The following is a 72,089-nucleotide window of genomic DNA, read 5'->3' on the forward strand; positions in this document are numbered from 1 at the left end:
AAACCACAGCATTTGGCTCCTTTTCAATGTAAGTAAATATATAAACAGCCTGTTGAAATGCAGATCTTCTAGCTCACAGATGATTTTTCTTTTCTTAGGAGCTTAGCTAGAATCGTCATTGATCTCCTTCATAAGAAAAGTTCCCATTGGAGTTGGACTGGCATGTTCATTTTTACTTTATTGATATTTAAGACTTTGAAAACATAAAAAATATACTTCTGAAATATGTTCTTTAAATTTTAATCAGAAAAATCTGAGTAGGTTTAGATGTGGGTATTTTAGTCCATGACAGCTTTTAAAAAACAATTTTGAAAACAAATTAGGGTGTAACTGCAATTGGTTCTTTTAGATCAATTAGTGTAAAAATATGTATGTCATAAACCTTTCACCTAAAGCATCTTACTTATTCTTTGCCATATTTAGCAACATCACAGGTATTTTAATGATCGAACAAACAAATTTATTTACAAATCAAGTGAAGGTGACTCTAAAGAAACACATTAGAAAACACTACAAGTTTTCACATTATATTTAGAGGTGGCACAAATGAATGACCCACATTTGCACTAGGAAAGGAACTTATATTTTAATAGGACAAAAATTATTGTAGTATTAAAAATCATCTGTTGTTTTTATATTAAATAAACACTAAAAATGATATGACATACACTGACATAATCATAGGTTATATATCAGCAGGCTAATAAGTTGAAGAAATGTTTTGTCTTTATATATCCATGCTAGAAGGAATACTGCAGAAACACACTAAGAAAAAATGTAATCCTGGTGAAGGAGAGTAACTAAAAGCAGAGATTTAGGAATAGCAAAAATGAAGTTTTCTCTGCAAGTAAGGTAATTTATTCCATTATTCATCCACTATCTACTGATCTACTGAACACCCGAAGTGTGGTAGGCGTTGTGCCTTTTTTCATTGTACACCTTTAAAAAAACATCCCTTCAAATTACTTATCAAAAATTTTAATTCAATGTGATTTATTGAAAACTGTGTAACTCCAAGGAGGGCGGGAAAAATTCACCTTAAAAATTAGGGCTATTGTATTATTTGGACATTCTAGGTTAGGGTCTATGAGATTTGCATGACCTGAAATGATATTTGACATTGGAAAAAAATGCATAGCTCTAAAAATAAAATTAATATTTAATAATAAACATCAATAAATGTTTAATTAGATGATTATTAAACAGTATTATAGTAAATAGTCAACAAGAATTCAACTTAGTTGCATAAAACTAAAGTCACGAGGATAAAATTGGTAAATTATTTTTAAAAGTAAACATTATTTTAAAAGACCATTTTAACATGTAATATAAGGACTTCAGAAATAAATACCCAGAGTCTACTTGAATTTTAAAATGGTAAATATATTCTTACCAATTATATTTTAATAGGATGTTAGATATCATGTACTTTGTTAACAAAAACAGACTTTATATTTCACATGATGATTAGAGGAAGGAGGCAAATATATATGGAGCAGAGATCAACATATAATATGAGTATTTCTACAATGAATCATAGTTAGAAAAATAATAAAAATTTACAAAGCAGTGACTTACCAAACTAAGAAACGTGTCTGAAGGGGGCGGATGGCTGGTCAGTGTAAAGATAGTTTTTAAACACAGTTTAGACTACCTCACTCATTACTTATTTTACCATAATGTGACACTTCCAAAGTAGACGCCAACAATTATGGAAGTAAAAGCAACACAAGTTGAATGAGGAAGGTAAGAGGAAAACCTGAAAGTGTTTTTACTAAGACTGTACGCTTAAATAATCAATGAGAGGAATTTATCAAAGCTCTCTCTTTTGTCCAACATAAACTGGAATCACAATGTTTTATTAGCCATAGTTTTAACCTTGTCTCCTGTTGAAGATAAATGTATCTTAGAATTTAAAAGAGAATCTAAAAGCTCAGTAGAAGGGAGAGCTATACCCATAGTATGCCAACATAGCAGGGAGATACTATCTTAATGACTCTGAGTTCATTCAGTGGCCTCTGCTTAGTAGAGTTAGAGGAAATGTCATGTAGCCACTAAAAATATTCCTACACAAACAGCAGCAAATCAACAAGCTATCTTGATTAATTACTGTGTATTGATTATGAGGATCAGAGCATCTGAGAACACAGAAACCTGAAATTCTTCAACATTTTTGGATTTCCATGTAATTGACATATTACTAATGGGGTTGAGACAAACAAAAATATTGGCAAGAGTAATTTAAATATGTTCTTTTTTTATGAAATGCTCTGATATAGTAGTCAAGAATCTGTGGCAGGTGAAGATCAATAGGAAACATGAAAATGAACTCCAGGAGTTTTATATACACGTCTATTTTTAAAAAATTAGAAGTTGACCAAAATTAACATAGTCTATTTTTATTGTGATGTGCTATTATTCCTTGTTGATATTTAGGAGAGAGACAAGCATGTCTCTGAAATGTACATAATTAATTTCCTTAGGAAAATTGCAAGAAAAGCAAAAAAAAAAAAAAAAAAGCAGAAGACATATACCTTTAATCTTAGTCACTATGGTAGCCTGAACATCCTTTCGGGATAGATACAACAAGAAAAAGTCTATAGCCTAAGAATAAGTGTTTTGGCTTTGGATCCATTTCAAGGGGTGGCTTAAATTACCTATTTACTCTTCCAGTCATCATAAATCATACATCTGGTGTGGCGCTGCTGAATGTATGATTTTAGGGATGCTTCATATGACTTTTTGAAGAGAGGAAGGATTGGAAAAAGACAAAATCAACAAAATAATATAAATTCCTCATTAGGCAATTCTGCAACTTGTGTTTTAGTGTTTTTTGTTTGCTTTTGTTATTTTTGTCACTTCTTTATGGGATAACTGGACTAAAATTAACTGGAATTGTGAAGTCCATATGCAGTCAGCTCTCTGTTCTTGTTTGCAGAAATTATTAGGAGGAAGGCAGTTTTTCTGGTGACTTAAAAGTTACTCAGATGACTCATTCCTTCATTAAAATATTTATTATCTACTATTGCATTGGGCACTCAGCTGAGATTAGAGATACCAGTGGTTAAGGAAGGCCACATCTCTTCCTTTATACAGCTTATAGTCTAGTGATAAAAGACTAGAATGGCCAAAATCCAGAACACAGAAAACACCAAACGCTGGAGAGGATGTGGAACAATAGGAAGGGTCATTCATTACTACTGTGAGTGTAAAAATTGAATAACCATTGTGGAAGTGTGGGAGACAGAAAATGAGGTTAAGTACACAATGTAAGTGGGATCAAGAAAAATATTTCTAAACTAATACAGAAAAGAGAATTAAGATTTAGCCCAAGAAAAAGGGAAGGAGAATGCATTTCAGGTAATGAAAATTAAATGCTTACATCGCACATTTAAGGAGCTTAGTTTAATTCATATGTCGAAGCTTTTAGTTTAAGAAGTGAACAATGTAGGAGCAGTAAACACCTGGGAGGAGTAAAACAATTGTGGATATCTATTATTTTCTCTGCATCTATTTGGAATCAACAATAGGTATTCATAATTTTATTTTATTAACATGACCTTAATTTTCCTTGGGTAATTAACAGTTAGCATTTTCAGTGTATACTATCGTATTGGACTTTCTTCTTTTTCTGTAACTCCAAAGGTAAGCATGTGACTAAATCTGGCCAATGAAACTCAATTCCAGGTTGTTGATTTTTGTGTGCAGGGAGTGTGAGTGTGTGTGTGTGTGTTTGCATCCTCTGAGATTATAGTTTTGCTTTTCCTATGGGCTATTTCTGGAGAGATTGAATTTAGCCTGGAACTAGTAGGGGACATATTGTCCCAACAAAGAAAAACTCGCCTGAAAATAGAGAAGACCCATTGGCCAAAGATGGAAGTAGAAAGGCTGAGACATCATGACGATGTTTGTGCTCCTATACCTGGTCATAGAAGTCTAAAATTTCTCTCATATGTTGAAAGCCAAAATCTTTACATTTTACTTTTATTTGTTTATATGTTTATTTATGCTTTGCCAAAGCCATTTTACATGTCACTTTTATGTAATAAATATGTAAATAAATGAATATTATTTATATAATAATCTCCCTTGTTTTGATGGGAATACAGACATGGACTTTTTATGAATAAATATTGTACACCCCTTTCTTTGTGTTTAGTGTAAGAAAAAAATTAGGTGGATTTTAGTGAACCAGACCAATTGTTAATATAAAAAATAATAGCTAAATATTTGCTACCTGTTGTTCAGTTGTAGAATTTCATCTGACTGATTTCAGTTTTAGGCCACTCTCAGAGAGTTAACATCATAATTGATATAAGACCTATAGCTAAAGTAGGGAATTTTCTCCGCATCTCCTACCTTTAGATTCTACATCAATGGTCCCCAACATTTTTGGCATCAAGGACCCTTCCATGGAAGACAATTTTTCCATGGAGGGGATGTGGAGGGGGATAGTTTTGGGATTAAACTGTTTCACCCCAGCTCATCAGGTATTATTAGATTCTCATAAGGAGCACACAACCTAGATCCCTCGCATGCCCAGTTCATAATAGGGTTTATGCTCCTATGAGAATCTAATGCCCTGGCTGATCTGACAGGGGGGGAGCTCAGGCAGTAATGTTCCCTTACCAGCCACTCACTTGCTGCTGTGAATCCGGTTCCTGTGATACCAGTCTGTGACCCAGGGTTTGGGGACGACCCCTGTTCTACATGAAAGTGGTATATCCTTCAGCCTGGGGGCAGAGCGAGACTCCATCTCCAAAAAAAAAAAAAAAAAAAAAAAAAAGAAAAAGAAAAGAAAGTGGCACCTCTTTCTGCAAGAGCAAGGTTAATATACCTCATACAAGTTATATAGAGTCTTGTACTGAGATGAGTATACCAGCACCATGATTGAATTAACATCACTGGTATTTTCACTTTCCTAGTAGATTAGGACATGGGACAACCCTATGTCTCTTACTTGTGTTTTAGCCGGAAAATAGGAACCTGAAAATTAAGACGTTAAAAAGTTTTAAAAGGCTTTAACATTCATGTTGACGTGTTTCAGCTTAATCCGCAAGCTACTCGGCAGGTTTGAGATAATCATAGACTGTAATATGGTAATAACAGTGAAGATGAACCAAGTGTTTGGTAGAAATGAAAAATTCAATTAAAGAAAATAATATATTTGGTTTAGGTCTGTGAATTCTTGTGATAGCCTTAAAGGAGATCCATGTGATGTTCTTCTACAACTTGAAGTCATGTAATTCAGTCCCAGTCCTCGGGAGGAAGAAGGCTCAGGCTGATTGGACTCAAACTGATGATAGAAGCTCATTTCCTCATGAATCAAATCTAAAATGCAAACTATTCTCTCAATTTGAAGTCTTTAAAACATCTCATGTTATTAGGATGAGGAATGTTGAACTGGAGTGTGGGAATTAATTTAGAGCTAATTTTTAATACTCTCTTTTCTTTTATATTTTATGGTACAGGCAGAATTTAAATACAGTAAACATGAACCAAGTGAGTAGAATGCTTGCTGAAGCAATCTCTGGGGAGACTATAAGATGGCCTAGATTTACAAAACAACGACTACAAATATAACCTAGGTATCATTGTTAAATAATCTCTAATCTCAGTGAAAAATCTTTGTGTTTTGTTTACCCATTTAAAAAAACACAGAAAACACTGCTATGAGAACATAGAGAATAACAAATTTCTTTACTGTTTGTGTTACCAGAAAGGGGTCCTGAGCCAGACCCTAAGAGAGGGTTCTAGGATCTTGTGCGAGAAAGAATTTGCGGGAGGGGGGGGGTGGGGGGTAGGGGAGTCCACAGAGTAAAGTGAAATTAAGTTTATGAGAGAAATAAAGAAACAAAAGAATGGCTACTTATAGGCAGAACAGCCCTGAGGATTGCTGGTTGGCTGATTTTATGGTTACTTGTTAGTCATATGCTAAACAAGTGGTGGATTATTCATGAGTTTTCCAGGAAAGGGGTGGGGAGTCCATGGAACTGAGAGCTTCTTCCCTATTTAGCCCATACAAGGTAATATCCTGACCTTGCCAAAACTGTAATAGCGCTGAGGGGAGTGTCTTTTATCATGATAATGCATTATAGTTAGCATATAACGAACAGTGAGGACAACAAGAGGTTACTTTCTTCACCATCTTGATTTTGGCTGGCTTCTTTACCGCATCCTGTTTTATCAGCACGGTCTTTGTGATCTGAATCTTGTGCCAACCTTCTATCTCATACTGTGGCTAAGAATGTCTAACTTCTTGGGAATGCAACCCAGCAGATCTCAACTTTGTTTTATCCAGCCCCTATTCAAAATGGAGTTACTGTCATTCAAACGCCTGTGACATTTGCTATAAAAAACTACCTAAACAGATACCTGAAATCTCTAAAATATTAAGTTTTTTTGTTTGTTTGTTTGTTTTGTTTTGTTTTTCTGGAATAAACCTCCATAGTTTTGCAGATTTTCAAAGGGGTCTCTGACCTGAAAATCACTGAAAACAAGTTCTACAGAGATTATTTTTCAGGTGTGAATGTTTCATGATTGTGTCCAAATCTGTTATGTGCCTTGGAATAATGTGAAATTGAATTGGGATATGCAAAACAAAACAGCTCTCCAGGTAGTCATTATAACTTGGGTCAAGCTTGGCTTTGACTGTTTGCTTTATTTGTTTTGTTGAAGACACTCTTTAGAGGACAAAAGGGATTTGTCACTTCTTTGATAAGCTGCAGTTTTCTTGGTGTTCCTTGTGGATAAAATGTTTCTCTTTGGGATTTTTCTTTTTTCTTTTTTTGGAGTCAAATGAGCTTTGACATGAAGCATAAGAAACATAAAAATGAACACAGAGAGGGTGCTACTTCCTATGTGTTCTATTTTCACCCTGCATGACCAAGCGGAACTCTATCTGGCAATGCCTATTATATGACTTTGATGATATCAGAGGTCTCTGGATCTCAGTTTTAGTTTAGAGTTGCTTATTTGTTATTGCTGATCTTATTTCTTCATTCATTTTAAATTATTTATTAAAGTAAATTTCCTCTCCCTCCCTCTCTCTTCCTCTTTCTCTCTTCTATTCTTATGACTTCTGACAAGATAATAACCTAAAGGTATATTTGCTTCCTGTTTATTTCAATATTGTCATTGAAATTATCAACATAATTTTTAATTAAATTGAAAAATAATAAAGACAGCACTAGAAACTAGAAAATGGCAACATTCACTTGCCAATCTATCTTCTGAATAACTGAGTATGAAGGAAATATTCCTGGTAAAGTAGGTAAAAGAATAATTTTAATTCAGATATGTCAGAGGACGGTTGGAAGTTAGTCACTCATTAATCAGAAAAACATTAGTTTCTACATTCACTGTGAGAACCAAAACTTTCCTTTAATCTCTGCTTGGATTTGGTCAAGTTAGGACAGAACAGGAATACTGTATGGCTGGCTACTAAAAATAGGTTAGTGAAGATTATTAATATATCCTTACATAAATCCTCGGCTAAAGTAAATGAGAAAAGTAGGCTTTGGGTGTAAAGCTAAAGAACCCTTCAATGTTTATTTCTATCTCCAATTCCATCCTTGTTTCCATACTCACCCATGACTTCATATGTGATATGAAAAATAATAAAATAAGTCTAAATTATTTTAACATTATCTCAGTTTCACAGATTCAGAGAAGGATTTGATAATATCTAGAAGAAGCCACCTCTACGTCCAGTATAGGTCCAGTCCCTCTGTAATGGCAAATAATAGAGACATATTATTAGCCATATAAAAGATACTGTATTTCAAAAAGCAAAAAACAAAATGAAACAAAACTAAACAAAAAAAAACCTCTAAGGCAGCGTTTGGCCAACGTTTTCTTTAAAAGATAAGATAACAGTTTAGGTTGTTTTTACTAGAAAGTTTTTGTTGTAATTATTCAACTCTCTCTTTGCAGCATGGAGAAAACTATAAACAATATGTAAATGAATAAATGTGGCTGTGTTCTATTAAATTTTATTTACAAACATAGGTAATGAGCCAGATTTGTTTCATAGGCCACAGTTGGTGACCCATGTTCAGTGAATCGGAATAAGTACCCTTTTACCATATTAGTAACAGGAGATCATTTTAGAAAATTTCTTATTCACTCCCATGATTCAAGAGGAAATTGATTATATCAAAATAGAGCAGACAAGAATGAAGAGGACATGAAGATGAAAACATAAATGTCAAATTTAAAATTACAGTGCAGTTGGTGAACATCTTTTTGTATACTACAGAGTATGAAATAGATGTAATTTTTAAAAGGAAAATCAAAACAATCTTAATAAAGTCTCTCAAAACTAGAAAAAAAAGCCAAACAATACAAAAAAAAAAGAAAGAAAGAAAAGTAAAGACACCTGAAGGAAAAAAATCAAAGGTTTAATTTGGAAGTAAGATATAAATACTAAATTGATAAAACACTCTACATGGCTTTTTAGAAACTATTATAATTCTTTGATATCATTTTAAAGTACTTCTCTTTGGTTATTGTTGGGTGATACACTAGTACTATCTGAAAAATGTCCCAGAATACATTATTTTAATCATTTTCTTCTGGTGTTCTTGACCAGCTATCATGAAGCTGCATCTATTGATAACGACCCAGGAAACTGTCTTGTCTGCTGGAGACAACCATCTCTGCTCAGCTCCCCTAATCACACATTATCTCAACCTTGGGTAGAGGATTTTCATCTCCCTATGTCAGGCAGATCAGTCCTGTTTATGATCATAACTGGTTAGTAAAGACTTCAAAGTTCTCCTTTAATGTGCGAGCATTTTGCAAGTGCTGTCCTATATGCATAAATATGGTATAGCTACTCTGTCTATCAGATTTACTTTAACCTTTTCTTGGCCTCGGAGCTTCAGAGCCAAAATCCTCCCAGACCTTAGAGAAAAGTTTAAAATAATTCTGAATCTAGCTCCAATATACCATATTATTTATTTCTTCTGAGATTTAACAATTTCCCTTCAGGGCTGGCAGATGAAACATACCTTGTCTTCAATGATATTCTTATGCCCACTCACTTAGGTGTGGCTTGCCTAATGTACCAGGAAAACTATTATAAAATAGTCTAACTTTTATAGGCTTCTTGAAATTCAAAGGCGTACTATTTAATTTATATTCACTTTGCAATATGTAAGAAGTAATGCGTCCACCATTACCTAAGCTCATAGAAAAATTCCCACCTGTTTTTCATTTTATCACAAGTGAAGGCATTATTTTCACACTTTAATTCTCACACTTCAACTCCTCTCTCCTTTTCTTTTCTAGAGGCTTTTAAGGGCCTTGAACTTTCTAGCTAGTAAGTTGTTCTTAGGCAGTGGTCACCAGGGGTACCAGTACTCCAGAAGAGCTCAGTATTTTGTGCTTTTTGTCCCTTCTATTCTGTTTTTTGTCTGACTAAATTGAATGTGTTTAATTCCATACTCACTACTATGGTTTGAAAGTGTCCACTTCAAAAATCAGGTGTAATTGACCAGTGGAACAGGTTAGACAACCCAGAAATAAATTTTCACACCTAAAACATCTGATCTTCGACAAAGTTGACAATAGCAAACAATGGGGAAGAACTCTCTGTTCAATAAATGGTTCTGGGATAACTGGCTAGCCATATGCAGAGAATTGAAACTGGATCCTTTTTTTATACCATATTCAAAAATCAACTCAAAATGAATTAAAGACTTAAACATAGGACCTATCACTATAGAAACTCTGAAAGAATACCTTGGAAATACCATTCTGGACATAGGCTTTGGCAAATATTTCATGATAAAATCTCCAAAAGCAATTGCAATGGAAACAGAAATAGACAAGTGGGACCTAACTAAAGAACTTTTAAACAGCAAAAGAAAATTTCAACAGATTAAACAGACAACCTACGTAATGGAAGAAAATATTTGCAACTATGAATCTGACAAACATTTAATATCCAGAATCTATAAGGGATTTAAACAAATCAACAAGCAAAACAAACAAAATATAAACAACAACAAAGAAAACCAACAAAACAAAATTCAAACCATTAAAAAATCGGCAAAAGACATCAACACATACTTCTCAAAAGAAGACGTACTTGCAGCCGTCAAGTATATGAAAAAATGCTCAACATAACATCACTAGAATAATGCAAATCAAAACTGGTATGAGATATCATCTCATACCAGTCATAATAGCTATTACTGAAAAGTAAAAAAATAACAGATGTTGGTGACATTGCAGAGAAAAAGGAATGCTTATACACTGCTGGTGGGAATGTAAATTAGTTCAGCCACCATGGAAAGCAGTTTGGAGATTTCTCAAAGAACTTAAAATAGAACTACCATTCAACCCAACAATCCCGTTACTGGTTATATAACCAAAGGAATAGAAATTTTTCTACCAAAAAGACACATGTACCTGTATGTTCATCAAAGTACAATAGCAAAGACATGGAATTAACCCAAATGCCAGTCAATGGTGGACTGAATAAATAAAATGTGGTACATATATACCATGGCATACTATGCAGCCGTAAAACAACAACAACAACAAAAAACTGTAATCATGCCATTTGCAACAACATAGATGCAGCTGGAGGCCATTACCCTAAGTGAATTAATGCGGGAACAGAAAACCAAATCCTGCATGCTCTTGCTTACAAGTGAGAGCTAAATGTTAAGTACACATGGACAAAAAGAGACAGTAGACACGGGGGCCTACTTGAGGGGAGAGGTTAGGAGGAAGGTGAAGGTTGAAAAACTACCTGTCAGGTGCTATGCTCACTATCTGTGTGATGAAATCATTTGTACATCAAATCCCAGAACATGCAATTTACTCAAACGGTAAACCTGCATATGTACCCCATGAACATAAAATAAAACTGGAGAAAAGAAAAAATAAAATGATTTCTGTTGAGAAAAAATAAATTAAGTGTAGTCAACAAGATTGTGTTAAGAGGTGAGGCCTTTAAATGGTGATTAGACTGTGAAGGCTCCTCTTTTTCAGTGATGTTAAGGCCCTTATGAGAGGCTTCCCAGAGCATTTGGCTAGCTTGCCTTTCTGCCATGTGAGGATACAAGAAGAAGGCTCTCATTAGACACCCAAAGTTGGGGCATCTTGGTCTTGGACTTCTCAGCCTTGGAGCTGTGAGAAACAGATTTCTGTTCTTTATAAAATTATTCAGTCTTAGATATTCTGTTTTAGCAGCATAAATAGACTAAATAACTCACTTTGAAGATTTTGCTTTGATCCATATGTTCCTCTCCCATTGCAGGTTCCCCTCTCATGCCTTTCTTCTTTCTTCAGCTTCATGTAGTCTAATGTATATGAATGAAAAATCTAGATCTGGAAACATGCATCAGAGTGGCCCACCACCACCAAAAATTAAAATAAAAAAGACGTAGTTATTTCTTGTTAAACAAGAGCTTGATGTGATCTCCAAACCCAGGTCTCCAAACAAGGATGTGATTTTGCATAGATTTTGGGAAAGCTTCATGTTCACAGATTATTGAGTGTTTAGGGGTTGCCTGATTTTCAGGCATAGGCATGTGGTCACTAGACAGAGGCTACTGATGATTGAATAACTTTCAGAAGCATGGAAAAGTCACTAATTGGCTGATTTTGAAATGCTTCGGGCACTAATGTGAAGCTGTCACGGATTAATTGGGAAAGTTTAAAGTCAATTTCAGTGTTTACTGGATGATGGCTAGGTTGTTATGGAAAAAAAATCAGTCTTTCTTTAAATTTTGAGAATAGGAAATTTTTATTCCATTGTTGGCAAAAATTAATTTTTATGATATTTTTCGTGTTAATTATCAGTTTCTGAACTCCAGATGGATAAAAGCACATCACTAAGAGAGTAAACAAATAATCCCTTTTCCTTCAATTTTATCTTGGCCTTTATAGCTACTAAAAAGCAAAACACAATTTATACAAAACTTGGAGAAAAAATTATTTGACCCGAGAATTCTTTAATGAAGTAACCATGCCAGTGTAAATGTAAAAGATGTATCTTCTCAAGTATGTAACTATCTTTTGTTGAATTTACTGTGATTGTAGCTTCAATAAAAATGAATCACAATAAGGAAACAAATAAAACAAATATGTGGAAAGTTGTTAAAAAAGATAATTATGATGGCTAAATTACTTCAAATTAAATTAATTCAAACACAGAATTAGCTTTAAACTACTATGGGTACAATGGTTAGGAAAAAAGTGATTGTTAATTTATTTAAATTAAAACACTATGGTGTAAACATAAGAAATAAAATTATTAAATTAAAAAACTCAAGAGTATATCAATAACAATTACAAAAATAAGTGTAATTATTGGTGTTTAGAAATGGTGAAAGTTTCAGGAGGGAAAAAGGTTGGATAAGCATGCTAATGCATTTATATTTAAGAGAAGTAAATCTTAAATGCCATTACTACTTTAGATCAATACATTAAAAAATAAAAATTCAGGTCAGGCGTGGTGGCTCATGCCTGTAATCCCAGCACTTTGGGAGGCCGAGGTGGGCGGATCAGGAGGTCAGGAGATCGAGACCATTCTGGCCAACATGGTGAAACCCTGACTCTACCGAAAATACAAAAATTAGCCAGGCATGGTGGCACTCGCCTGTAATCCCAGCTACTCAGGAGGCTGAGGCAGGAGAATCACTTGAACCTGGGAGGCGGAGATGTCAGTGACCCGAGAGCGGGCCACTGCACTCCAGCCTAGTGACAGAGCTAGACTCTGTCTCAAAAAAATAAATAAATAAAAATAAATTTAAAAAAATTAAAATAAGAATTCAAACACATTAACACTATAAACACATTTTAAAATGGATTCTATAAATCCAGTCAACTCATATGTAGATGAGAAAACACATGAAAATCATAGTCAAAAATACATACAACAATAGGACAGCAAAAATAAATAAAAATAAGACAAAGAACAAAATAAAATTGTGAATGTTTTAGTAGAAGCATAAATGTAAAAGAATTTAACCTATTAAGAGATGACCATATCCATTCTTGGTCAAAAATGAAACCTAAATGAAGTTCTGTCTACAAGAGACACTTATATAATTACACAGTTTAAAAATTGTGATAAAATAAATTTTTAAAAATTATGCAAATCCAACAAAAAGAAACTAGGATATCGCAATGTTTAAATTGATTAAATTTGAATTTTTTAAAAAACAATTTGGGCAAGAATTAATATGTCACACAATTTTTACAATTAAGAAAAAAATTTAACTGAAAATTGTTTGTGTCTAATACATACAATTGAATATATAATTTTGAAGTGTCAGTAAATACACAAAATTAACAAATTAAGACACTTACAACATAATGAAATATTAAATAGCCTAATACTAAGAAATATTCTCACAAAATATGTGAACAATGGAATTCAAAGCACAAGCAATGAGATCACTAAATGCTGGTAAGATAGGAGAAATTAAGAGAATTAGATCATTCATACTTTACTGGTAAGACTATAAATTGATACCACCACTCTGAAAATTTCTGAATAAAGTGTATATAAAACTCTCATATAATTCAGCAATTGGACTTCAGAGCATTTATCCCAAAGCAATGCTGACATCTTCACACAAAACTGAGTATGCAAATGTTTATAGAAGCTTTATTTGTAATAGGCAAAAACTGGAAACAACCCACGTGTCCTTCAACTGCAAATGGTTAAACAAACTGCGGTCCAGTCATACCATGAAATATAATTGAAAGTATAAAGTAAAAGCAATGACTATTGATATAGACAACAACCTGAAATAAGTGCCAAAGAACTTTGCTGATAAGAAAAGGCCAGTGTCAAAGCTGTTCTCAAAAGGTTACATACTATGTGGTTTAATTTACAAAACATGCTTAAAATGACAAAATAATAGAAGTGAATAACAGATTAGTGTCTGTGAGGGCTTAAGGAGCAAGTGGGGATGAGTGGCTATAAAAGAACAACATGATAAAAAAAATTCTGTGTCTTGACTGTATCAATGTCAACACCTAATTTTGATATCGTACTAGTTTTGCAAGATACTACCATTACAAAACTGGGTAAAGGAAACACAGTCTCTCTGTATAATTTCTTATAACTTCATATGAATCTGCAATAAAGTGAAAATAAAATATCTAACTTAGAAAAATAAAGGCAAAATAAAGACATCCCTGCATTGTTGGAAAAAAAGGGAGAGTTTGTTTCTAGCAAAACTGCTTTATAAGACATAACGTAGGAACTTTTTTTCAGGAAAAAAAACAAGTGATACCAGAAAGTAATTTGAATCCACATGAAAAAAATAAAAACAGTGGTAAAGGTAATTAGTAAGTCATTTACAAAGACATTGTAATTGCATGTTTATTTTCCTTTCTTCTCAACTGATTAAAAAGCAATTGTTAAAACAGTGTGTATGTAATTATATAACAGCACAAAGAAGGTGGATGGGAACAAAGCTTCATTCGAGTAAGGAAATGACACAAAATGGTTAACTGAAATACATAGGAATATACGAAGAGAATCAAAGAGGGTAAAAAAAGTTAGTATAACAATACCTGCAATATATACCTGCTATTTTTCTCTCAGCTTCTTTGAAAGACGTAAAATTACAAAATACAATAATTTAGCATTGTATCATTGGGTTTGCAACATAGATCGAATATATGTAACAAATACAGCACAAAAAGGGGAGGAAATCAATCTGTATAGAAGTAACATTTCTATGCTCACTGAAATTAATATAGTATATAAATTTGAAATGCGTCCTGATAAGATAAACATTTTATGTTCTAGAATAATTGACAGACTGGATTAAAAACACAAGGTACAACTATATTTTCTGTACTGGAGACACACTTTAGGTTTGAAGACAAATATTTTGAGAACAAAAGGATGGAAAAAATACTCATGCAAATGCAACCATTTCAAAGTTGGAGCAGCTATACTAAAATAACACATAATGGAGAGTAAAACAACAACAAAGTGTTACTGAAAGTAAAGAAGGAGATTTTAGGATAATAGAAAGGTCAATCTACTAGAAATGTGTAACAATTGTAAAAATACATGAACCTAAAAAGACGACTCCCAAAATACATGATGTAAAACTGCCAGAATGAAGGGAAAAATAGACAATTCAACAATCATGTTTGTAGCCTTTAATACCCCACTTTCAATAGTGCATAAAACAACTAAAAAGAAGATCAACAAGATATAGGAGACTTAGCAACATTAAGAGAGATCTATATAGCTAACTGCACTCAAAAGCAAGACAGTGCACATTTTTCTCAAGAGCACTTGGAGCATTTTCTGGAAGAGACCTTATGCTAGTTCACAAAATAAGACTCAACATATTTTAAATGATTGAAGTCAGACAAAAATCTGTTCTCCAAACACAGTGGAATTAAATCAGAAATCAATAACAGAAGGAACAGTGAGAAATTCAGCACACATCTAAATAACCAATAGATCAAAAAAAGAAGAAAAGGAAATTAGAAAATACTATGAGATGAATAAAAATGAACATGGAACATACAAAACCCATAAGATACAAATAGAACAGAACTTAGAGGGACATTTAGAGAATTAAACACTAAACACTTACATTACAAAAGTATAAAGATCTCAAATGAGCAACCTTACCTTTTACCTTAAACTTGAGAAAGAAGGTGAAACTAAAACCAGAGCAAGAAGAAAGAAAGAGCTTTAAAAATAGGGTAGACCAAGTGAAATGGAGATCAGCAAAACAATGGAGAAAGAGAGACAGAGAGAGAGAGAGAAAAAAAAGAAATGGAGAAAATAAACAAAACCACAAATTAGTTCTCTGAAATGATAAAATTGATAATGCTTTAGTCATGCTAATATAAAGGAGAAAAGACTCAAATCACTAAAGTTAGGCATGAAAGGACATTCTACTAGTTTTGTAGAAACAAAAAGGATTTTAAGGGAGTAATATGAACAGTTATACTTCAACAAATTAGATAGCTTAGATAAAATGGACAAATTCCTAGACTAACATAAACTACCAAAACTGAGTCAAGAAAATGCCAAAAATCTGACTAGACCTAAGAGGAGTAAGGAGATTGAATTAATAAGAAACTTTCCATGGAGAAAAGTCAGGTTCCTATGGCATCACTGGTGAATTCCACCAAACATTTAGAAAAGAATGAATACCAATCAGTTACAACATTTTGGAAGAAATAGAAGAGGAAAAAAATATTTACCAACTCATCTAATGAGGCTAGGGTTACCATCATGCCATCACGAGACAAATACATCATAAGAAAGAAAAACTATGTATCTTGTGACTCTAGACACAAATGTCTTTAAGAAAATACTAGAAACCATATATAGCATCATATAAAAAGGATCATTATATACCATGACTAAGTAGATTTTATCCCAAGAATGAAAAGGTTATCATACATTTGAAATCAAATGATATAGGTCACCATATCAGTAGAACAAATGAGGAAAACACATAATCATATCAGTAAATACAGAAAAAGTATTTGAAAAAAATCCAACACCCTCTCATTATAAAAACACTCAGCCACTAGGAATACAAGAGAACTTGGTCAACCGAATAAAGTGCTTCTACAAAAAATCCAAGCTAACATCATACTTAACGGTAAAAGACTAAATTCCCCTTAAGTTCATAAACAGTACAATGATGTCCACTCTCACATTTTGTTCAGCATTGTATTAGAAGTTCTAGCCAGGACAATTAGGCAAGAAAAATAAATAAAAGTCATCCATATTGGAAAGGAAGAAATAAAACTATTTCTATGTGCTGATGAAATGATTTTATATCTAGAAAATCTTAAGAAATCCAAAAAAAAAAAAAAAACTCTCAGAACTTTAAATAAATAAGTTCAGTGAGCTTTTAGGGTATGAGATCAGTATATGAATATCATTTGCATTTCTATACACTAGCAATAAACAATCCAAAAAAGAAAATAGAAAATCATTTTTATTTAAAATAATATGAAGAAATAGAGTACTTAGAAGTAAATTAAGCAAAGGAGTCCAATATCTGTATACTGAAAACAACAAAACATTGTTGAAAGGTATTACAGAAGACCTAAACACATGGAAAGATGTTCCAGTGTTATTTTTCAGAAACTTAATATCGTTTAAGTGGCAATTATTCTCAAATTAATCTATGTATTCAAGAAAATATCTATCAAATTCCATCTTTTTTTTCAGGAATTGACAAAGTGATATTGAAATTCATGTTAATATTTAAAAAACAAGGGTAGCCAAAACAGCCTTTAAAACAAAGAGCAAAGTTGGATAACCCATAATTTCTGACTTCAAAACTGAATACAAAGCTACAGTAATCAAGACAGTTTGGTAGTGGCATATAGACAAACACATATATATATTGAAAGAAATTGAGAGTCTAGATATAAACCATGACATTTAAAGTCAATTGATTTTTGGAGCATGCCAGAGAAATTCAATTTTGTAAGATAAACTTTTTGACAAATTGTGCTGGAACAATTGGTTCTCCACCTACAAAAGAATAAAGCTGGACTCCATCCTTATTTACATCAGAATTAACTGAAAATGTATCATAGACCTATATGTAAGAGCTAAAATTATAAAACTCATAAAAATATGTAGCAGTAAATATTCATAACTTTAGATATTTCGCGAAAAGCACAAATTACACAAATGAAAGATAAATTTGACTTTATCATAGTTGTATTGATCCGGGATCTACAGAGAAACAGAATCTGTGTGCGTGTTAGTGTGTACATGTGTATATGTGAATGGGTGTGTATGTTTAAAGAGATTTATTATAAGATATTGGCTCATAAAATTATGGAGTCCAAGAATTCCCACAATATGCCCTCTGCAAGCTGGCAACCCAGGGAAGCTGATGATACAGTGTAGAGGGCTGAGAGCTGAAGAGCTGCTGGTATAAATCTCCATTTGAGTCTGAAGTCTGAAGTCTTGAGAATCAGGAGAACTGAGGGCATGGGAAGATCAGTGTCCCAGCTCATGTAGTCAGGCAGAGATGGAACATTCAACGTCCTTTTACTGCATTCGGACTCTCAAATGATTGAATGATGCTTACTCACATCGGAGAAGGCCATTTGCTTTATTCAGTCTGCCAATTCAAACGCTAGTGTATTTTGGAAATGCCATTACAGACAAATCCAGAAATAATCCCTAACCAGATATCTGGGCATCCTCTGGCCCAGTACAGTTGATACATAAAATTAATCATCAAAATAATTTTAAAATTTTGTGCTTCAAAGAACACAATTGAGAAAGTGAAAACACAACCTAGTGAATAGTAGAAAATTTTTGCAAAATGTATATGTGAAAAGGAACTTGTAGCCAGAATAAATGAACAACTTTTACAATTCAATAATAATACAAATAACCCAACTGAAAAATTGGCATAAGATTGAAGTATACATTTCCCCAAAGAGGTTGTCTAAATTGCAAATAAACACATAATGAGATAACTTCACATCATTAGAGAATAGGAAAATGTATATTAATACTAAATGGAAATACTACTTCACACCCAGTGGGATAGATATAATTTAAAAATACATGTAAAAACAAATATTGACAAAGATATGGAGAAACGGGAACACTCATTCATTGCTGGTAGAAATGTGAAATGATGTGGCCACTTTTCAAAAATAGTTTGGTAGTTCCTTAAAAATGGCAAACATAGAGTTACCATATACTTCTACTGCTACCATGTATCCAAGAGTATTGAAAACATGCTTCCATGCAAAAATTCCTTGATAAATATTTACAGCAGAATTTTGATAATAATAAAATGTTAGAAACAATACAAATGTCTGTCAACTAATGAATAAATTCAAAACCATGATCTATTCATGCAATACAGTATATTCAGCAGTAGAAGAGAATAAAGTAGTAATATGTGTTATAGCATGAATAAAAAATAAAAACATTGTATGTGAAAGAAACAAGTCAGTTTTCTATTGCTTTAACAGAATACCTGAGATTGGGTAATTTACAGGTAAAAGAAATTTAGGCTTTACAAATCTGGAGGCTGAGAAGTCCAAAGTTGAGGGTTTGCATCTGGTGAGGGTCTTCTTACTATGTTGTAACATGGCAGAGGGTATTTATTATAGGCCAAAGCAGATCAAGTATGTCTGAAATCTCTTTCTTTTTTTTCTTATAAGGCCACATGCCTATTGAATTAGGACCCCATCCATATGACTTCATTTAACCTTAATTAGCTCTTAAAAACATCTCTAGATATATAACTTCATTGGGGTTTATATTTCTAGCACATTAACTTTTGAGGGACATATTCAAACCATAGTACTATATATTATATACTTGATTTATATGAAACATCTAGAATAAGCAAATCTATAAAAACAGAAAATAGATTGATGGTAATCTATGGATGGGTAGTAATGGTGAGGAAGATTTGGGGCAAAATTGGGAATGACTGCTAATATGTACAGACTTTCTGGAGTGATGCAAATGTTCTAAAATTGATTTTGGTGATATTTTTGTGAATTTACAAAAAATAACATTTTAAATTTGAAATAAGCGTGTTTTAGGGTATGTAATTTATATCTCAATAAAACTGTTAAAAAAAATGAGATACTTTACACCTATTAGAATGCCTGAAATTTTAGAAGTCTGATAGGACAAATTGTTGACAAAAACGTGAAACAGTTAAAGCTCTTACATATTTTCTTGGGACTTTAAAATGCTACAACCACTTTGGTGATTCTTTTGTAGTTTCTTATAGAGTTATAAACTCACCACAGAAAATTGTGACTCGAATTTCTATGAATTCACTCATTAGAAGGAAAAATATGTTTATCCAAACAACTGTACATTAATGTTTATATCAACTTTATTCATTACACAAAGGAATTAGAAAAAAATTACTTTGCCAATCAGGAAGTGAATGGATAAATAAATGTATTGTTCACAAATTATTGTTGCATAATGAGCCACAAACTTAGCAATGGAAATATCATAAATTTATCATTTTAAGGTTCTGAGGTTAGAAGTACAAAATAGGTCTCATGGGACTAAAAGCAAGGTGTCAGCAAGTTTTTCTTCCTGGAGGCGAGAGTATGTTTCCTCACCTCTTCCAGCTTAGAGGCTGCTCAGGTTCCTGAGCTTGTGAACGCTTTCCTCTACCCTCAAAGCAAGCAACGTTATATCTCTGACTAGTCTTCTGTGGTCACATGCCCCTTTGACCAAACATCTATGTATGTCAGTAATGTTTCTACAAAAAAAGTTACACACACACACACTTACTCATGTGCACACATACATACACACTGACAGAAATATTTATTTTAAGATATTGGCTTATAAGATTATAGAGGTTGGCAATTCTGAAATATGCAGGACTGGCCAACAGGCTGAAAACTCAGGCATAATTTCTTGAGGCAGAATTCCTTTTTCTTCAAGAAACCTCAGTCTTTGCTCTTAAAACCTTCAACTGATTGCATAAAGTCCACCCACATTATGAAGTATAATCTATTTTACTTTAAGAGAATGGATTGAAAATGTTAGCAACATATCTAAAACATTTTTACAGTAACATCTATACTATTGTTTAACTAAAAAAAAAAAAAAAAAAAGAAAAACCAGACATCATAACCTAGACAAACTAATACATTAAATTAACTGTCACATCAAGAAATCATACTGAGTCCACTTGGTTAATTCAGAAAAATCTCCCCATCTCAAAGCCATTGATTTAATCCCAGCTGCAAAGTGCCTATAGCCATGTATGGTAACATTTCACAGATTCTAGGAGTTAAGACATGAACATATTTGGGGTGACATTATTCTGCCTGCCACATTCATATAAGGCTACAGCACTCAGTGATAAAGTAGAAAACTTCAAATATGTTCATCAAAATAGAATCTCAAAAACATTCTGCTAAATAAAAACAGATGCAAAACTGTACATGCTGGCAATTTTATGAATTCATTTATCTAAAAATGGAAAATAGACAAATCTAATATATAGTTATAGAAAGTGGGTGAGTGGGTTGTCTGGGGCCCTAGATGAGAGCTGGGACTGACTAGGAATGGATAAAAGAAAAGCCTTTACGCTGTTCAAAATATTCTGTGTATTGATTGTGGTGATTATAGCACAGATACATGCATTTTTCAAAATTAGTGTAACTTCCTACTTTAAATACCTGTATCTTATTTATGTATATGTTATCCCAAAATTGATTCTAAAATGAAAACAAATGCAACGACAAAACATAAACGTAAATGTAACCTCTTTATTACACAGTAGCTATCAAGCTTTGGGCCTTATATATTTGGGCATATATATGCCAAAATATCAACAGTGGTTTTTCCTGGTAAGTGGATGTATAATGTTCATTTCGGTTTGGTTGGCTTCTGTAATGTTTGGGTTGTTTTCAAGGAATATGTCCTTTAAAATAATATGGAAGATATTTCCAGTAACAAAGTAAAATGAACCTACTTTTTAATCCAGAAAGTCAAATTCTAAGAAAATATTTTCCTATGGTTGGAATCAGAGATGCATGCAAATTTTATAAGAAAGAACACTCATCCCATCATGTTTCAGAAAGTGAGAAATTAGTTTTAGCCTAACTATCCAAAAGTTGGAGTAGAAATGAGATGGTAATATAGTTTTGATATTTGTCTCTGCTCACATGTCATGTTGAAATGTAATCCCAAATCTTGGAGGTGGGGCCGGGTGGAAGGGGTTTGGATCCTGGGGGCAGAGCCCTCATTAATGGCTTGGGCCTTACCCTTGGTCGTAGTAAGTAAGCTCTTGCTCTGAGTTCACATGAGATCTGGCTTTCTAAAAGTGTGTGGCACTTCCTCATCGCCCCCAGTTCTCTTACTCCTATTTTAGTCATGTGAAGTACTTGTTCCACGTTCACCTTCTGCCATGTGTTAATGCTTCCTGAGGTTTCCCCAGAAGCAGATGCTGGCACTTTGCATCCTGTGAACCCTGCAGGACGATGAGCCCATTAAACCTCTTTCCTTTATAAATTACCCTATCTCAGGTATTTATCTATAGCAATGCAAGAATAGCCTAATGCAGAAAATTGGTACTGAGGGGTGGGGTATTGCTATAAAGATACCTGACTATGTGGAAATGACTTGGAAACTGGGTAACACACTGAGGTTGAAAGCACTTGGAGGGCTCAGAAGAACACAGGAAGGTAAGGGAAAGTTCAGAACTTCTTAGAGACTGGTCAAATGGTTGTGACCAAAATGCTGGTAGTGATATGGATAATGGAGTCAAGGATGACATGGTCTTAGATGAAAATGAGGAACTTATTGAGGACTGGATCAGAGGTCACGTGTTAGGCCTTAGCAAAGGACTTGTTCGCGCCCTAGAGATCTGTGGAACTTTGAACCTCGTAGTAATGATTTCAGGTATCTGCTAGAACCAATTTCTAAGCATCAAAGCATTCACGATGTGGCCTAGCTACTTCTAACAACCTGTACTCATATGTGGGAACAAGGGAATGACTTAAAGTTGAAACTTCTGTTTAAAAGGTAAGCAGAGAATAAAAGTTGGAAAAATGTGCAGCCTGGCCATGTGGCAGAGAAAGCAAAAGCCTTTTCAGGAGAGCAATTGAAGCAGGCTGTGGAACAACCATTTGCTAGAGAAACTTACTAACTAATAGGGAGTCCAGTGCTGAAAGTCAAGACAATGGGAAACAGGCCTTGAAAGCATTTTGGAGACTGTCATGGCAGCCCCTCCATCACAGGCCTTGAGACCTATGAGGGAAGAATGGTTTCAGGGGCCTGACTCAAGGCCCCACTGCCCTGCTCAATCTAAACACACTGCTCCCCACATCCAGGCCACTCCAGCTCAAGCCTTGGCTCAGAGGACCCCAAGTACAGCTCAGGCCACTGCTTCAGAGAGTGCAAGCCATAAACCTTGGTGACTTCCATGTAGCATTAAGCCTGTGGGCACACAGAGTGGAAGAGTAAATGAGACTTGGTACCCTCTGCATATATTTCAGAGGTTGTATGGAAAACCTGGGTACCCAGGCAGAAGCCTGCTGCATGGGCAGAGCCCCCACAGAGAACTTCTGCTGGGGCAATGCCAAGGGAGACTATGGGAGATTGGAACCCCCACTCAGAGTCCCCACTCAGGTACCACCTAATGGAACTGTGAGAAGGGGGAAATTGCCCTCCAGACCTGAGAATGGTAGTTTCACTGGTAGCTTGGACCCTGTGCCTGGAAAAGCCACAAACACTCAACAACTTATGAGAGCAGCCACTGAGGCTGAACCTTGCAAAGCTGCCCAAGGCTTTGGGAGTCCAACCCTTGTAACAGTGTGCCCTGGATGTGAGACATGGAGTCAGCGGAGGCTATTTCAGAGCTTTAACATTTAATGACTACCTCTGCCTCCTTTCTTTTGGCTGATTTGGTGAGGCATAGGCTCACCCAATGCCTATACCCTCATTGTATCTTGGGAGTAAATAATTTCTTTTCAATTTTACAGGCTCATAGGTTTAAGGGACTTGCCTTGTTTCAAATGAGACTTTGGACTTTGGACTTTTCAGTTAATGTTGAAAGGAGTTCAGATTTTGGGGGATAATTGGGAAGTTATAATTGTATTTTGCAATGTGAGAAGGATGGGAGATTTGGGTGGGAGCAGGGGCAGAGGGCAAAATGATGTAGTTTGGATATTTGTCTCTACCCAAATCTCATGTTGAAATGTAATCCCCAACTTTGGAGGTAGGGCCTGGTGGTATTTGGATCATGGAGGCAGATGATGGGGGCCATCACTTTGGTGATAAGTGAGCACTTGCTCTGAGTTCATGTGACATCCGATCATTTAAAGTGTGTGGCACCTCCTCCCCACTCTTGCTCCTGTTTTGCCCTGTGGGATGCCTGCTCCTGCTCTGCCTTCCACCATGAGAAACAGCTTCCTGAAGCATCTCCAGAAGCAGATGCTGGCACTATGCTTGCTATATAGCCAGCAGAACTGTGAGCCAATTAAACATCTTTAAAAAAAAGAAAAAAAATTACCCAGTCTTAGGCATTTATTTATAGCAATGCAAGAGTGGCCTACAGATGATGTGCGTGGAGCCATACCATGGAGTGCTATCAACCATTGAAATGTCTGTATACCAAAAATACTTTCTGACATAGGAAAGAGAGTGTCAGTTAAATGTACACAATACAAACATCTAAAAATTATAACTGCATACATATAGTGATCCTATTTTTATGTATTTTTAAAACAAGTAACTGATTACAAAATTGTTAGTTGTATTTTTGCATTTACTCATGACATTTATTATTTGTATCTTTTTTTTTTTTTTTTGAGACGGAGTCTCGCTCTGTCGCCCAGGCTGGAGTGTAGTGGCTGAAACTCAGCTCACTGCAAGCTCTGCCTCCTGGGTTTATGCCATTCTCCTGCCTCAGCCTCCTGAGTAGCTGGGACTACAGGCACCTGCCACCTCGCCCGGTTAGTTTTTTTTTTTTTTGTATTTTTTAGTAGAGACGGGTTTTCACCATGTTCATGAGGATGGTATCTATCTCCTGACCTCGTGATCTGCCCGTCTCGCTATATTTTGTGCAATGTCAACAATAAATTTGTATTACTTTTATCACACAAAACACATAGGATATGACTGGAATATAGGAGATGCTAAATAAATAGTGTTTAAATATAAATAAAATTAATCAAAATGTTCAAAATGTGATAATATGACTGCCTATGGTTAGGTGTTGCCATTGTGTAATGGGAAATATAGAAAAGACTTGAAATATCAGCAATAGAGAGTTGAGCTACTGTATATTTGTATATTAAATTACACTATATGGAATTGCTACTTTTACAGCTCAAAATGATCAAATATTGGAGTTTTTACATATTTCAACCTAACATATTGGTAAGATACTTTAATGGGTAAATTATGGGAATAAAATACCCCTATGGAACACATATGAGAATACAATATCATTTCTGCCCCAAAGTAGTAATAGTTAAATCTTCAGTCTTGTGAAAGTAAAACAATTTACCAGGGAATATTTTCAATGTTAATAATTTTTTAAAAATTAGCTTGGACTCAAAATTCATTTTTCTGTAGTAGCAGCGGTATATGAGGTAATGATATCTACACTGTAGCCCACAAAAGCCTGTTTAACCCACAGTGCAGCTGAAATATAGTAGTAATTTATCCACATAAAATCATGTTCATAATAATGTTGCTTTAGGGAGTTGAATGCAGAGTTTATTTCAAATGGAAACATTAGAAAACATGGCTTTCCTGGGACTAGAGCCCATGTTCCTTTTGTTTTTCATTTTAGTGTTGCTAAAACTGCTTTAAGAATGTTTGTGGCACCACAAAAGCATGTTTTGCTTCAAGCATTCATGGACTAGTCTGGCGATGCACGGTTTTGCTGCTTCTGTGTCTCTTGGCCTGGGAAGATGAGAAGAAGTAGGCCAGGTGTCTGAGGACTTGGACTGCATCCTGTTTTAGCCCAATTTCCTCAGTGCCATTGGTCAGGTCACTAAAATATTCTGGGACCAAATTTCCATATTTGATGGAAATATATTTTTTCACAATGTATGCAATGTGGTTATTAGTAAATATAAAGAAATTGGTCAAATGTTATTATATAATGTAAGTTTTGCTGTGATTTTATAATAAAAGAATTCACAGTATTAGGCTAATAATTTAACTTTGTGGATCCAAAGTACAACTGAATGCTACTAATAAGAGAAACAAAAACTATTCCCTAAACGTGTTTTGTTTTAGATTGTGTTTTATGTGCGTTTGACCTCTCTCTCTCTCTCTCTCTCTGTGTATGTGTGTGTATACATACAAGCACATACATAAAATTGTTTTCTCTTGTAGAAAATGATATGTAGGACAAAGAAGGGCAGAATAACCTTGGGGAAATACATACACATGAATGTAAATAAATCCCACACTAAGTAATATAACGTTACGTATTATAAATAAGGAATATTATTCCTCTAGTGGAACATCAGAATAATGACTGTAATTGTCAGGTGCTGTTCATTATAATATGTTATTAAATCAATATAGGAAAAGAAAATTTTTAACTTACAACATTATAAAAATAAAGGAGAACAAAACAAAAACAAGACGAATTGATAATGGCAGAACACACCCAATAACATGCTTTATGCAGCTAACTATACAGGTTATTTAGTCATAAACAAAGTATACCGACATTAACATAGCTTTTATGCTTTTGACATAACACTTATGCTTTTGATATAGCACAGTTGTAGTATTTAATTTCTGGTTCCTGTTTCATTCTTTATAGGTGTAAACTGTGAGCCACATGTAGCTAAGGAAAATAAATATTTTCTCCTCTGTTTTCATTCATTTTTGCTATTCCTTTTTTACGTGCCCTAAATGGCATTTTAATCCATGTGGTTCCTATCTGGAATGACTGTTTTCTTGTTATCAAGAGATAGTATAGGATATTAGTTAAGAGCCTGACTCTAACCCTAGACTCTGTGGGTTTAAATGCCAGCCCTGCCATTCCTACCTACCTGACCTAGAGCAAGAGGCTTCATCTCAGAGGCTCAGATTCTTCTGTACAGTTGGAAATGAAATAGGATTGATAGAAGAATTAAATGAGTTCCTGCATTTTGTACAGTTCTTGAAACATTGTGATCTTTGAATAGATGTCAGCTACTACTATTATTTCTATCTTTTCCTAAGTGTTCTTTAAATGTTGCTTGTGTATTCTGTGCCACTGGTCTTGGGGCAGGCGTAATAATAATGTTAATAATAAAATAACAGAAAGCAATGTTTATTTAGTGCTTACTATGTGTTGTGTATTGTGCAAGTACTTTAAATACTATCCACTGATCTTCACAATACTTGACCAAAGCAACTTATGCAACTTACCAAAGCAGTTTAAGTAATCTGCAAAGATCATATTGGCAAGAAAGAGGTGCTAGAATTTGATTAGATCCATGCATAATACTTATTCCAAAAGACACCTAAGGAATGCCCTTTGGATGTCCATTGTCATGTATGCTACGTTCCAAATAAGCCTGACTACAAACTCTGGAGAATCCATTATGACGTTTCCTTACCCTGCTCACTGGACCATAAGGTCCTATTAAGCACTTTCTGTTTCACTGCTTAATATTTAGATAACAAGTAATCCATTTAGGCAACTTTACAGCTCTGGATTTTGTCCAAATGTGCAAACATTCCTTAAAATATTCCAAAGAATGGCAGGAAGAAGATTTCAATTATATGACAGAATAGAAAATTAACAGAAAATTTAAAATGGCTATGAATTACTACACTTTAAGGGCATCATCTGAAGTTAAAACTAGAAAACTGCTTTGTTTAAGGAAGAAAACTCTTTGCCCTAAATTAAATACTGCAACTTTGTTTTTGAAAAGTTTTATTTGGACTTCAAAAGACGTGTGTGTGTGTATGTATGTGTGTGTTTGTGTGTATACATACTTTATATTTCCTTTATTTGAATAACTTTACGCAAGATGTCTACTGTCCCATTCAAAGACTTTACTTCTCCCTTCTTTTTGTCATTTGTCATGCACCAATATGCACCTAGACTAATTGACACCTCTGTGTTACCTCATTGATATCTTTAAGGCTTCTGGTTGTAACCCCTGCATTTAACTAAGTAACTGGTATGAGTGTGGAAATGAATATTTCTCACATTCTTGTGAAAGAATTTTAATTTAGGAGTAAATGATTACTTGCTTATACATCCCCAATCCCTGTAAGTCCCAAGCAGAATATGAGTCAGATATTTGGAATATTGAGTTTTTTCAGCTTCCAAGAGTGTGTCCTTGATTCTTTGAGATTTGAATGAGAAATATGAGACATGGTGATAAGACAGAGATTCTGAAAGGCCATCCCACTTTCTATCTGCATCAGTGATCTCAAGGGATTTCATGTCACGTGTCCTACTCAAGGATATATACATTTGTGTGAGTGTATGTAGTAAAGTATGCACATATGACTGAAAAAATTAGATATAGATTTATTTGTGCTGTTTTCTAAGTGTGAAATTTTCAGATATATTTCCTATTTGTCCTTTTGATTATTTAAAATAATGCTGTTATAAAAACATTAAGATTAGACCAAACAGACAAAATGAATTAATATTTAATAAGGAGGGCAGAAGGATATTCACTGGGAGCAAACATTTGTGTTGTAACATGAAGCTTTCCATTAAAATCTGTTGCATCATCCCATTGGGAATAGTTCTAGAGAAAATATTTCTGAAGGTGATGAGTGAGAGAAGGTGCCAACACAAAACAGACAATTCTATAGTGCCTATTAAGATGATGACAAATCATGTAAGAGAAAAATATATTTTAAGGTGCATGACTGTCAGCTCCCTGGTTCTCAGAGCTTTTCATTTTGCCTTAATCACTGTTCCCATTTTATTTGAACAGAATGTGAATCCTTCATTTACTAGTGCTTTGTCTTTCTCTCATTCATTCATTATTTATTAAAAATATTTGTTGCTTACTAAATTCTAGGCACAAAAGAGGGAGGTATAAATATACAGACCCAATCTCTGGTAGACACTGTCAGTATCTGATCCATGTTATTCAGCTATTATGGACATTATTACCATGTACTCTGTGTGACTTCCACTTGCCAGTCTGCACTTGTGCTAAAGATCAATTGTGCACAAACTGCAGATAGCCCTGTTAAACTCCCCAAGCAGATTGAAAATGATGAGAAACTAACATCTCTTGGATTTTACATTTAACTTGGATTTTGCCTTTACCAAGGACTCTTGGGAGTTGGGATATAAATACTCAAGTTTTCTTTCCCTGTTGGGAAATAATATTGAGGTATGTATATGGTGACATTTATCAGAAACTCCTCAGGGTTTAGGCTTCAGTTGGTTACTGTAGAAAATATCTTAATAGTCCACCTTTTATTAGGGCTAACCCTTTCCTCTATTGCATCCCTCTCTTTTTTGTTTATTCATATAAAGTTCACTCCAAAAATAAAGTTCTATCACTAGAATCCTAATCTCAGATCAGCTCTTGGAAGAACCAAACCATGGCACAATAGCTGCAATCATGTAAATGACACTGTAGTCCAGTGTATTTCAAGATAAGATCCTATACCAACTGCATCAGAAATCAACTATAAAACTTGATGACAGATGAGCCAAAATCTCTGACAGAAGAGCTTGGTAATTTATACTTTTAACCTGCTCCCCAGTTGATTTCTGTGCTACCTCACATTTGAGAATCATTGGCCTAGTAGCTGTCATTGTATTTTGTAGGTTTCTGTCTTTGATTTGAAAAGATACCGAGTTGTAATGATTTAATAAAATTATTTGCCAAATATTTTATGTTTCAAGAATTAAAATATGTACAAATAAGGTTAAAAACTTCAAGAAAATAACTATTTTGGTTATAGTCTTTAAAACAACGAAGTGTATTTGAAATTCATGAGAATCTTTAAGTGTCAAATATATTATTAAAGTAGGAAGGAAGGCTAAGGCATCATTTGTATATATTGAGAGTAGAGCCATACTCAATAAATAATATAAAATAATAATTATACTTTGGTGAGAGTATTTTGTGTTTTGACTGAGGATATTTTTTGCATTTACTTATTTCTTCATTCATCCTTAAAAATAATTCAATAAACATGTACTGAGTAAGACAAACAGATATTAAATTAAAATATAGAGGCAAAGAAATGAAGGAGAAAGATATGGCTCCTACCCTGAAGCATAGTCTCTCTGTATTAAATCTAAGACATTCCTACTGTAACATAAACCTGAAAGAAATTCAAAAATGAGGTATTGCCCTAAATTTCACATGGAAGAATCTATAATTACTGATTAATATTTGTGATATGCTATTCTTTAAAAAATCGTCATAACTTTCTCTATGCCTTTGTTATTCTATAGGAACTGTAGTGAGTGAGGGGAATATATTTACTTCTTGTACAGGAGACGTGGCACAGTATGGAGGAAGATGTGAATTTTTTCGCTTTTTATGCACTTACAAAATTCTCCAAATTAAATTTACTGCTGTAGCATTTTTAAAAAATTTAACCCATAGTGTGGATAAGTTGTCAAATACTGTTATTTTCAGTGATTTCAAAATACATGCTTACAATCAATATTGGAAAGCTTATTTTTCGTTTAGGAGGATAGAGCATCAATTGTATCTGACTTTTCCAGAAATCAGGTCTGGGTACATGTAAGGCAAATATTCTGTCAAAATATAGGAGCCATATTTTCTTTCTAAGTTTAGACGTAACAATGAACCCCCTCTTATACTTATCTCCTGTAATATTGAAAGTTTGGAATCTCAAATTTCAGTTTTCAAAAGTATTTAAAAATTTCTTGGTATTTGATGGCACTATCTTAAGCAAAACAGATTAGCAATGATGTTTTGTATAATACAACTATACATTTAAAAACTCATTTTCATAAGCTCAAATGCTTGCTTGAAATACTGTCATAATCATCTCTTTGTGCAAAACTTGAAAATGTTTCCTTCTAAATCATATGCTTATGTAAGTTTCCTATTAACAATTCATTCTTCTCAAAACCCACTTCTCGCCAGCCCGGATATCTTGACTTGTTGTGTTCTAACAGTTAAACAATTTGATGATTATTTTTCTCTCTTGTTCTCCTCTCACATTTTGAACTTTTCCTGCTACCTTTGAGTTTATTGCCTTTTTCTTGAAAATAATATACATATTTTAGAATCATTTCCTATCCCCTGATTGTTTTCTATAAGCAATAACATATATTGATACTTAAAATGATGGCATATTCTACCACTTAAGATAGAAAATGACACAGACAATGTCAAAATAACCACCTGCCATTGAAGTTGTAGATGGAGAAAAATATTGCCAGTCTTAACATCTTCTGCATTATAAGCTTTCCTCTCAACATATTGTTAGTGAAGTGTGAAAAATGATTTAATTGGTGAAGTTTATCCTCCACCTCTGTTATATACAATTCACATTACACATTACACATACTATATACAATCTTCTACTGAAAGAAGAAAGAATTTTCTGTACTTTTGGAACTTTGCAAGTGAAGTATTTCATGTAAATAGATAATTAATGGGTAAACAGAAGTATTCTATAACTCACCTTTGCTTGTGAACAAGGCTGTCCTTCAAATTGAAGTACATCTGTGGAATGAGAGGAGAGTGGTCATAAAATTAGGAGTCAGTAATTTCTTCATGATCTTTATTTTCTTACATCTTGGGCCCACATGGATGTGTTAAGACCTTGCTAGCCAGATCCTTTACTTACATACTACATTCCACTTTTAAATGATTTTTCTTATCTTCAAATCAATTACATATTTATAAAACAATCAAGTGTTTTTAAACATAGTAAAAGAGGAAAGAAGAGAAGGAAGCTGTTCATATTTTGATCTACATTAAAAGGGCAGTTGGTTAGGTAGAAGTGGTCAGAGTGTTGCTGCCAGTAGCATAACAATAACAGAATAAACATAATTTTCGGGGTAAATTATTATGTCTCCAGGGTCCACATGTCTCTCTTTTTGAGGATATTCTCTTTTCCAGTGATAACTTAGAGGTCTTGGGTTCTATTTATGAATGAAGACAAACTTCTGAGAAACATCTGCTTCATGCTGAAATCACACTAAAATGTCAGAAAAGAGATAAAAGTTGATACACCATAATATCAAAAATGGAATAGGAGAAACAGCAATATATTGTAGAAAACTGAAAACAGCCCAGGCACGATGGCTCACACCTGTAATCCCAGCACTTTGGAAGGCCGAGGCGGGCGGATCACCTGAGGTCAGGAGTTCAAGACCAGTCTGACCAACGTGGTGAAACCCCATCTCTCCTAAAAATACAAAAAATTAACTGGGTGTGGTGGCGGGCACCTGTAATCACAGCCACTCAGGAGGCTGAGGCAGGAGAGTCACTTGAACCTGGGAGGTGGAGTCTGAAGCTAGCCGAGATCACGCCACTGCCCTCCAGCCTGGGCAACAGAGTGAGACTGAAACAAAAAAAAAAAAAAAGAAGAAAGAAAGAAAGAGAGAGAGAGAAAGAAAGAAAAGAAAGAAACTAGGAAGGAAGGAAAGAGAAAGAAAGAAAGAAAGAAAGAAAGAAAGAAAGAAAGAAAGAAAGAAAAGAAAGAAAGAAAGAAAAGAAAAGAAAGAAAGAAAACTAAAAACAAATGAAGACATGATAACTGGTTAGAACTAGAAGTGCATTCTAATGCAATCGTAGGTAGAACCCAGCAAAAACACATTTGAATCACAGAACTGCATAAATTGGAGGCACTTCTGATAGTTGGGTGTATGTTGGGCTGATAAAAAGAGAATTGTTTGGAAATCTGTGTAAGGAATAATCACCTGCTTTGAACTGAAGATCAGTTGTCTAAACAGCTTAAGTCAGACATTGCTTCAGACTTGGGGACCCAAGCATAGCTGAGGATGAAAATACTATGTGGAAAGGTGAGCATCTTTGGAAATCTATATAGAGCATGGTAAAACCACCTCCTCCACTCTGCTGTGAGAACACTGGCTACTGCGTTTGCAGTCTTCAGGCAGAATGATAAATAATTCCTCTCTAGAGAAACAGAGAGTTTGACAGTTGAATTTCCCCAAGAAAAAGCTCAGCAAGATTATCATACAGAGAACATGTGCAGTTTATATATGTATAAAAATGACAAAAGATACTGTTTATAAGTATACAAAAAGGGAACAAGAAAAAGAAAAAATACTTGACATTTAAAATATATTAGAAAAAATTAAAAACTCAATAGTAAAGTGTTGGAAAATAAAGTTACAAAATCAGAACACAAATGGAGGAAAAAAACATGAAAAGATGACAAAAACCAGATGACCCACACACAATACGTAAACAATAGGAATTTCAGAAGGAATAACAATAAAAAGAGAAAAAATATGTCGGTGACAGTGGAAGCTAGAATTCTGCATCAAATATAATTATTCATCACATGTGATGGTAGAATAATGCTGTTGGGTGTTGCATAGTGTAGGGTTAAAACACAAACTTAGAGTCGGATTTCAGGGGTTTTAATTCTGGAACAGCAAGTGTCTACATAATTTGGGGTTTAAATTTCAATTTCTTAAGTTTTTGTCTTTCCCAGGAAATCAATAATTCTCTTACTGGGTTGTTCTGAGGATTAAATAAGTAAACACACATAAAATGCAAAGAGTAGAGTATGGCATCTAAGAAGTTCTTAAGAAGTTGTTATAATTATTTTTTAACAGACGTACAAATCCTCAAGAAATTTACTTTCTTCATATAATTTCCAATGTGCTACTATAAGATATGGCCCATTAAAATTAAAGTCATAAATTAAGAATGAAGAAATGAAAACAAAAAAGGGAGGGTTCAATGCAGAAAGGAGTTGATAGGAATTGCTAGGATCAAGTTAAATGTCAATCCCAAGGTGACAATGTGACAAGACATAAGCTATCCCACAGAATTAGAGAATAAACTTCAGATTAGAGAAGAAAAGGACAGGGCCTCAAGAGTGTTTATCAAAGAACAAAATTAAACCAATGAATTACATAATGTATGGACATAATGAAAGTATATAGTTCTGGAGAAGAGGTATGGGATGAATTAATGGGAAGTGATATTTAATCACTTATAAGAAAATAAGGAAACAAAATATTAAGTGCAGTTAAAACTATATATATAAACAAAACAGAGAAGAGTGAGGCAAAGCATGATGGCTGAACAGAGCACTCCATCTATCTTCCCCCAAACAGGAATACTGGATTGAACAACTATCCACACAAAGAAGCACCTTCATAAGAACCAAAAATCAAGCAAGCAACCACAGTACCTTATTTTAACATCATATTAAGGAAAGAGGCTAAAAATGACAATCTTAAATCACCTACACCACCCCTCGCTACTTCCCAGCAGCAGCCACATGATGCGGAGAGAAAATCTGTGTGCTTGAGGGAGGGAGAGCACAGTGATTGTGAAATGTTGCATTGGAACTCAGTGCTATCCTATCACAGCTGAAAGTAAGAAGGGGCAGGACTCAGTTAGTGCCCAAGGAGGGATTATTTAGGTCAGCCCCAGCAGTAGGAACATGAGTTCCAACAAGCCACACCACCACAGGCCAAAGGGCTCTGGGGTTCTAAATTAACTTGGAAGGCAGTTTCAGCCACAAAGGATATAATTCCTGGGAAAGTCCTGGCGCTGTGCTGAACTTGGAGACAGTAAATTTGGGGTGCATGCAATCTAGTGAGACACCAACTGAGGTGGCTAAAGGAGTGCTTGCATCACCCCTTCTCCAACCCAAGACAGTACAGCTTGCAGATCCAGGAGAGACTCCTTCCTTCCACATGAGCAGAGGAGAGAGAAGAGTAAAAAGGAATTTGTCTTGTGAATTGAATACCAACTTAGCCACAGGAGAAAAAGTCACCAGGCAGAGTGCTGAGGCCCCCATTCCAGGCCCTAGCTCCTGGATGACATCTCTAGACATACCCTGAGCCAGAAGGGAATCTGCTGCCTTGAAGGGAAGGATACATTCCTGACAGGATTCATCACCTGCTGACTAAAGAGCCCTTGGGTCATGAATAACTAGCAGTGATAGCAAGGCAGTATTGCCATGGGCCTTGGGCGAGACTCAGAACCATGCTGGCTTCAGGTGTAACACAGCACATTTCCATCTGTGGTGGCTATGGGGAGAGACTCCTGCTTGAGGAAAGGAGAGGGAAGAGTAAAGGAGACTATCTTGCGGCTTGGGTGCCAGTTCAGCCACAAGTGGGATTCTGCTATACCTGATTCCAGGCCTGGAATCACTCCTGCATGGTATTTCTGGACCTGCCCTAGGCCAGAAGGGAGCCCACTACCCTGAAGCAAGAGATGCAGGCCTGTCGATATTCACCACAAGTGAACCGAAGAACTCTTGGGTCATGATTGAACATCAGCACTAGCAAGTCAGTATTTGCTGCAGGCCTGTGGCAGTGGTGGCCACAGAGAGAGTCTTTTCTACTTGAGGAAAGGGGAGGAAAAGATGGAAAAATCTTGCAGCTTGGGTGCCAGCTCAGCCACATTAGATAGAGCACCAAGTAGATTCCTAGGTTCCCAACTCCAGGTCCTGACTCCTGCTCACCATTTCTAGACCTACCCAGGGACTGGGATAACTCACCTCTCTGAATGGAAGAGAAGAAGCCTGACCGGAATTTGCCGCCTACTGATTGTGGAGCCCTTGGACCTTGAGAAAATATAGGTGGTAAATAGGCAGTGGTCACTGCAGGCCTGGGTGGGACTCAGTACTGTGCTGGTTTTGGGTCAGACTCAGTGCAGTCCTAGTGGTGATGCTCACAGGGGTGTTATTGTCACCCTCCAGGCAGCTCAGCACAGGGATGAAGATTCCATTTGTTTGGAAGAAAGTAAGGGAAGAGAACAGGGATCTCTGACTGGTAATCCAGAGAATTCTCCCAAATCTGACCCTAGAGTGCCACGGTGGTGCCTCTGTGAGCCTGCAAGAACTAGTGTACTCCTGGGCTTGGGGTGCCCCCTAATGCAGATACAGCTGCGGTGACCAAAGACTTAGATCACAGCAACTAAGTACCTTTGAACACTTGGAAAGCCTTCCCAATAGAAACAGGTACAAAGAAGCCCAGACTGCGAAGACTACAAGAAATATCCAGCTCTTCAGTTCCAAGACACTGAAAAATGTCCACAGGCATCAAGACCATCAAGGAAAATGTTACCTCACCAAATGAACTACCGAAGTCACCAGTGACCAATCCCAGAGAGGCAGAAATATGTAACCTTGCAGAGAGTAGATTAAAAATATCTCTATGGAAGAGCTCAATGAAAGTCAAGATAAGACAGAGAAGGAATTCAGAATCCTATCACATAAATTTAACAGAGATTGAAATACTTTTTAAAATCAAGAAGAAACTCTGGAGCTGAGAAATGCAACTGCATGCATAAAAATGCATTGGAGTCTCTGAACAGTAAAAGTGATCAGGCATAAGAAAGAATTAAGGAATTTGAAGACAGGCTATTTAAAAACACATAGTCAAAGGAGAGAAAAGAAAAAAGAATACAAAAGAATGAAGAAGATCTACAAGATCCAGAAAATAGCCTCCAAGGGATAAATCTAAGAGTTATTGACCTTAAAGAGAAGGTAGGCAGGGCGCAGTGGCTCAAGCCTGTAATCCTAGCACCTTGGGAGGCTGAGGCGGGTGGATCACCTGAGATCGGGAGTTCAAGACCAGCCTGACCAACATGAGGAAACCCCATTCTACTAAAAATACAAAAATATTAGCCAGACATGGTGACACATGCCTGTAATCCCAGCTACTCAGGAGGCTGAGGCAGGAGAGTTGCTTGAACCCAGGAGGTGGAGGTTGAAGTGAGTCAAAATTGCACCATTGCCACCAGCCAGGGCAACAAGAGCAAAACTCTATCAAAAAAAAAAAAAAAAAAAAAAGAAGGTAGAGAGAGTGATAGAAAGTTTATTCAAAGGGATAATAACAGAGAACTTCTCAAACCTGGAGAAATACATCGATATCCAAGCACAAGAAGGTGATAGAACATCAAGCAGATTTCACCGAAAGAAGACTACCTCAAGACATTCAATAATCAAATTTCCAAAGGTCAAGGATAAAGAAATGATCCTAAAAGCAGCAAAAGAAAAGAAACAAGTAACATACAAAGATCTTCAGTGTGTCTGGCAGCAGACTTCCCGGTGGAAAGCTTATAGGCCAGTAGAGAATGGCATGACATACACATAGTGTTGGAAAAAAAAATTGTCCTAGAATAGTATATCTGTTGGGAATAGGCCCCCAGATCTGGCCATAAACAGGCCCCAAAACTGGCCATAAACAAAATCTCCACAGCTCCGTGACATGTTCGTGATGGCCTTGATGCCCATGCTGGAAGGTTGTTGGTTTACTGGAATGAGGGCAAGGAACACCTGGCCCACCCAGGGCGGAAAACTGCTTAAAGGTGTTCCTGAACCACAAACAATAGCATGAGCAATCTGCACCTTAAGTACATGTTCCTGCTGCAGGTAACTAGCCAGACACATCCCTTTGTTTCGTCCCATCCCTTTATTTCCCATAAGGAATACTTTTATTTAATCTATAATCTATAGAAACAATGCTTATCACTGGCTTGCTGTCAATAAATATGTGGGTAAATCTCTGCCTGAGGCTCTCAGCTCTGAAGGCTGAGACCACTGATTTCCCACTCCACATGCTGTATTTCTGTGTGTGTGTCTTTAATTCCTCTTGCGCTGCTGGGTTAGGGTCTCCCCAACCGAGCTGGTCTCGGCAATATCCAATAAAAATATCCTTTAAACATGAAGGAGCAATAAAGACTTTCCCAGACAAACAAAAACGGAGGGATTTTATAACATCAGACTTATTCTACAAGAAAATGCTAAAGGGAGTTCTTCAATCTGAAATAAAATGATGTTTATGAGCAATAATTCATCTCATCTGAAGATATTGCACAAAATTCACCTGTAATAGTAAGTACACAGAAAAACACAGAATATCATAACACTGTAATTCTGGTTCATAAACTACTCATACCTTGAGTAGAAAGACTAATAGATGAAACTATCAGAAGTAAGAAATCCAACAAATTTTCAAGACATAGTATAGAAAGACGTATAAGACAACCACAAAAAATTAAAAAGCAGGGAGATGAAGTTGCAGTGTAGAGTTTTTATTAGTTTTCACTTTGCCTGTTTGTTTATGCATTCAATGTTAAGTTGCCATTAATTTAAAAAATAGGTTATTGTGGTCAGTGGAGTGCAGGTGTGGCTGGAGAAGCCGTGGCTGAGCAGGGATCAGCACAGCACAGGCCAGGCAGTGAGCAGCTTGGATCTTCTTAAAGGGCTCCTGGCCAATCTCTTTGAAAGGATCTGGTTTTGGTTTTGTGCTTTCTTTGTCCATGAGTTCCTGACGCCTCTTCTCAATTTTCTTATTCCTGTTTATAATGTATTCCTGGATGAATTCCACTGCCTTGTTGGGCAGCTTGGTGCTTATAAAGTGCAGTGTCTCTTTGTGAAATTTGCTTTGCAGATGCTTCTGGATCTCTTCCTCTTCAAATCTACAGAACTTGCACACGGAAGAGGCCAAGTGAATCCTGTCGGCTGCGTGGTCCTGCATCCTGTCTCTCCTCCTTTACTTTTCCCTTCTCTTCTTCACTTCCTCATCTCGTTGTCCTTCTCTCTGCCTACCAGAGTCACAGAATTCATCCTCACCTTTGAATTCTTCATCTCCTGAGTGGAAGTTACCAGGAGATCATTTTCTGAGAAACCTCCTTCGCTGTCAACCCAGGCTAGTTTGGCGTGTGGCTCCTTACAAATCTGGAGCTGCTTCTGTTTCCTTCCCATGCCATCTAGTCTGAAGGGTCAAACCCTCTCCTTCTGGGTGGATCCTGATCCTGCATCCGGTCCTACAAGTGACCACATCCATAAGGCCAGCACTGTCATAGCCACCCGCCCCCTGCACGCCCATCAAGCCTTAGTCAGGAGCCATGGACTGGGAGAAGAGCCAAGAAGTCTGCTGCCTGGGGAGAGGGCCTTCCCAGACCCCATCCACTCACGTGGTTAAGCTCTTTCTAGGGCATGGATAGAGGCTCAGGGGAGGCCGAGGGTGTCTTGATGGGGTCACTGCACATGAAGGTGCCGGGATTGCTCTGGTCCTGGAAATGGCCCTGGCCCCGCCCAGCATGAAGCCATCGAGGGAGCCCTACTCCAGGGCCAGGTGTCGACATTCACTGTACTGCCGCTGAAAGCTGCCATTGCGGTGGAACCCCAGGTTGAAATCATAGTCGTAGCTGTAACTGGGGCGGTAGGGGCTGTGCTCTGGCAGGCAGGGCATAGAGTCATAGGACTCCAAGGTCTGCAAGTGGAAGGAGTTCTCCCAGCCCTGCATGCCCTCCCCACCGTGGCGCTCCCGTCCCTGCCTTCCTCCTTGGACACCATGTCCCAACGCTGGTTGATCTTGGCAATGAGGGAGTTGGAATTGTAGGTGCCTCACTCCGGGCCATAAGAGGCCATGTGCATGGAAGCAACCCCAGCCACCAGGCCACCTTTGTTTGCCTTGGTGGCCTCCTATAAGACTGGGCCGGCTGCTGAGCAATTCAAGAAAACCAGTCTCCATATGGCTAAGAGTTTCTTGAACAACAGACAGATACCTCGGGTGTGAGGCCCCTTACACCAGTGAAACTGGTGACACAGAAATGGGAGGAGATGGCAATTTAGGAGGTGAGGACACGGAAGAGACACCTGAGGAGGTGGCGGCAGATATCTTGGTCCAGGAGATTACCACAGCAGTGAGGGCTATAGATGGGGAAGGAGCACTGCTCTGGAGAGCAAGGCGAGTCTGAAGGCCCTGTGGATACAGCGGACAACAGTAGTGATCCTCAGGCTGAACATCTGCTGGAAGAGCACATGCTCTGTGCAACAGCGTCTGAGTAGGGGGCCACGAGGCCAGAAGTGAGGCTGCGGAGGCTGGAAGTGGGGCTGAGACAAAGGCAGCAGAGGCAGAATGCGGTGGAACCATGGCTGCTTCTGCTGCAGCTGCCATGGAAGTCCAAGCAAAACAAGTTGATGTGTAATCCGAAGATGTTGTTCCCACAGAATTGATGCTCATTTCCCTGTTCGAAGGGATGTGATATATGATGGATACCTTGCCCTTTCTCCTTTGGCTTGTAAGCAGTACTAGGGTGTGTGTTACCTTAAAATGCTCTAAACTAATATTGTTAAAGAGACCCAGCCATTTCTTCCTGAACAGTGCACCTCATGGCTTGTCTTGTGCAGTCAGGTAGCTTCCTGCCTGGGTTTGAAAGCTGCAGAAGTTGTACATTCACCCTAGCAGCTGTGACATTTCTTGACACCGCAGTTGAAAAATAAAGTTGGATAATTAGAAATAAAATAAAATAAATAATTACAGGCTAAAAATGTGATGTGCAATCTCATGGTAACCTCAAATTTAAAAACGTATAACAGATACATACAAAAAAATTTTTAGAGAAAGAAACTAAGACAACCAAAGAAAATCACCTTCACTAAAAGGAAGACAGGAAGGAAGGAAGGAAAAGAAAACCACAAAATAACCTGAAAGCAAATAAACAAACAGGCAGGAGTAAGTCCTTACTTATCAATAATAATTTGAATGTAAATGAACTAAACTCTTCCCATCAAAATACATAGAGTGGCAGAATACATAAAAAACAAAAGTCCCAACAATCTGTTGTCTACCAGAAATATACTTCACCTAGAAAGACACATTCGACTGAAAATAAAAGGATGGTAAAAGATATTCCATGCCAAGAGAAATTAAAAAAAAAAAAAAAAGCGGGAGTAGCTATTCTTATACCAGATAAAATGGATTTCAAGACAAAAACTATAAGACGACACAAAGAAGGTCACTATATAATGAACAAGGGTCAACTCAGCAGGAGGATATAACAATTGTAAACATACATGCATCCAACACTGGAGCACCCAGATATAGAAAGCAAATGTTATTAGAGCTAAAGAGAGAGAGAGACCTCAGTACAATAAGAGCTGGAGATTTCAGCATCCTACTTCCAGCATTAGAGAGTTTATCCAGAGAGAAAATTAACAAAAAACATCAGACATAATCTGCACTGTGGACCAAATGGATCTAATAGATATTTATAGAACATTTTACCCAACAGCTGCAGAATACACATTCTTCTCCTCAACATATGCATCATTCTCAGGGATAGACCATATATAAGGCCACAAAACAAGTCTTGAAATATTCAGAAAATTAAAATTATATCAAATATCTTCTCAGAACACAATGGAATAAAACTGGAAATCAATACCAAGATGAATATTGAAACTATACATAGACAATAAATTAAAAGATATGCTCCTGAATGACCAGTGAGTCGATATAAAAAATTAAGAAAAAAGTTGAAAAATTTCTCTACAAAAAAAAAAAAAAAAAAAGATAATGGCATACCAAAACCTGTTGGATACAGCATAAGCAGTACTAAGAGGAAAGTTTATAGCAACAAGCACCTAAATCAAAAAGGTAGAAAAACTTCAAATAAGAAACCTAATGATAATCATAAAAACCAGAAAGCAGGACAGGCATGGTGGCTCATGCCTGTAAACCCAGCACTTTGGGAGGCCGAAGCAGGTAGATCACCTAAAGTCAGGAGTTCGAGACCAGACTGACAATATGGTGAAACCTTGTCTCTACTCAAAATACAAAAATTAGCTGGGTGTAGTGGTGTGTGCCTGTAATCCCAGCTACTCGGGAGGCTGAGACAGGAGAACCCAGGAGGCAGAGGTTGCAGGGAGTTGAGATCATACCACTGCACTCTAGCCTGGGCGACAGAGAAAGACTCCATCTCAAAAAAATAAAATAAAATAAAAAAATTAAATTAAATTAAAATTTTAAAAAATATATAAAAAATTAGAAAGCAAGAGCGAACCAAATCCAAAATAAGTATAAGAAATAAGAAAGATTAAAGCAGAGAGAAATAAAATTAAAATAAAAAATACAAAACATCAATGAAACAAAAAGTTGGTCTTTTGAAACGACAAACAAAATTGCCATATGTCTAACCTAAGAAAAAAAGAGAGAAGACCCAAATAAATAAAATCAGAGGTGAAAATCGAGATATTCCAACTGATACTGCAGAAACTGAAAGGATCATTAGTGGCTACTATGAGCAACTCTATACAAGAAATTGGAAAACCTAAAAGAAATAGATAAATTCTTACACACATTCAATCTACCAAGATTGACTCATAAAAAATTCCAAACTCTGCACAGACCAATAACATGTAAAGAGATCAAAGTCATAATAAAAAGTCTCCCAGCAAAGAAAAGTCTTGGACCCAACAGTTTCACTGCTGAATTTTATCAAACACTTAAACGAGAATTAATATCAATCCTAATCAAACTATTCTCAAAAATAGAGGAGGATGGAATACTTCCAAACTTTTTCTATGAGGACAGAATTACCCTGATACCAAGACAAAGACATGTCAAAAAAGAAAACCGCAGGCCAAAATTCCTAATGAACATTGAGCAAAGATCCTCAACAAATACTAGCAAACCAAATTCAAGAACACATTTAAAATATCATTCATCATGACTATGTGTATTTATCCAGGCATGCAAGGATGATTCAACATACACAAGTTAATGTGATGCATCATATCAACAGAATGGAAGACAAAAATATATGAGCTTTTCAATTGATGCAGAAAAAGCATTTGATAATACTCAACACTTCTTCATGATGAAAACCCTTAAAAAGCTGTGTATAGAAGGAACCTACCTTAACACAACAAAAGTCATATATGACAGGCTCATATGTAATATTATACTGAATGGAGAAAACCTGAAAGCTCTTCCTCTAAGACAAGGAACACAACAAGATTGCCCATTTTCGCAACTGTTTTTCAGCAGAGTACTGGAAATCCTGGCTAGAGAAATCAGACAAGAGAAAGAAATAAAGGGCATCCAAATGGAAAATAGATAATTCAAATTATTTTTGTGTGTAGATATAATCTTATATTTGGGAAAACCTAAGACTCGACCAAAAAACTGTTAGATCTGATAAGTGAATTCAGTAATGCTGCAGGATATAAAATCAACCTATTTAGGAATAAACAACCAAAAAATAAAAAATCTCTAAAATAAAAACTATAAAACATTAATGCAAGAAATTAAAAAGGGCACAAAAAATGTAAAGATATTCCATATTCATGGATTAAAAGAATCAATATTGTTAAAATATCCATACTACGTAAAGAAATCTATAGATTCAATGCAATCAATATCAAAATCCAGTAACATTCTTTACAGAAATAGAAAAAAATAAACCTAAAATAGATATGGAAGGACAAAAGACTCAAAATAGTCAAAGCCATCCTGAGCCAAAAGCACAAAACAAGGAATCACATTACCTGACTTTATACTATGGAGATACTGTAACCAAGACAGCATGGTATAAAAACAAACACATAGATCAGAGAAGAAGGATAGGGAACTCAGATATAAATCTATACACATACAGGAACTTATTTAGACAAAGATACAAGAACATACATAGAAGAAAAGATAGTCTCTTCAATGGGTGCTGCTGTGAAAATTGAGTATCCATATCCAGAAGAGTAAAACTAGGCACCTATCTTTTGCCTTGTACTTGAAAATCTAATCAAAATGAATTAAAGACTTAAATCTAAGATCTCAAAGTATAAAACTACTTAAAGAAAACATTGACAAAACTCTTCAGGACATATACACAATAAAATACTGTTTAGCCATAAAAAAGAATGAGATAACATCATTTGCAACAATGACGTTATCTCCGGTAGAACCGGAGGTCATTATGTGAAGTGAAATAAGGTTGCACAGAAAGACAGACTTCACATGTTGTCATTTATTGTAGGAGTTAAACCTTAAAACAATTGTACTCATGGAAATAGAGAGTACAATCATGGTAACCAGAGGCTGTGAATGGTAGTGAGAGGTGAGAGAATTAGGAATGTTTGATGAATACAAAAGTATAGTTAGATAGAATGAATAAGATATAGTATTTAATAGCACAATAGTGAGTATAGTCAACAGTAATATATTGTACATTTTTAAATAACTGAGTTTAATTGGATTGTTTGTAACATAGAGAAAGGGTAAATGTTTGAGGTGATGGATACTCTATTTACCCTGATGCGATTATTACCCATTGTATGCCTGTATCAAAATATCTCAATTGTCACATAAATATATACACATACTATGTACCCACAAAAATTAAGAATAAACATATCTGAAAAAATGTAATAGTATTATAATACCCACATACATATATGTGTATATATATAATATTTGGATAATGAACACAATGTATGCAATAATAAGCACATGAACAATAAATACCAATTCAGTAAAAAGGTTTTACCAATTTTATTGTGAGCGCTATGTTTGTATACATTTGGCATGCTGGAAATGATGTGATTGGTTATAAGAAAGGAAATTCCCATTTTTCTCATAGCAGGAATTCAGTGGATTACATCTGAAACTGAAAAATTAAGATATAGAGTAAAAATATCTTAGTAATAAATTTTATGAACATTTTAGAAGCAATAGCTAAAATAGTTGAAGATATTGGTAATAGTTACCAAAATTGTGGAGGACTTTCAGGAACAAGACAAATAAGTTCTGGTGACGTACAGCTTGGTGACTATATTGTATATTACAGTGTAGTACTTTACCATACTATTTACTTGAAATTTGATAAAAGAGTTGATCTTACGTGTTTTCATCACACACACACACACACACACACACAGACATACACACACCACACAATGGTAACTGTAGTAATGGATGTGTTAATTGGATTATGGTTATCATTTCCCAGTGTGTATGTGTGTGTGTGTGTGTGTGTGTATCGCATATAATCGCATTGTACATCTTGAATGTATGCATTTTTTATTTGTTAGAAATACCTTAATATAGCTTGAAAAAAATTGTAATGTAACTCTAGACAGGTCTCAATATAAGAAGAAGAAGGGGACTTGGGATGGTTTTGGAGCAGTGATACTGCTACATTTGAAAATAAGCCTTATTGAGCTATTGGATATTTTAAACTATGAACTTACAAAACTTGTAAGTTAAAACTACAGAACCACCACAACCCACATAGAAAATTCATGTTAATTAGAAAAGAACAGTTCCTCTGGTCGGGCACAAATTGTTATGAAGCTGGGTGACTGCAATTTGGGCTAGATTTTAGCCTCTATCTACATACTCAGTCCCAGACTCTTGATCAATAGAAAATCTGCATGGTAATACATGCCAGCCCTGCACCAAAACAGTGGAATACTATTCAGCTGTTGGAATAAATTTGGACTTGCTGTGGAAAGATGTTCACTATACAATAAACATTGGAGATAAAGGATTACAAAAGAGTATTTGTAAAGCATCTCATTTTGGTCAAAACAAAGTTGTAAAAACTACTCATCTATTTTAAATTGCGTTAATATTATTATGCACTCTAGTTTTCTCTCTATATATAAATTTCACATTTTTATAGTGATTTATCTCTAAGTAACACAATTACTTTTTCAACTAATTTTTGAACCACTTTTTCTCATTTTTTAGAACATTTGTGTATTTTATGGTACATATACTTACTATAAATAATGAAAAATTTAAATACATCAATACTGAAAAGGGAACTTTTGCTCCCAAAATTGTGCTGTTTACACATTGATCCTTGCTAGGAATCTGTCAAACAAATGAAACACATTTAGGATAGGGGGAAAAGGAAAAGTCTTTTTAAAAAGTAGTCTATCGTTCCTGTGGGAAAAAATATTAAATTGGTTAATAATACATTATTTCTCATTCTAAATGAGAGAATACATACGCAATTGCCTCCTTAAGGCAAACTGGCAGCCAGAAGTTAGAGTACACTGTAAATCGTACTTCTTCCAATAGAACCGTGGGAATCACTGAAACCAGAGAATCAGAGATGTCTTTGTGAGGGCACACTCATCTGTATGGCATTTGGCATGATTTAAATGTAGCCCCCTCCAAAATTTAGGTATTGCCAAAGTGATTCAGAGGTGGGGCCTGTAAGAAGTGATTAGGCCATAAGGGTTGCTCCCTTGTTAATGGGATTAAGCCCCTTGTAAAGAGACTTCATACAATGTTAGACTAGCTTGCCCTTTTGTTTTCTGCTATGTGAGGACTCAGAAAAGAGATCCTCACCAGATAAATTGCCAGTGTCTTGATCTTGAACTTTCCAGTCTCTAGAACTGTGAAAAATAAATTTCTGTTATTTATAAATTATTCAGTCTTAGGTATTTTGCTGTAGCAGCACAAATTGACTAAGCCAGCATTTTTAAGTGTTAAGCAGGTGACTGAGAAAACAAGGAAGAATGAGCAATGATAAGGTGTGTTAAGTTATGCCCTTTTAAAATGCAGCCTATAGAATTTCATTAAAGAAAATAGGCCAGTATAATGTATAAGACAGTTTATCAAAGGCAAACAGTGTCCAACATATAGTGATGCATTACACCAGGATTAAAGTGCAAGAGATAAATAGGGTCTTTTTTCCTCTGGCCACAGAGAGATGTGAATAGTTAATATACACCAGACTTTTTTTTTAAGAAAAATTATCATGACTAGATCTATGCTAGGAAGAATTAATTCTTCTGCAAGAATGTAGAATGCAATTTAGCAAGAAGGACGTGGGTCAGAAGAGGGGGTTAAGAAATTTAGGAAGATATTGCATGAAAGAATCTAGCTATTAATAAATGGCCTTGATGTATTAGTGATTGTAAGAATCTCATAAAAATTTTCCTGGAACATTATTCAGCAATATTAAATTTGATTAGTGCAAAAAGGGACAAAGACACCTGTACAGAATGAGATTACAATTAAATTATAATCAAGCATTATTTCAAGAAGAAGTGGAACAATCAATGAGAACTAGACATGTAATGACCTGGAGAAAATTTGCTTTGTTACCTTATCCATGCCCCCATCAAAGGGCAGATTTAATCAATCTCGAACATTGAGAACCCATGGCAAATTTTAGACTACCATATGAAAATGATTTTCTCAGTAATGTCCTCCCATTTAATAATTCTCCCATGTAAGGAAAAGTTTCATTACACTTGACCTAATTTCACTATCCTGCAGAGAAATAGCATTGACCCCCTTCTTATTCCCCTATAGAGAACCTGACAGCTGGCTTGCCTTCTTTAAAATAAGACTATTTTTACACTAGGCAACTATTATCCTATCTACCCTCACCCCCCTTTGATTCAGTTTCAGTAATCCAAGTTACTCTAACCTATTCTCAAAGGCTCAATTTCCTAGCACTTTAATTATCTTTCTAGCTTCCAACTGAGCCCACTTCAATTTGACCACATCCCCATTTTGCTCCTGAGCTCAGTATTGAAGATTTTATTACAATAAGGGCCTGACCACTGTTGAGTATAATGAGATGCTTGTTTTTCAATTATAGCATTTCTCAGTATAATATGTGCTTGTGCTTTTCACTCACATTGTGACGTTTCTAATTCATAACTGACTCCTGATAATCTATGAGCTATAGATATTTTTCTATTGTAATTATAAATAATTTTATGTATCAATAACTCAGATTTTATAATTTCTCAGAAATACTACTTTTATATGTTTATATATCTTAAATTTATTTTCTCTCTCAAATGTATAATTCACATAGTCGTAATAATGAGATTTAAAGGATATAATCATTTCAAGAATAATTTTAAAAATCCAAACTTCTACTCCAAATTCTGACTTTAATTAACTACTTGACTCTGGAAAGGACACAGCATCTTTGGTCTTTAGTATTCACTCTGTAAAATAAGCAGGAAATCTAAGATTTCCATATCTCTAAAATCTCATGATTATAAAAAATGCTTCCCATATCTAGCAAAAATGTTAAATGAATATTTATTGAGCATGTACTTTCTATGTTTCATATACTGTACTAAACACTGGTGTAAAACGGTGAACAAAATATAAGAAATTAATTTCCCTCATGGAGCTTGAGTTCTATTTGGGTAAATAAATAATAGATATTAAGAGGTGCTAACAAGAAAAGTAAAGAGAATTAGGAAGTTGTAGAGTGGTGGATTTTCAAATAGAGTAAGAAGGGGAGGTTACACTCAGAAAATGATATGGGAGAAACAACCTAAACAAAGCCAAACAGTTATCAGGAGGAAGAATACTCTAGGTAGAAAGAATAACAAGTGTAAAAGTGTTGAGGTAGGAGTGTAACTGGCATGCTTAAACAGCTAAGAGGTGAGTGTGCCTGAAGCACACAGATTGAAAAAAAGAATTATAGTAAATGAGATCAGAAATGTAATGGGGCATAGAAGAGAGGCTGCTTAATGCCTTGTAAATCATTATAAAGACTTATCCTTTACTCTAAAGCAGATAGGGAACACTGGAATATTTTGAGGACAGAGCTGATGTGATCTAATGGTACCATTATGGATGCTCTGTTAAAATACACCAAAATTTTGCAGGAACAATGATCAATTGGGAGACAGTAATTGAAATGACAGATCATGCTAGGTGGCTGTTTCCTGGTAGCTTAGACCACAGTCGTAGCAACAGAAGGGTGAGAAGTGATTTAATTTTAAATATGTTTTAGAGTTACAGCAGCCAGAGAGAACTGATGGATCAGATGCAGGGAGTAAAACTATGAAAAATGTTAATAATTATTAATAGTAATATGAATGTATAACATCAGTGTGGACATACGTTTGTAAAAGACTTCAGGTACATACAGGATTTGCATATCTTACTAGTTCTTGAATGTTTCATATCTTGTAAGTTACTAAAGAGAAAAAGATGACAATAATAATCTATTAATATAATATTTTTGCTGTTAATAAATAAGATGAAATAATCTGATGGTAGATTCAGATAAGCCTACTTGTGTATCTTGTTTTCTGGTAGCATATCTGTATCGCTACAGGTAGAAATAAAGATACATTTACTCTCATTTCAAAACACAATCTTACATAGGTAATGGATTGCTGAAATTAGAATTTGATTATCATCATTCTACTTGCCAACTACCAATGAAAAACGCTTCTGCTACTCAGAGTTTCTATCTCTAAAACAAGTTCTTTTCCTTCTTTGACTTTAGAAAGATTCAAAACTGATCAATGGATAAAAACTCTTGAGGGGAAAGCTGATGTTAAAAGTCGCAGCTATTCCTGTATTGAATTTTTAATCAGTTGTCAGATTATTTGAGGGATTTTTCTTGAAATCTTCAGATAATTTCATTCATAGATTTAGGAGTTCACCATCTATAGGCAAGTCTTTTCAAATATTACTTGCTTTTTAAAAATGTGATATTTAATGCCCATCACTAAGAAAGAAAATACGAGGCCATCAATACTTTTAGACACAGGAAATCCAAGAAGTATACTTTTAAAATGGAAGATAAAAACTGGCCTACAGTAATAATCATAGCACTTAAGGTCTGTTCAATTTTTTATTATTGCTTTTACTTTACACCTGCTGTGTTCATACTGTGCAGCTCTGAGAATGTATTAGCTGCAAGCACTAGAACTTCCAGCAGTTCAGTTAAAAACATATTCCAGTTACCAGGAGTCATCAAAGCTCAACAGACAGTGTTAACAAAACACGATTACTGAGCAAGGCAAGGGGATGCAAAATAAACTTCAAGTGAATTTTTGAGAATTCACAGCCATCTTTTTATCTTCGTTCTTGTTAGAATCCTGGCCTTCTGCTAGAGGGACCTTGGCCAGAGTTTAAAGAAGGGTTTCTTTTTTATTGTATTGTGCTTTTATAATGAATAATTAGAATTTTGAACTTGAAAATATTTAGGATGCTGTGTTTTAGTTGGGGACACAAGCACAACACACAAACACACACACATCCACAAACACTCCACCAGCCTTCCTGGCAACATTGCCATTAATGCTGCAGTTTTGCCTTAAAGATTCATTTTGAGATAATATACAAAGTTTGCGTTTCTTTCTGTCGTTTTGTTAGTGAGACCCACTAAGAATAATTCAAGAGAATAGCAAAGTGTTTTTTCCCTTTTCTTCTGTGTGTTTTTGAATTTTTGTCTATGGTGCTCTTCTTAGACCAAAATATTTGACAATCACCAGTGGATAGTGAGTGTTTTGCATAGTATAAAAAATTATCCCCCCATAACTTGTTGTGATAAATGTGATTACCACTTTATTCATTCTTTGGGCTAATTGCCATAAGCATATTTGGAAAGCATATATTATGTAGGGTGATAGATAATATGAAAATGTAACAGACATTAACAATTCATCTGGAATTATTTTAATCATTTTCATTAGCAGGTTTCTAGGAATCTAACATAGGGAAAATTCAATATTCTGTATTTAATCCATCCTTTGTTCATTACCTTTTTCTGTTTATTAAATTTTATTCAGTATCTCCTAGATGTCTTTAACTGCAGAGCTCTTTTCAATATACCTATCACTATTTTCAGAAAATAGTGTTCCTTTGACGGGTGATATCTCTGAATTTAGTCTTTGAATTACTGGCAAAGCTAATCTTTCACTATTGGGTCTAGCCATTTTTTTTTTACACCAGCTATTATCATATGCTTGTCTTCTTGGTTACATGTGTATATATATACATTTTTTTTTTTTCTTTTTTGAGACAGGGTCTCACTCTGTCACCCAGGCTGGAGTACAGTGGCATGATCTCGGCTCACTGCAACCTCCACCTTCAGGGTTTAAGGAATTCTCCCACCTCAGGCTCCTGAGTAGCTGAAACTACAAGCATGCACCACCATGCCCTGCTAACTTTTTGTAATTTTGGCTAGAGACAGGGTTTCACCATGTTGTCCAGGCTTGTCTCAAACTCCTGACCTCAAGTGATCTACTCACCTTGGCCTCCCAAAGTACTGGGATTATAGGTGTCAGCCAGCACACTTTTATTTTTTTTAATTTATTCTCTTATTATATAGTTATTGAATGTCCTCTGTTGGGTGCTGGGAATATAATAGTGAGTGAATATAGACATTATACTTGCATTCATGGTGATTAAAGTTTAGTTGAGAATGCAAAGAAAATCTTGATCTTAGAATGTTTTTTTCAAGAGACATCATCTGAGAAACAAGGTATGAGTAAACAATCAGAGGAAAATTGGAAACTGACTACTTAAGAGAAAGGAAGAGGGAGATGAAAGCAAGGACAAAGGTAGGGATATATAAAGTCATCAGCATTGATAGACATAATGACCGATTTTTAAATATCACTTTTCAACAATTAGCCAACTTTGACATTTCTCAACTGTGACTAATTGTTAAAATTTAACACAGATAATTTTGACTGATGAAATTATATAAACCAGCTCAGCTGTTTAAAAGACTTTTATAGGCACTTGAACACATTCACTCTCACAGCAAAGTGATGACACTTAACTTAGAGTGCTCATTTTACTTGTTGCTTCTGTATCAGAGATAAAGAAGCTTCCTTATCTCTTTCTTTACCGTTTTGAATTCCAGCCCTGCTGTCTTCACCACTTCTTGCTACTTAGCAGCTCTCTGGAGAATGAAGCTCAATTCAAGAAAAGGGTGCGCTCATGGGAAGACGGCACAGTCTAAGCTTAGTGGACACATAAACAAATGGAGTACAGTTGTGTGCTGGTGAAAGAACTGAGCCAACCTTCTATTCTGTTGATATTCTTAATACAAGACTTTCAAGAACAAAATATATTTTTAATTAGGTTACAATTTCATAGGTGATACAGTTTGGAAATATCTCCTCTTTTGGAATATAGAGTGTTCATGACTGAAGATTGTATCAAATCTTCATAGTATTTAGATCCTACTGACTACATTGAAAGCAATTATATAGCAGTTGTATTTTGTAAAGTCTGTATTTATAATATGCTGAAAATTATACCTTTCACAATTAAACTTACAGGGAATCATTTTAATTATCAAACAATATCCTTGAAACTTTTTTCCAAAATTCTTTTGGAGTTGTGCAAGCAACAGATGCTTAGTACCACCAGAATAACAAAAATGATAGGAGACCCTCAACAAGTGTTGTCTGAAGTATGTCCCCATTTGTGAAAGTGTCCATTGGAGGAGCCCTAATTCCAGTTTCTAAGAAACCAGTTTTTCGTTTTTTCTTTTTATTCTGGACTATGTCATAGATTTTCAAATCATTCGTTTTGTGCTTAATCATAATGACATCATGTTGCTTTCATCAAAGATTTCTAAAACACACACACACAGTTGTCATCTCCATTCTACTCTTTTTTTAAAAAAGTATACTCTAAACATGCACATACTTTACATCTCCATTCACTCTTTTAAAGGTAAAAATCAGCTTTATGATTACCTATCCATTTTACTCTGAACAAACACCATTAAAATAAGTTTGATAAATGTTTATATATATAACTTATATGTATATTACAATTTATATATAAATTTTTACATACATTAAATTTTCAGTGATACTCAATATTTTGTAGCTTCATGCCCTTATTAGTTCTTCAGTGACACCACAAACAACAAAAAGTAACAAAGTACAAAGTTCTACATTTGAACTGATGGAAGCTTGCTAATGGCACCTACATTAACAATCTCGATGAGACTAAAATAATATTGTGTCTAAAATAAGATTTGTCTAAAAATAAAAAATAAAATAATTCTGTGCTTTAAAGTTTTATATGAGGTAAGCATTAACTTATTTAAGACGAATAGTGTTGATTCAGTGTTGCATAGAACATAATTAATGTATATAATTATGAAAAAAATATCACCACTCTTCAAAGTACTACAACATTTACTTGCTGCCAGTTTTGAATATTGATGGCATAACCATAAAATGAGTACTTGAATGTCTATTACAAATATCTTGTTTTCCCAGACAAGTCATTATAATGTTGGCCTTAACAGTACAGATTTAGGCAGAAACAAATGAAATTCTGTCTGAAAAATGTAAAACAACCTTGAAATAGCTTTGCCATAAGTAGTCAAATACATAATTTTTTTGAAAGTTCAGTGTTGTATTTTACTAAATGTATCATCAGAATTTGAGAAACAAAACCATATTTATATTATTCAAGTATTATTTTCCCTTCCATTAATTCTGATATTTTTTCTTAATTTGTGAAAAATGAGAACCTTTGACAAATAATGCATTTTGAAATTATATAATTGTATTTATTTTGTTTCCAACATTTTGCAAGCATAAACAATGTAAGCATTTGTAAGCTTGCTCTATAAAATTCTCTTCTGTTTTGCAGCTATGGCTAGAAATGAAGGTAATTTTAATTCCTCCCTACACCTACAAGACAAAATTTCCATGCCACATACACTTGATATTTCAACATAGTGAATGAGCTTATTGTGCTATTGTCTTTCTTCCACTTATGTACTCTAAAATACTTCTTAATATCTAAGTAAATGAGACTTCTTGAATGTGTTGACATGTTTAATTAAAAAAATGCAAAAATGAATTATGAATCCTAACTTGTTCTTTGCATTCTCAGTATATGACAAAATCCTCTTTGAAAAATTGTTATGAACAGACTCTATCATTTTACTAAGGTCACTGGCTATAACAAAAGCTTTACTATGATGAAATACTTACATATCCTGAAAATATATATTCAGATGTTTAATGTGTCTTTCAATGGTATGTTTCTGAAAAAGAAATCATCAAATTTGTATTCCTAAAAGAAAATTATTAAATTTTCCCCCAAATTAGGAACTCTGTCAAAGCATTATTGTGATTTTAATTATAATTTTTATTTTCTTGTTCTATACAGGTCCCTTTACTTAGGGAAAAGAAAAGTGGCCCAAAATATACTCATCTTCTAGATTTCAGTCAACATCATTCATTGTTCTAGAAGCATATGACAGTAGAATGAGCCAAGTTTCTATTAAACAAATTCTACTTTGTTTTCATTGAATTAAGTGGTTCAATGTGTCAAGTTTCTAGAAACTGTTTACCTCCTGGTTGCACTGATCTATGTTAGCGATTTTCTAGGCTGAACATCATCCTCTTTGACTGATCTGTCATTTCTTAGTCATTTCCTGAGGCTCCGGCTAAGAGCCTGTAAGAACACATGTTCATTTTTTCTGTCTATAATGTCCATATTGCTAACCACATCTAACACTGCCGAACTTCAGACAAGCAACTTTGTATTTTCTGTATCACTATATGAATACGGATGTGTATGTGAGTTCATTCAGGTGTGTTTCTTTTTTTCTTTTTTTTTTTTTTTTTGTCTCCAGACTGGAGTGCAGTGGCACAATCTTGGCTCACTGCAACCTCTGACTCCCGGGTTCAAGCGATTCTCCTGCCTCAGCCTCCCAAGTAGCTGGCACTACAGGCATGCGCCACCATGCCCAGCTAATTTTTGTATTTCTAGTAGAAATGGAGTTTCACCATTTTGGCCAAGATGGTCTCGATTTCTTGACCTTGTGATCCGCTCTCCTCAGCCTCCCAAAGTGCTGGGATTACAGGCGTGAGCCACCGCGACTGGTGGAGTACAGATGTGTTTCTATGTGTGTGTGCAGGGTTAAATGTCTATGGAATACTTTTAGAATAATTGTGGCTCTAGACTAGTTGGTTTATGGGAATTGAAAAGCAAATGACTCCTACAAAACAGATGTGCTTATAATGATTTTTAAAGGCAAAAGAATGGAAACATTATATAACCACATTCTAAGCCTCAATTCTATGGTATATATTGTATATATGTGTATGTATATATGTATGTGTATACTCCCTGAGGAGTACTACTATGCAAATGTTATTATGAGCTTGATTTTTGCAACAAGGCAACTGCATTTCAGAACAATTTAATAATTCTCTAAAGTGCACAGCTCTTAAATGAAAGTCTTCAGAGGTGAACAAAGTCAGATTCCAGAGCCTTTATTCTTTTCAAAAAACTGCAGGCTAAAGAGATGGTATTGCAATACCCATTTTCAAAATATGCAGAAATCAGAACTACCCAATTGGCTGTAACATTTTTTGCCTGCAACATCTATATAGCAAACAAAAACATCTTTTCTAAGGATGATTCTTAGGCTGTAGCTAATGTATACTTTCTAAAAGTCTAAACATGAGAGAACATTTTATTTGTATTAAGTGGTTTAGTTTTGGAAACATAGATAATGAGCACAGGACAGACTAGGGAAAGACTGTCCTTGTTGATTATTCAAAAGGAACATGGATAGTGCCTTGCCAGCAGTTTTCCCATAGCCCACAGCAGAAAGCAGATAGAGTCTCATAAGGTGAAACCCCGAAAGCAATGTGAAACATAGATGGGAAAAGTCTGATAGCCAATATTAAAGCATCTCCTTTTTCTATTCTATGTGATTTTGTGATATATTTATTAATATTTTCCAGGTTAACTCCATTACACAGCATTCTTACAAATAAAATTCACTTTTATATTTTGCTTTTTTGAATTAACAAAACCAATTCAAATATTGTGATAAAGTTCTCCAATTTCCCCCCAACCAATTATGAATTTCAGTGGAATTACTCTGTAGCTGTCTGGTAATGTTAATACAGACCACTTTTTTTTCTTCTTTCCTACTTAGTATATCAGGTTATTCAGTTTAATGTCAGTTTCAAGGACATTTAATTTTCCTTAATATCATGGAAAAAATATCACTCTTATTCTAAATTACTTTTACTCTTAATTTGTTCACCATTCCAACTTAACTTGTTAGAGTTAAAATAAACATTTTGAATGGAAGAGAAGACTCAGCTGCTCCCTATTAACTACTTTAAATACAAATAATTACAGGAAAACTTTATAATACATTTATTTGTCTGAAAGTCTTAGATGTGGAGTTTTATAGTTGTGGGTTTTTAGTTTTATAGTTTTAAAAACATATTGTTGGCCAGGTGGTGTTTTGCATTGTTAAGTAAAATATGGTTATTATAATGAAGTGATATTCAGGATCCTCTCTCTCTCCCCACACACACGCACATACACATGCGCACATATAATCTTGCCTCTACAGTGTAAAACAAAATAAAATATTTATTATTTAGCTTATGATTTTCCAAAATGGCTTAATGGATTCTACAGAATATTTCTTTTTTGAGATTAAAATATAGTAGGTGTCCTAAAAGTTAATGATAGTGGGAAATGCTAAATTAAGTTAAATGAGTTTCCTTATTGAAGGATTGTTAGAAGTATGTAATATACTCTGTGTGCATGTATGTTTTCTACCTCTTACTGTGATCTGGCATATCATTTCACTAGTCAGTGTTTACAGATTGATCTATGATCCATATCAGGCAATTCATATAATGCATCTGTATTAGTGTGTTTTCACGCTACTGATAAAGACATATCTGAGATGGGGAAGAAAAAGAAATTTAACTGGACTTACAGTTCCACATGGTGGGAGATAAAAGGCACTTCTTGCATGGTGACATCAAGAGAAAATGAGCAAGAAGCAAAAGTAGAAACCCCTGATGAACCCATCAGATACTGTGAGACTTATTCACTATCATGAGAACAACATGGGAAAGACTGGCCCCCATGATTCAGTTACCTCCCCCTGGGTCCCTTCCACAACACATGGCAATTCTGGGAGATACAATTCAAGTTGAGATTTGGGTGGGGACACAGAGCCAAACCATATGATTCCACCCCCGAGCCCTCCAAATTTCATGTCATCACATTTCAAAACCAATCATGCCTTTCCAACAGTCCGCCAAAGTCTTAACTCATTTCAGCATTAACCCAAAAGTCCACAGTCCAATGTCTCATCTGATATAAGGCAAATCCCTTCCATCTATGGACATGTAAAATCAAAAGCAAGCTAGTTACCTCCCAGATACAATGGGGGTACAGGTATTCCATAAATACAGCCATTCCAAATGGGAGAAATTGGTCAAATCAAAGGAATTACAGGGCCCATGACAGTCTGAAATCCAGTGGGGCAGCCAATTTTTTTTGTTGTTGTTATACTTTATGTTCTAGGGTACATGTGCACAATGTGCAGGTTTGTTACATATGTATACATGTGCCATGTTGGTGTGCTGAACCCATTAACTCATCATTTACATTAGGTATATCTCCTAATGCTCTCCCTTCCCCCTCACCCCACCCCACAATAGGCCCTGGTGTGTGATGTTCCCCTTCCTGTGTCCAAGTGATCTCATTGTTCAATTCCCACCTATGAGTGAGAACATGCGGTGTTTGGTTTTCTGTTCTTGCAATAGTTTGCTGAGAATGATGGTTTCCGGCTGCATCCATGTCCCTACAAAGGACACGAACTCATCCTTTTTTATGGCCGCATAGTATTCCATGGTGTATATGTACCACGTTTTCTTAATCTAGTCTGTCATTGATGGACATTTGGGTTGTTGATTCCAACCAAGTCTTTGCTATCGTGAATAGTGCCACAATAAACATATGTGTGCATGTGTCTTTACAGCAGCATAATTTATAATCCTTTGGGTGTATACCCAGTAATGGGATGGCTGGATCAAATGGTATTTCTAGTTCTAGATACTTGAGGAATCGCCACACTGTTTTCCACAATGGTTGAACTAATTTACAGTCCCACCAACAGTGTAAAAGTGTTCCTATTTCTCCACATCCTCTCCAGCACCTGTTGTTTCCTGACTTTTTAATGATTGTCATTCTAACTGGTGTGAGATGGTATCTTATTGTCGTTTTGATTTGCATTTCTCTGATGGCGAGTGATGATGAGCATTTTTTCATGTGTCTATTGGCTGCATAAACGTCTTCTTTCGAGAAGTGTCTGTTCATATCCTTTGCCCACTTTTTGATGGAGTTGTTTGATTTTTTTCTTGTAAATTTGTTTGAGTTCTCTGTAGGTTCTGGATATTAGCCCTTTTTCAGATGAGTAGATTGCAAACATTTTCTCCCATTCTATAGGTTGCCTGTTCACTCTGATGGTAGTTTCTTTTTCTGTGCAGAAGCTCTTTAGTTGAATTAGATCCCATTTGTCAATTTTGGCTTTTGTTGCCATTGCTTTTGGTGTTTTAGACATGACGTCCTTGCCCATGCCTATGTTCTGAATGGTATTGCCTAGGTTTTTTTCTAGGGTTTTTATGGTTTTAGGTGTAACATTTAAGTCTCTAATCCATCTTGAATTAATTTTTGTATAAGGAGTAAGGAAGGGATCCAGTTTCAACTTTCTACTATGGCTAGCCAATTTTCCCAGCACCATTTATTAAATAGGGAATCATTTCCCCATTTCTTGTTTTTGTCAGGTTTGTCAAAGATCAGATGGTTGTAGATGTGTGATATTTTTCCAAGAGCTCTGTTCTGTTCCATTGGTCTATATCTCTGTTTTGGTACCAGTACCATGCTATTTTGGTTACTGTAGCCTTGTAGTATCGTTTGAAGTCAAGTAGCATGATACCTCCAGCTTTGTTCTTTTGACTTTGTTCTTTTGTTCATTGTCTTGGCAATGCGGGCTCTTTTTTGGTTCCATATGAACTTTAAAGTAGTTTTTTCCAATTCTGTGAAGAAAGTCATTGGTAGCTTGATGGGGATGGCATTGAATCTATAAAGTACCTTGGGCAGTATGGCTGTTTTCACGATATTGATTCTTCCTATCCATGAGCATGGAATGTTCATCCATTTGTTTGTGTCCTCTTTTATTTCACTGAGCAGTGGTTTGTAGTTCTCCTTGAAGAGGTCCTTCACATCCCTTGTAAGTTGGATTCCTAGGTATTTTATTCTCTTTGAAGCAATTTTGAATGGGAGTTCATTCATGATTTGGCTCTCTGTTTGTCTATTATTGGTGTATAAGAAAGCTTGTGATTTTTGCACATTGATTTTGTATCCTGAGACTTTGCTGAAGTTGCTTATCAGCTTAAGGAGATTTTGGGCTGGGACAATGGGGTTTTCTAAATATAGACAGTCAAATTTTTAAGCTCCAATATGATCTCCTTTGACTCCAGGTCTCACATTCAGGTCACGTGGATGCAAGAGGTGGGTTCCCATGTTCTTGGGCAGTTCCACCCCTGTGACTGTGCAAGGTACAACCTCCCTCCCAGCTGCTCTCTCGAGCTGATGTTGAGTGTCTGTGGCTTTTCCAGGCTCACAGTGCGAGCTGTTGGTGGATCTAGCATTCTGGGGTTTGCCAGACGATGGGCCTTTTCTCACAGCTCCACTAGACAGTGCCCCAGTAGGGACTCTGTGTAGGGACTCCAACCCCCCATTTCCCTTCCACACTGCCCTAGCAGAGGTTCTTCATGAGGGCCCCATCCGTGCAGCAAACTTTTGCCTGGGCATCCAGACATTTCCATACATCTTCTGAAATCTAGGCAGTGGTTCCAAAACCTCAATTCTTGACTTCTGTGAACCTGTAGGCTCAATATCACATGGAAACTGCCAAGGCTTGGGGCTTCCAGCCACTGAAGCCACAGGTCCAGCTGTATGTTGACCCCCTTCAGCCATGACTGGAGAAGCTGGTACACAGGGCACCAAGTCTCTAGGCTGCACACAGCACTGGGAACCTGGGCCCAGACAAGGAAATCACTTTTTCTTCCTGGGCTGCTGGGCCTGTGATGGGAAGGGTTGCTGTGAATGTCTCTGACATGACCTGGAGACATTTTCCCCATGGTCTTTGGAATTAACACTAGGCTCCTTGCTACTTATGCAGATTTCTTCAGGTGGCTTGCATTTCTCCCCGGAAATTGGGTTTTTCTTTTCTACTGCAATTCAGGCTGAAATTTTTCCAAACTTTTATTCTCTGCTTCCCTTGTAAAACTGAATCTCTTTAACAGCACCCAAGTCACTTCTTGAATGCTTTGCTGCTTAGAAATGTCTTCTGTCATTTACCCTAAATCATCTCTCTCAAGTTCAAAGTTTCACAAATCTCTAGGGAAGGGGCAAAATACTGCCAGTCTCTTTGCAAAAAGGTAACAAGAGTCACCTTTTCTCCAGTTTCCAACAAGTTTCTCATCTTCATCTGAGACCACCTCAGCCTGGACCTTATTGTCCATATCACTATCAGCATTTTGGGCAAAGCCATTCAACAAGACTCTAGGAAGTTCCAAAGTTTCCTACATTTTCCTGTCTTCTTTTGAGTCCTGAGAATTGTTCCAACCTCTGCCTGTTACCCAGTTCCAAAGTTGCTTCCATATTTTTGGGTATCTTTTCAGCAATGCCCCACTCTACTAGTATCAATTTACTGTATTAGTCCATTTTCACACTGCTGCTAAAGACATATCTGAGACTGGGAAGAAAAAGAGTTTTAATTGGACTTACAATTTCAGACAGCAGGAGGTGAAAGACACTTTGTACATGGTGGTGGTAAGAGAAAATAAGCAAGAAGCAAAAGCGAAAACCCCTGAAAAACTCATCAGGTCTGGTGAGACTTATTCACTATCAAAAGAATAACACAGGAAAGACTGGCCCCCATGATTCAATTACCTCCGCCTGGTAACCTCCCACCACACATGGGAATTCTGATAGATACAATTCAAGTTGAGATTTGGGTGGGGACACAGCCAAACCATATAAGCATCTTATAAAAGGAATTAATTGGCTTTGATTTTGGGTATTGCAACTTAAATAAATGTTCTTTTGAACTTAAAATGCATATATTCATTTATCCAATCATTCTACATAATTTGCATACCTACAAACTGTCTGCTTTTATAGATACTGGAACATATAAAGATGAATTAGACACAATCTCTGCTAAAAGGCACACATAGCTTTGATAATGCATTGCATATATGACTAGAAAAAGGTGATAGCAGAGTACATTTAAATGACGGAATGTTTCATACCAAAGGCTGCATTTAAGTTGTCTCAATGAATTAGTAGTAGTCTATTAAATTCAGAATATGCTGAGGAAAAATCTTGAGGCATAGAAAATGTCATGAGCAAAGAGAAAGGGGAAAAATGTATATAATTCTAACCTATTTCAGAAAAATTTTGGTGGAAGAATGGTTGGCCTTCTCTTAAAAATTTTCACATTTGTCATTGTAGCAGTGGGTTAAAAGTTGCAAGGTATCTGTTTTTTTCTTCAAAATCAACTGGGAAACAGCAGATGATGTTTTATCCTTCACACATGAATGCAGCAAGGGGTGCTTAGAAGCGAAGCATCCTACTGATTCCTATTCCTGAGAATCATCAGCTGCGAGGTTCTCCAGCATTGCATTTGCAGGTTGTTGTTTTTTCCTCCCATATGACACTGACAGGAACTAATTCCTTCCTGCCAGTACAATGCAGTTTCTTAAGGGAAAACATTTCATCTTTTTCAAGTGAAAGTAGAAAAAGAAAGTCTGGAAATGAAAATGAGAGGGAACATCATAGCACTTCCCTGGTAGTTTGCTTTGCACAGGACAGTAGATGGAAAGAAGAGGGAAACACGGGAAACACAAAGGGGAATTTGAGAGAGGTGATTGGGGTTTTCTTTACAATTTTCTCGTCATTCACTTGCTTCTTTGGGACTTTATGGATACTTAACAAGCACAAGAAATAACCCACTTTCAATATAAGTGACTTGCACTCACTTTCAGAGTACCTTTGGATCTCCTGAAACCCATCCATACATGGTGTTCCACAGAGATCATGCTAAAAACCCCAAGAGTAGAGGAAGAAAAGGCAAAGAGAAGAGGAATAAGAGATTACAAGGGGAAAAAAGCAGCAGACAGCATGGGAAAAGAAATATGTAGTTGAGGGAAAGGATGCAAAGGAAGAAAGAAAAAGATGGAGGAGAGAAAACAAAAATAAAGTAAATATAAAAACAACATTATCAAGGGTAAAATAATTCTAGAAATAGTAGGATTAATTTTTGGAAATGCCTTATTTAAAGTGTGACTGTACATATTCCAGTACCACATGGAGTAACACAGATTATGAAATACAATTTGATAATACTCAGAAGAGTAGCATGGCTCAAAATAGCAGCATAAAATTGAAAATGCAAAATTTCTGAAAGAACTACTTTAGTCTCAACAATACTTAAAAATTTTTAATTGGAGGAGGAATGAGTATTCTGTAGGAAATACAATTATAGGCAGCTTTTTAAGCCTTGGAATCTAGCTTTTAAGTCATTTAAAAAAAAAAATCTACTTTTACACAGACTGGTAGCTCTAAAATTTTCTTTTTAAAATGAGTATGTATTTTAATTAAAATAAATCACGCTTACAATTTTCAAAATTAAATAATATCAAAGGTAATTTTGGTAGCTACCATAGTAGAAATTGATTACTTCTAGGGAGGAGAATTAGAAAGCCCTTTATTATTTAAGTAATAATTCAAATAACATCTAAAATTACTCGTTGAAAGCATGCAGTATATTATGTGGAAATATGGGGACATATTAATGCTCATTCGCTTCTCTGATAAGTTTGCCTGATTCCTAAATCTCAAGACTTCTCCTTTACCGGTCTACTTTTGGTTTTTTTCCCCTTCATAAATGAAGATTGAAGTTTACAGCTATGTAAGAGCTAATTCCTTATTTTTGTGAAATAGAATTTACAGTTTTGTTGGTGCTATAAATGGTTGGTAAAAACATAGAAGCTATATGATGTCAATCCTCAAAATAACTGTATCCTGTGTCACACAGTTTCAATCCAAAATGGTTGACTTCTATATTTGGTACATGTTTCACCCTAGGATCTCTCTTTACCATTATAATGTTGATTCCTTTAATTCTCTTCTGTGTTCAATCTATTTATTTTCCATATTCCAAATCTTCCTTTGTTCTAATTTCTTATTTGACAGCAAGTATTCTCCAAAGGCCTCTTTGGTACAGGTAATAGGATATAAATATTTTAAGCTCTTGCATATCTAAAAGTGTCTTTATTCTAGTCTAAATTTGATTGATCATTTGGATGGATTTAGAATTCTATATTAAAATAATTTTCCTTCAAGAATTTTTAACCAGGTCCATTTTTTTCCCTGGCTATAGGAATCAAGAATTTAAATTCAAAGAGAGATCTCTATTTCTTCACTTCCTTCTACACATGCCCTGAACTTCACTTGCACATTTGATAATGTCCTCCTCCTCTGCATGCTTCCACTGCTGCCTCTTCAACATTTCTTCTCTTACTTCTGCCAAAGTAGAGCTTATGTTTTATACAGGAAAAAAAAAAAAACAGATTTTTTTTTTTTTTTTCAGAATTTTAGAGCTATTAGCCCACTGTCTTTTCTGCTTTCAGTATTCTATTCAAAATGCCCAAAGCCATTTTGAGGCCTAAAACATTTCATTTCCCTAGAATTTTGCTGAAAGCCAGTGATCTGACATTTTATTGCGATGTGGACTATGGGGAATCTAATTTTTCCCATTGTTTTATAAACTTACTGTGTGACTTCAACATGAAAATTCATGTCCTTCAATTATAAAATATTTTCAATTTGTCTGCATTTCTTCAAATGTTCTTGTGATTTTTCTCATTTGTTCAGTTAATATGCTAACACACACTGATGTATTTTCACATATTAAATAAACCTTGCATGGGTACAGTAATCCCTACTTGTTCATGATGTGTTATCCATTTTATATAATATTGGAATCAATTTGCGAAGTTTTCAATTTTTTTTTTCTTTGCAGGGTAATCACTTTCAGTTTGTTGATATTTTGTTAAAGATTTTTACATCCATATTCACGAGAAGTATTGTTCCACACATTTCCTGTTTTGTAATGTCCTTGTCATGCTTTAGTGTTAAGGTTATTCTTGGCTGATAAAATGAATTGTAGAGTTATTCATCTTCCTTTATTTACTAAAATACATTTTTGTAAGAGTGGTGCTATTTCTTCATCAACCGATAATATTTGATAGTAATTCAACAGTTTCTGTTGCTTCTTGTATCAATTTTATTAAACTGTATTTCTCAAAAAATCTGATGTGTTGTATTTTAATTATCATTTAACTTAAATGATAAATGTATTATTGAATTATCAGTTTAAATCAATCATTATTTTGTATTTGGCATGTTTAGATCCTTAATATTTATATTGATAGAATAATTATATAAATAATTGTTGATCTGAAATATTAAGGATCTAAACATGCCAGAATAATTATTCTGAACTTTGAATTTACCTCTACCATTTTCTTATTATTTTGAATTATAATTTTGTCTTCTGTTTGGATTTTATTCATTTATTTTACTGACTACTTTTTCATTATTTAATTTTTTCTTATTTTTGTTCTTTTTTCCATTTTATTAATTTATTTATTGTATTTTTGTCTATACCTCTTTTTATATTTAATGCATTTGTAATATCAGACTTCATCTTTTATAAAGTTTATATTATAGTATTTTATATAAAATGCAGAAAATAGAAATTTTATAAATTTGTTTATTCTTTCCCAACAAATTCAAGTTGTAGTTTTTGTATATGTTACATATCTTATCTTTTAAAAGACAGAATTTTGTTGTTCTTCCTTCATTCCTGAAAATTCAAAGTTCCTTCTTATATCTTTTCTCTTAATCCTGGAAAAGCTTCCTGTGGTGTTCCTTAAAGACTGAAGAATCTAGCATCAAATAGTTTTCCTTCATCTTAAAAATGTCTTTATATTGCCCTACTTCTGAAGGATATGTTTGCTGGATATAGAATGTCAGGTTTATAGTTCTTTTTCTTTTATTTTGTTAGATATGTTCTTTCCTTGTCTCCTAACCTCCAAAATTTTTTAATGAGAAGTTAGTATTCATTTGAACTGTCATGTTTCTGTATGTGATGTGTTGTTATTTTCTAGAAGTTTCAATTTTTTTCCTTTGATATTTAGTGGTTTGAATACCACTAAGGCTTTATTCTGAGATTTATTCAGGGCTTTCAAATCTCAGTTCAGTTCTCAAAGACTTGTATTTGTTGGGGTGGGGAGGTCTGTCTTGCACATATGTGTATTATTGGGAGTTAGTCTGAAATTTGTGGGGATTGACTCCCACACCATTTGGTAAAGATGGATTACTTATCACTATACCATATAAATAAACAGTATTTTCAAGTGCAAAATAAATTGCAAGCCAATGGAATTCCTGTGAAAATGTATTGTTTGATTAACAGCTTTCTTGCAGTGTCTTGTACTCATTATTATCCTAAAAATCTATCCTCATGAAACTTTTAAAAGACCAAAACTTGTGTGCCCCTTGCACTGGTGCGCAAAAGCTTCTTTAACTTCACAGAGATGCTTTAGGAGATACTACACAACAATTTTTCACCATGTAGCAAGGTCTATTATTTCTCAAGTCATGAACCCTGACTGCATCATAATTGTCTGCATCAGAGTCTGGGCTACCACTTCAAAGCAATTAAATTTCATTTTCAGAGTAGGAGGTGGGAGGTGGGGATGCTAGGTCAAGGTGGGATCAAATACATTAATTTTTAAAAGATGTGCAGACATATATGACCAAAGGTTAAAAATCATTTGTCTGGGGTACCCTCCTGTCACTAAAAACTCTCACTTGGGCCATCAGGCTAAGTGCTGCTCACAAACCCTAGGCTTCATCCAGAATGACAAAGGACTCTGCTTAAGAGGAATGATCATATCTTAAAGATAATGAATTCTTCATTAATAAAACAAGGATAGGATAGTATATTTTTAAAGTAATTATTATGTAGACAAAAGTGTTCTTGGGAATTAAAATGATGAAAAGCAATTGAACATTTAGAAGACAAATTTGAAGAAATTTCTCCAAAGGCAGAAGAAAAAAAATAGAGATTAAAAGAGTTAGGCAATGTTTGTTTCTTTTTAAATCGGTGGACCAATGCAAGGAAGTATAACTTTGAGGCATAATTGTTAAAACGCCTTAAAAACACTCAACAAATTACAAATAGAAAAAATCCTCTTCAACAAAAGCATCTAAAATTCCTATAATCAATATAATGTTTAATGGTGAAATACTGATTATCTGCCTCTAAGATTAGAAACAAGCCATGGTGTCTACTTTAATCAATTCTGTCCTATCACTGTAATGGAGTTCTGTGCTACTGAAATAGGCAAATAAAAGAAAACAAAGGCAATATTTATAATTCAAAGAACTTCATCTGAAATATCTAATATAGGTATAAAACAAAAGACAAGCAAATCAATTTTTTAAATGGGCAAAATATGTTAACAGATTCTTCACAAAAATAAAAACATAAATACTGAATATACTAAATGTCCAATAGGTCTATAAAAATATTCTAAACATAATTGCTCATCAAAGAAATTAAATTTAAACCACAAATAAAACCACTACATACCCATTCGATTAGCTAAAAATAGAAGCTTAACTATTAGTAGCTTTTGCAAAAATATAAATAAACTGGAATTCTTACTCACTGCTATTGGGAATATAAGTGTCACAAGTTATTTGAAAGAATTTGGCAGTGTTTTTAAATTAACATGACCTACTGTATAAACCAGTATTCCACTCACGTGTAGTTAACCAAAGAGAAACAAAAGCTATTTTTCATACCAAGACTTCTACATGAATACTCATAGCAGTTTTATTTGTAATAGCCAAATACTGGAAACAACACAAGGTTCCATCAACAGGTGAATGAAAAAAAAAATTATGATATACCTGCATAATCAAATACTACTCAGCAATAAAAATAAATTATCTATTGAGGCATATAATAACATGGATGGATCTCAAAATCAGTAGGCAGCAGGAAAAGTCAGTTAAAATTGAAAACAAAAGGACATACTTCTTCAATTAATATAATTCTAAGTCACAAAAATATTAAAAGTAGGTCAATGTTTTCCATGAATTAGAGTGGAGGAAGAAGCATATTACAAAGAGTATAAGGAGATTGCTAAAGGTGATAGAAATATTTATCATTTTGCTTATGACAATAATATTCAAGTATATACACATGTAAAAACTGATGAAATATATACTTTAAATATTGCACTTCAACAATACCTGAAACTGTGTTTGTTTTTATTCTGAATTCCTAAATTTCAAATGACATTCTTTCATCTTTATTTGGATTTTTATCAATGAGCAACTCATTTAAAAAAGGACTTCCACCAATTTCCATAAGAAGTTTGTTGCACTGTTGTAAAATCATGACTTTCTTTGAAGGAACTCCATTCCACAGACTCTCTGGGACAGTGGTTGCCTAAAAGTGAGAAAAAAACAAATTCAAAGAAATAAAATAAAACTTCTATACTTTACTTTTCTGTTTAGTTGTTTCTTCAGAGAACTTTGTCTAGTGGGCATTGCTTGCAAGTACCTTGAAAGAATGGAGTACATGTGCATTGTGTACAGCACCTATTTTTCTGAACTTCAAAACTGCCTCTCTTCAAATGATTATCTGATACTTTAGATCTCTACAATGAAAAGCAACCTAATGCCAATGAATCTAAATAGCTTTCCACCCTTATTAACAGCAATAGTACTAAAACTCCATTTTGCCAATGAATAATGAATAGATGACATACTAATCATGATATTCAGGAGACATCAAAAACAGCTCAGGGACATTGTCCAAATAATGCATTGAAATCACAGAACTTTTTCTCTTCTACTTAAACACTTTTTTTCCTAGGCCAGAGGCTATAATGTGCAAGATTAATTTTATGCTGTTGTATGAAACATAATATATACTTTTGTTTTCAGAAGATAAGAGGCAGGGAAGGTTCACTTCCCAGATTTTGTTAAATGCACCCTATGATTTACAGAGATTGAAAAAAACTCAGATATTAACTGTCTTAGGTTATTTATTTCTTAGTAAAATATCATAGTCTTAGAATGTAGAAGTCAGTGGGGTGTTAGTTCCAAGATATTTCAATTAAAATATGTAAATATATACATTATTTTAAATACATGTATTTTAATTGAACATGTATAATACTTAATTTGTATATAAAATCCATCTCCTGAAAACTTAAAGATATACTAAATAATGCTATGATGGAGTTGAATGTTAATAGCCAGGACAAAGAGGAAAATATCTCCTGGGCATTTCAGAGACCTTCATGACATCTCCCATCAAAAGCCCAAAGACCTAGGAGGAAAAAGAGATTATGTGGGCTGGGCCCAGAGTCCTGCTGTTCTGTACAGCCTTGGGACATGATGCCCTGCGTCTCAGCCAGTCTACCTCCAGCCATGGCCAAATGGGCCCAACACACAACTCAGGCCATTGCTTCAGAGGGTGCCTGCCCGAAGCTTTGGCAACTCCATGTGTTGTTGGACTTGCAGGTGGACAGAACACAAGAGTTGAGGTTTGGGAACCTCTGCCTAGATTTAAGAGGATGTATGAAAACACCCGGATGTTCAGAAAGGAGCCTGCTGCAGGGGTGGAGCCCTCATGGAGAAGCTTTGCTAGGGAAATGCAGAGAGAAAATGTAGGGTTGGTGCCCCCACACAGAGTCGCCACACAGACACTGCCTAGTAGAGCTGTGAGAAGAAAGCCACTCTATTCCAGATCCCAGAATGGTAGATCCACTGACAGCTTGCTCCCACGCACCTTTAAAAGCCACAGGCACACAACACTAGCCCAAGAGAGAAACCTCAGGAGCTGTACCCTGCAGAGCCACATGGAGAGAGCTGCCCAAAGCCTTGGGAGCCCACCTCTTGCATCAGTCTGCCCTGAATGTGAGACATGCAGTAAAAGGAGATTATTTTTGAGCTTTCAGGTTTAATGACTGCCTTATCGGATTTTGGACTTGCATGGAGCCTGTAGCCCCTTTGCTAATTTCTCCCATTTCGAATGGAAACATTTGCCCAATGCCTGTACCTTCTTTGTATCTTGGAAGTGACTAACTTGCTTTAGATTTTCACAGGCTCATAGGTGGAAGGGACTTGCAGTAACTCAGATAAGACTTTGGACTTGGATTTTTGGTTTAATGCTGGAATGAGTTAATACTTGGGGGACTGTTGGGAAGGCATGGTTCTGTTTTGAAATGTGAGAAGGACATGAGATTTGAGAGGGCCCAGGGGTGGAATGATATTGCTTGCCTCTATGTCCCTACCCATATCTTATCTTGAATTATAATCCCATTACAATGGAGGGAACTGGTGGGAGGTGATTGGATCATAAGAGCAGTTTCCCCCATGATGTTCTTGGTTAGTGAGTGAGTTCTCACAAGATCTGATCATTTTAAAGTGTTTGGCAGTTCCTCCCCTCACTCTGTCTCTTTCTTCCTGCCACCATGTATGACATGCCTAGCTTCTCCTTTGCCTTTCACCATGATTGTAAGTGTCCTGGGGCCTCCCCAGCCATGCTGAACTGTGAGTTAATTAAACCTCTTCTATTTATAAATTACTCAATCTCAGGTAGTTCTTTATAGCAGTATGAAAATGGACTAATACATTCAGTGAACTCGTTTTTGACAATGGTGCTAAGAACATAATTTGGGGAAAGGACAATCTCTTCAATAAATGGTGCTGGCAAAATTGGGTATCCATATGCAAAAGAATACAACTAGACACCTATTTCTCAAAATATACAAAAATCAAATTGAAACTAATGGAAGACTAAAATCTAAGACCTCAAACTATGAAACTACTACTACTAAAAAAAAATAAAAATAAAAATACTTCAGGGAAACTCTTATTTAAGTTATTGAACTAAACAAAGATTACTTGAGAATACCCTAAAAGTACAGAAATCAAAGCAAAAATGGGCAAATGGGTTCATATCAAGTTTTATTAACTTTACAGCGAAGTCAACAATCAACAAAGTGAAGAGACTATACAAACTGGCAAAAAATATTTGTAATCTAACCATCCAAAAAGGATTAACAACTAGAATATATAAGAAGTTCAAACAACTCCACAGGAAAAAAATAATCTGATTAAAAAATAGATAAAAGACCCAAATAGACATTTCTCAAAAGAAGACATACAAATGGCTATCAGATATCTGAAAACCTACTCAAAATAATTGACCATCAGAGAAATGCAAATCAAAACTACAATGAGATATTATCTCATTCCATTTAAAATGGCTTTTATCTAAAAGTCGACTACAAATTGTGGTGATGATGTGGAGAAAAGGGAACCCTTGTACATTGTTGATGCAAATGTAAATTAGAACAACCACTATGGAAAACAGTTTGGAAATCCCTCCAAATATAAAAATAGAGCTACCACAGGATCTAGCAATCCTACTCCTAGGTATATACCCAAAAGAAAGAAACCAGTATATCAAAGAGATATCTGCACTCCCGGGTTTATTGCAGCACTATTCTCAATAACCAAGATTTGAAAGCAACCTGAGCATCCATCAACAGGTGAATAGATGAAGAAAATGTGATATATAGATACAATGGAGTATTATTCAGCCATTAAAAAGAATGAGATTCTGTCATTTGCAACAACATGGATGAAACCGGAGGTCATCATGTTACATGAAATAAACCTGGCACAGAAAGACAAAATTCACATGTTCTCACTTATTTGTAGGAGCTAAAATTTGAAATTATTGAACTTATGGAGACAGAGACCAGAATGTTCATTACCAGATTCTGGTAAGCGTAATTGAGGGTGTGGAAGGAAAATGGGGATGGTTACTGGGTACAAAAACTACATAGAAGGAATGAATAGAAGCTTTTATTTGCTAACACAACAAAAGGAGTACAGTCAACACAAATTTAATTGTACATTTTAAAGTAACTAAGAGTATGATCGGATTGTTTGTAATACAAAGTACAAATGCTTGAGGTGATGGATGCCCCATTTGCCCTGATGTAACTATTACACATTGCATACCTGTATTAAAATAATTCATGTAACCCATAAATACATACATCTACTATGTACCCAAACAAATTAAAAATATACACAAGAAAAATGAAGCATCTCACATTGCACTTGGTAATAATATCTTCATCAACTAGTGAAAGTTATTAGTAACTTAAATCTAAAACATTTTAACATATTTAAGAAGATTATATAAACATCTCCAAATCTACTAGATAACTTAGTCTAAGTTATTGGCTCTGGGTAACTTGGACAAAACTAGGCTACCAAGAAAGTAAAGCACTGCATGCTAGCAGTTAACTTAGCATATCTACATAAAGTTTTCTCTGTGGACTCAGCATTTATAACGGCTGTGTTACCCTATGGTTTTCTTTAAATCCTATGATCTTTGTGAATCATATTTAACAATTAATTTATTCAAGAGATACCAAATGAGGTTTTACAATTGGCTAGGCCCATGCAAGTAAGTATGACTATATTTTTGTATGGACTTCTAGAAGCCATTGAAACAAATCAATGGCCCATGGATACAGTAAAGAAACACAGAAATTCTTCTCTGTCTGATGCTGAGTCTGAACTCAGAAGCCAGGCAGTCTGTACTGAAAGATGATCACAAAGAAGAGGAAAGCTGGAGCAAGTAGAAATCATGAGAAATAAGCTTAAACTTGTATCACTCATCACCCAAGTTGGCTGCTTCCTATTTCCAAGCCTTCAAATTTGCTATTATGGATGACCTGTGAAATTGCACTCTCATCTGGTCTGGCACATAAAGACACTAAAAGAGTAGATTTTGAAGAACAGACAGAAACAATCAATCTGACTGTTTTATAAAAAAAAAAAAAAAAAAAAAAACCCTCAAAACAGAAAATAACAACTTTTTCTTAACATTATATTTAATGATGCCGGCATTTCTATTCAGGATTAGATATTTGAAATATCTAATCCTGTCCAAGAGGTCAAGAAAAATAAATAAAATGTCTTTTGGAAAGAAAAAATTTAAAGTGTTTTTATATGTTGCAGATGGCATGATTGTGTTCAGATAAGACCCTCTTGAATCTACAAATAATTCCTCCTGAGAATTAATTTACTAATATTAATTAATAATGCATTAAAATATTTGATTATTAATAAATAGTTTAATTTTTAATAATTAATTCCCAGGGGGAATTATTTGTAGACTCAAGAGAGTCTTATCTAATTTAGTAGGGTTGCCAGATACAAAGTCAATATATAAATCAGTTTATCCTAGTAAAGATAAAAATATTTTTAAATTATTTACAGTATTGTTAAAATATGAAACACTTATAATTACGAATAAATTTAACATAACAAGTACATAACTTTTATATACACACACATTATTAAAAGACATTAAAGAAAACTAAATGCATGAAGAAATATACCATGTTCATGGGTAGAAAGACTCAGTATTTTTAAGACGTCAGTTGTACCTAAATTGATCTATAGATTAAATGCAATCAAAATCAAATTTCTAGCAGGCTTTAATCTGACTCTGCAATTTGCATATGATATGGTATGGCTGTGTCCTCTTGAACCCAAATCTCATCTTGAATGGAAGCTCCCAGAATTCCCATGTGTTATGGGAGGGACTTAGTGGGAGGTAACTGAATCCTGGGGGCAGGTCTTTCCCGTGGTGTTCTCATGATAGTGAATAGGTTTCATGAGATCCGATGGTTTTATAAAGGGGAGTTCCCCTGGACACACTCTCTTTGCCTGCCACCATGTAAGACATGACTTTGCTCCTCATTCATCTTCTGCCATATTTGTGAGGCCTCCTCAGCCATGTGGAACTGTGAGTCAATTAAACCTCTCTCTTTTGTAATTACCCAGTCTCAGGTATGTCTTCATTAGCAGCATGAGAACAGACTAGAATTGATGGGTGCTGACGAGTTGATG

The 72,089-nt window shown here is 35.2% G+C and overlaps 1 pseudogene; it reads right to left on the reverse strand.

Moving 5' to 3' along the window:
• Nucleotides 1-4,956: 4,956 nt before the first annotated feature.
• On the reverse strand, nucleotides 4,957-39,623 carry LOC111543242 (annotated as a pseudogene).
• Nucleotides 39,624-72,089: the final 32,466 nt, after the last annotated feature.

Source organism: Piliocolobus tephrosceles, chromosome 14 (genome assembly GCF_002776525.5).
Source record: "Piliocolobus tephrosceles isolate RC106 chromosome 14, ASM277652v3, whole genome shotgun sequence".
NCBI lineage: Eukaryota > Metazoa > Chordata > Mammalia > Primates > Cercopithecidae > Piliocolobus > Piliocolobus tephrosceles.